General features: G+C 35.6%; 1 protein-coding gene across 1 annotated transcript; it reads left to right on the top strand.

The window, feature by feature from the left end:
• The first annotated feature begins 42,472 nt into the window (after positions 1–42,472).
• shox (short stature homeobox) lies at positions 42,473–60,710 on the top strand. Its single transcript, XM_028799989.2, has 5 exons — positions 42,473–42,882; positions 45,606–45,814; positions 49,994–50,051; positions 50,447–50,535; positions 58,162–60,710. The coding sequence occupies exons 1-5, from the start codon at positions 42,630–42,632 to the stop codon at positions 58,405–58,407; spliced, it is 855 nt and encodes a 284-aa protein (XP_028655822.1). The 5' UTR covers positions 42,473–42,629; the 3' UTR covers positions 58,408–60,710.
• Positions 60,711–72,089: the final 11,379 nt, after the last annotated feature.

Below are 72,089 nucleotides of genomic sequence, written 5' to 3'. Positions count from 1 at the left end.
GAAATCCCCAACCAGTCCCATTTCTGCATAGCTTTTCATCAGGCACTTTGTAAGTCCTTTGCATGTGTGTGATTGTTTTTAACAGACTGAAAGAATACATGGAAGAGTTTAAAGTCATACAGACACTTTGAGTAATGAGAAAAGTGCTATTTAAATTTAAAGAATTATTATTATAATATGAATTGAAATATTGGCAAGGTATGCACTAGTTTGGGTTCAGTCGTGATTTAGTAATGATAGAAGTAATATTTGCATATGCAGAGAGCACAGTAAAATTCTTACTTGCATTACCTACTAACTGTAAGACATGGTCTCAAGTGCAATTTGATTTAACATTATAATGGTCCTCCATAAGTTTCAGTAGGTAATTAAACTTGGATCTTTAATAAACGTTATTATAGCTATTTGATGTGCACTGTGGCATTTTTAATTGCGTAAGCCATTCTGTTAAATTTTAGGAAACACATTAAAACATGAAAATATCATACAGAACAAAGTTTCAATGTAGTTGTAGTGTTGTCTTTAATTAGTTGTGTTAGTGAATTAAAGGAGTGGATGGATGAGAACTACTTGTCTTTAAACACAGATAAAACAGAGCTGTTAATTGTTGGAGGGAATGACTCTGATCACAACAATATTTTGTCATCATTTAACTCAGTTGGAATCACCATTAATTTTACTGAATCAGCCCGCAATCTAGGAGTTATTACAAAGCTGTCCAGATCGTGTTTCTTCCATCTGGAAAATATTGGGAAATTAAGGTGCTTTCTAAATAAGCAGGATTCTGAGAAATTAATTCATGCATTTATTTCTAGTAGGATTGACTACTGCAATGCAGTGTTCACTAGATTTTCAAACTGTTCTTTATACAGACTCCAGTTAATCCAAAATGCTGCTGCAAGAATTATTATAAGAACAAGAAAAAATAAACACATAACTCCAGTTGTTAAATCTCTTGGTTAAGTTTAGGGCAGATTTAAAAATCCTCCTTTTAACACCCATCCATAATCCAACCTGCTATATCCTAACTACAGGGTCTCGGGGGTCTGCTGGAGCCAATCCCAGCCAACACAGGGCGCAAGGCAGGAAAAAAAACCCCTGGCAGGGTGACAGCCCACCACAAGACACACCAAGGACAATTTAGGATCGCCAATACATCTAACCAGCATGTCTTTGGACTGTGGGAGGAAACCGGAGCACCCGGAGGAAACCTGGGAAGAACATGCAAACTCCACGTAGGGAGGACCTGGGAAGCGAACCCAGGTCTTCATACTGCGAGGCAGCAGCGCTACCACTGCGCCACTGTGCCGCCCTCCTTTTAACATATAAAGCATTAAATGGCCAAGGTCCAGCTTATTTGTCTGAACTTATCATGACTTACAAACCAGAGTGCACATTAAGATCTCAAGATGCCGGTCTGCTTATAATTCTAAGAATTAATAAAATAATAGTTTGAGGTTGAGCTTTTAGTTACAGGGCCCCTAAACTGTGGAATGGTCTGCCTGCTACTATAAGAGATACCCCTTCGGTTTCAGCTTTTAAATCCCGACTGAAGACTCATTACTTCTATTTCTCTTTGAACTACCTTTCCCAAGGTTTCTTCCATTTTTTCCCTCCAAGGGTTTTTTTTTGGGAGTTTTTCCTTGTCTTCTTAGAGAGTCAAGGCTGGGGGGCTGTCAAGAGGCAGTGCCTGTTGAAGCCCATTGCGGCACTTCTTGTGTGATTTTGGGCTATACAAAAATAAATTGTATTGTATTGTATTGTAGAATATTTTAAAAAGTAAAATTAGAGAATTAGTCAAGGGTTTTAATACTTTTGCAAGGCACTGAACGCTAACATTTGTTTCAAGTTAATGACCAATAGCTTCTAGTGCAGTAATTTAAATAAAATGTAATTGATTTTTACTTTGAAAACAAAAATAAATTGATTCATAAGTTCAAAACCACAACTTTCCTTTGACTGAAGGAATTATTATTAAGGCGCACAGTGATCATACACTTTTCATTAACAAACCTAATTGTAATACCAATTTAATCCAAAACTGTATGTGGGATAACACCATTCCAGGACTGTGTGTTAACTTTTAAATAAAAGACAAAATTCAACAAGTCATTATAGCATTTCCCTTTAAAGTTATTCTAAGCACACAATGACATTAATTAACCCTATTTGTCCATATGTCTCACAAAGGTAGGCAGATACCAGACTGTGGTCAGCAGGGGTATAATTAATTCAATAAGGTTTAATTCCTGCACTGTGCTGGAATGCTGAGCAGAATGTATGATACATGTAAGAATATTAATGTTGCATTTTTTTTCAACATAAATCCATCCATCCATCCAGTATCCAACCCGCTGAATCCGAACACAGGGTCACGGGGGTCTGCTGGAGCCAATCCCAGCCAACACAGGGCACAAGGCAGGAATCAATCCCGGGCAGGGTGCCAACCCACCGCAGTTCAACATAAATGTTCTTCTATATTCTTTTTCTTTAGATTAAAAGAAGAAATATCTATTAAATCGCCATCCAGTTTATGTATGAAACATTCAAACAAATAACTATATTTGCAATGACAAACATTTAACCATTGCTTGGTAGTTTCTGAAGGGATGCTACCCTGACCTGGATAAGCAGGTTTAAAAAAATGGATAGATGATTTATGACATTATGACATAAATGCATATGAGGTTATGATTTTTAGGAAATGTAGTAAAATTTTATTCATTATATTATTTTTTTTTATTTTTAATTAATTTAATTTCTGTCATATGTACACTTGAGCAAATGATCCCTAGCATTAGATATCCACTTATTTACTGCTCATTTATATGAGTACTAGCTGTGATACCCATCTAAGACACATTGAAATCTAAGTAATCAATGTAAACTTGATCATTAACGTTTACAGTGCACCATGCAATGCGTATTTCTTTATTATATGCTGTTGGTTTGGGATTTATACAGTATATGCAGTGTTAATGTTTATGATGCGACATTTATTCCAATGACAAATGCAATGCATTTTATTGCTAAAACTATAAAAAATGCTCAAAGGAAACAATTGAGCATGTGTTACTTCACTGTATTGTGTATAAAAATCAAAGGCGAACACTAATTAAATACCTGCATAATTAAAATGATCTCAATGTCATTTAAGGATCTTCTAGGGGAAAGCAACAACAGTGCTGTTAAATACATACAATAAGTGGCGGTAGTATACCAAGAGCATCCAAATCACCATAAAATAGAAGAAGAAGATTTGTGATCTGCCATTTTTTAGAGTGATAGAGACATAGCAACTAGACATACAGAGACCCTTTTATTAAGGTATTTGTATTATAACATTTTCCCCTTCAAGTGACAGCTTTAGGAAAATATTATGGAACCAGCTTATTTCAGGACACATAATCACATGTCTATGCACAGTGATTCAAGTGGAAAAAAACAGGAGCCAATATTTCCTTGTTTCATTCGATATGTTTTTGCCAGTATAAGAATATTTTTAAGAATTAAATTAGGACTTTCTGATATTAATAAATGATACAACAATATATATGTTCATAGCTCTTTATCTCCTTCATGAGGAAATAAATATGGTTATATATAGAACTGTAGGAGTTTTCATCATCAACATCATATAGGCTAGAGGGATGCAGATCCAATGGGCCCCAACAAAGCAATGGGTTCTGGGACAGGAATGTGCCCATTTTTAATATTAAACATTGGGCTTGCGCAGGGTTTGGACTTTTTTATACAAGCTTTTTTTTAATAGCCCCTTCCTTTTTTCATTTTTGCTCTGTAATTTCGCTTACCACAACCACCACTACCTTCACACTCCCGCCCTTTGCTTGCTTTCCTGGGCATGTCTAACCTGAGTGATAACCAGCTATAGTACATCTTAGTAATAGATGATATAAAACATAAACTTGCAAATGGTGAACTACTTATAATGCCAAATGAGAGGGGAATTACATCATTATGGAACAATTATGACTTTGTTGTAACGAAGAAGAAACAACTCTCTGGTTACGTACAGTGTACAGCATTCTCAGCTGTTTTGAGGTATGAAAGCAAAAGAACTGGCACATCTCTTCAGCGACATGTGGACATGTACCAGCAGGCAAACGTTCATGTCACAGTACTTCTTTGCACCTGCTAAGTCAGTAACAGCTCCTGTCAAAGCAAACATTTCTGATAAGTGCATAGACTTTTGCCGTTAGGATATTAGATCTCTTGCCATGGTAGCAGGAAAAAGGTTTATTGATCTAGCACAGGAACTTGGGAGATAGCCATGGTCAAGTTCCAGCTGAAAGTGCGCTACTGGATCCTACTACCATCTCTCATAAATATAAGAAAATTTGAACAACGAAGAGATAGGCTCTTGTCAAAACAATATCAGAGATCATGTCTGATATTAATTTCAAAATGACCACAGACATGTGGACTGACGATTATCATAAGCTGTTACCTGACAATTACCTGTCACTATGTCAGAATAGAGTACAAGCTTGAAAGTAGATTGCTTACCATTGCAATATTTCCCCTCGAAGAAGCAAAAACAGATGACAACATACAGAGAGAGTTACATCAACAGCTTGTGCATGAACTTGGATTTGATGCTGTTGCAATAGACAAATTCATCTGGGTAACTGATCAAAGACCAAACATCATTTCTGCACTTGCACCCTATCGTTACCTGAATTGCTAGGATCATGTATATAATACCGTTCTCAAGCATGCACTGGAAGTAAATGAGCTTTCAGATATTGTCCCAGAAATTGCAGAAACATTGCTTGCAGAAAAGGCTTTATTGAAGTACGTGAATCAGACAGGTCTATTTAATCCCGCTGATAAAAACAGGTGTAGTAGTTTTTCTCACCTTGCAGTCAATCAAGGATGTGTACATCAAGCGTCGACAAAAGCTTAAAAGCCATGGGGAAACACAAAGAATTGAGAATATAGTCCTGGATGTTGTAGACTTCCTTTTGGAATTTCTTCGTCCATTTTGGCAGGTTCAGAGGGAACTGGAAAGCGATTCATGCTCTATGCTTAATATAGTTGTATTGTGGCATGAGAGACATAAACGCCACTGCAAACCTGTGGGAAGAGACAGCCCACATCATGCAATAATCTGTGAAAGACATCTAGAATGGATAAACAAAAAGGTAAAGACAGAACCAGTGCACAAACTCGCTATATTTCTACGGCCAATATTCTTCCAATTATACATGTTTCTCAATACCGAGAGGGAAGATATTCACCAAAAGGGTGAACCACTAGTGAACCTGCAGCCAAGAGATGATTATTGTAATGGTGGAGTTCTAGGAATGGGTGAATGTACCTATGAATGAAAACAAAGATGAAGTTCAAAACTACACAAAGCATAATCACACCATGGAAGATGAGAAGGATATGTTGGGTTGGTGAAAAAGACATTAAGCATCTTTCCCTCTGCTCTCTAGTGTGTTAAGTATCCCTGCAAGTAGTAAAAGCAGTGAATGGAACTTTAGCACAGCAGGCAGAACAATAGACCAGAAGAGAAACCATCAACAGTGGATGAAATTCTGTTCCTGCATATCTCTTACTAAATTAATCACTTCATCATGACTATAAATAGTTTTGAGTTTGCCCAACAGTTTAATTCATTTGGAAGACCAAAAAAAGAGCTTATCCATACACAATACTATATATTGCAAAGCTGTTTGTTGTAAGCTGATAAAGCAATTATTTTAAATATTCTTGCAAATATTCTAAAGTAATATCTGCACTTTCTTTTTAGACTTTTTGCAAGGCTAAATGCCTTGCCTACGCTGTTCTAATTGCACAGTATTTATTTATTTACAGAGCTCATCACAGCATGCAAAGTAAACTGGGGACAGCGAGAACATTGTGATGTTAGATTTGGGTCATGTTCAGGCTTTAGACTTGCCAGCTCCAGTCGGGCAGGGTCAGGTAGGGACACAGGGTCTCAGGTTCGGACTTTAATTTCAGGCTCATTTAGACCTTTAATATAGACCCATGATATATACGTACTTCAACAAAATTCGTTTTCTGGTGGTAAATTGTATTATCAAGAAATTATGTTTCAGAAACTAAAAGTTCCTTTTTCTGAGGGATAGAAAAGAGGCAGAAAGAAACAGTAATAGAATTTGCAATGTTAATAAAATAATCAAGTAATTACCTTCCAGTTATATAAAATCATCATTTTATCTTACACAGGAAAAATAACTGCATACAGTAAATATTACAAAAGAAGAAATTCATTAATTAATGTGTTTAATCTCCTTAGAAAGGACTCCAGCAGGCATCAGAGTCAGATGTGCTTGGAACATTAGGGACTTTGCATGCTGCTTTGCCAGTAGAACTTTTTCTTTTTGCCAGCCATGATGTAACATACTGTACATCTATGGATTGAACTGCTTTAATGGCAGTCAATTGCATTGTAGAATAACAACATTGGAAAGCCAGTTGATACAAAGGAAGTTCATTTTCACAGTAAGAACATCATGCTGCTAAATGTTCATTCACACACACTGGTGGAGACTGCTTTCAGTGGAGGCTCAAAGCTGGGTCGTGCCAGAATTGCTTCTAGTTCCTTGTTTTCCAGAAAACCCTGGATACTGTCTCTTGTGTTTATTTTCAGAGTGCAACAAACACGACGTACCTCTTCATCACCATACTCTTTGTCCAACTGTCCTCCAGGCCAGGTGTTGGGTTGAAGGATCTTCATGATCAATTGGTTATCACTCGATGGACAGCCTTCTTGGTTGCTGACATGAGTTGTTGGTGTCATCCTTTGTTTAAAATATTCTGCCATGTTACGAAAGAACTGGGCTTCACTTTCACTACCATGTCATGATGCATGACATTTTTAAATGAGTTCTCTTCTAAGGACCAGGTGTTGAAACCAGAGATTCAAAGATGCACATCTGTAATGCCAGCAGTTTCTCTCCTTCAGGCAGTGTCATGTCTCTCTTTTGAGGCATCGTGGACTGATCACTCAGGGGATCATACATTAAATTATAAACAAAGGGTACAGAAGTGAGAACATCCTGAAATACCCCTGTATTTTGCCCTCCTTATTGAATCACTGTAGCTCTTCTAAACAGCCTTAACCCTACTCTTACTTGAGGCCACCCAGCTAAAAAAAACACGTCCTACCACAAGTAGATGCTGCCCAATAATCTGTGCACACTGACATAACTCTCTGTTATTTTTGCATGGAATAAAGAACAGAGTTTATCAAAGAAAATCTAAAGATGATTAAACCCAGTGACTTCTTTAACAACATCTCCTATGGCCAGTTGTAGATGGTGCTTTCAGCAATGCCATACAGACAGGTTTGGAAATTTACCACAAAGGTGCACAGCAACTTCTGCTTGTCTACTGAACAGGACTAATGCTCCATCAGATGCAAATGATAATAACACTTTCTCTAAAAAGTGGTTATCAAAGCCATATATGTCAAGACATGCCAGCAGTGTCTTTGTAATATTAGGTCCTATGGTACCAGGCAACTTTAGAAGCTCAAAAAATCTTGTGTCTGGTTTTGCACTGGTGAAAGCTGCACACAAACACACCACCAATGTAGCCTTTGTCACTAATCATGCTGGACTCATCAATCAATACACAGAATTTCCAATGGTTGTCGATTATGTCCTCTGCCACTTTTTTCTTCATCTTGATGGCAACATGGTTGATTTTATCTGCACATGTCTTATTTGAATGTAAATTCAGGCCCATGTTCACTCCATTTAACATTTGTAAAGTAACATCAGTTGTCATGTTTGTGAATGGCCGTCCATGAACTATTGTAGTAATTTTAAGTATTTTCATGTGTGATTTTGAATGTTTATATTTTTTTTTTTTTACATAGAACGCTGTTGCTTGACTTTATAGGTGCTGAACGAGTGCATTAACTCAACTCAACAGAGTGCCATAGTACAGGCTCTGTTTCATCTGCCTCGAATGTCACTTTGTTGCAAATATTATCTTTGTTTTTTATGATAAGCTATTCATTTTGAAAGTATAAGTAAAGTAGTTACTCTTTTTCCTAACAATCAGGTTTATCATCAAGGCTGATGTTAACATCTTTTCCTTCAGCTGCAACAGCTCTGTCTAGAGTTCTATCATCGCTATCATTGCTAACATTAGCAGAAACTTGAGATTCAGAAATTAATTTACAGTAGATAGATAGATAGATAGATAGATAGATAGATAGATAGATAGATAGATAGATAGATAGATAGATAGATAGATAGATACTTTATTAATCCCAAGGGGAAATTCACATACTCCAGCAGCACCTTACTGATACAAAAAACAATATTAAATTAAAGATTGATAATAATGCAGGTAAAAACAGACAATAACTTTATATAATGTTAACGTTTACCCCCCCCCCCCCCACCCGGGTGGAATTGAAAAGTCACATAGTTTGGGGGAGGAACGATCTCCTCAGTCTGTCAGTGGAGCAGGACAGTGACAGCAGTCTGTCGCTGAAGCTGCTCTTCTGTCTAGAGATGACACCGTTTAGTGGATGCAGTAGATTTTCAATAATTGATGGGAGCCTGCTGAGCGCCCGTCGCTCTGCCACAGATGTCAAACTGTCTAGCTCCATGTCAACAACAGAGCCTGCCTTCCTCATCAGTTTGTCCAGGCGTGAGGCATCTTTCTTCTTAATGCTGCCTCCCCAGCACACCACTGCGTAGAAGAGGGCGCTCGCCACAACCGTCTGATAGAACATCCGCGGCATCTTATTGCAGATGTTGAAGGACGCCAGCCTTCTAAGGAAGTATAACCGGCTCTATCCTTTCTTACACAGAGCATCAGTATTGGCAGTCCAGTCTAATTTATCATCCAGCTGCACTCCCAGGTATTTATAGGTCTGCACCATCTGCACACAGTCACCTCTGATGATCACGGGGTCCATGAGGGATCTGGGCCTCCTAAAATCCACCACCAGCTCCTTGGTTTTGCTGGTGTTCAGGTGTAGGTGGTTTGAGTCGCACCATTTAACAAAGTCATTGATTAGGTCCCTATACTCCTCCTCCTGCCCACTCCTGATGCAGCCCACGATAGCAGTGTCATCAGCGAACTTTTGCACGTGGCAGGACTCCGAGTTGTATTGGAAGTCCGATGTATATAGGCTGAACAGGATCGGAGAAAGTACAGTACCTTGTGGCGCTCCTGTGTTGCTGACCACAATGTCAGACGTGCAGTTCCCAAGACGCACATACTGAGGTCTGTCTTTAAGATAGTCCACGATCCATGCCACCAGGTATGAATCTACTCCCATCTCTGCCAGCTTGTCCCTAAGGAGCAGAGGTTGGATTATGTTGAAGGCACTAGAGAAGTCTAGAAACATAATTCTTACAGCACCACTGCCTCTGTCCAAGTGAGAGAGGGATCGATGTAGCATATAGATGATGGCATCCTCCGCTCCCACCTTATCCTGATATGCAAACTGCAGAGGGTCGAGGGCGTGTTGAACCTGTGGCCTCAGGTGGTGAAGCAGCAGCCTCTCCATGGTCTTCATCACATGTGATGTCAGAGCAACAGGCCGGAAGTCATTCAGCTCACTAGGACGTGATACCTTTGGGACTGGGGTGATGCAAGATGTTTTCCAAAGCCTCGGGACTCTCCCCTGTTCCAGGCTCAGGTTGAAGATGCGCTGTAGAGGACCCCCCAGCTCCGATGCACAGACCTTCAGCAGTCATGGCGATACTCCATCTGGACCCGCTGCTTTGCTGGCACGAAGTCTCCTCAGCTCTCTGCTCACATCTGTGACATTCAAGTGTTACTTCATCTGGCTTTCTTTTCTTTACCTTCTGTAGGCATCCTAACATTCTTTTGAGACATTTACTAACTCAAATTTGAAAATTCGCTAAAAAACATAATCTGAATGGCTAAGGGAAGAAGAGGTATTATAAAAGGAACCAACCAAGGAGGTGTTTTTTTCGTTTATAGTGTACTCTGGATAATGAAGTCTAAAATGATAGTGGTGGGCACTCTTTTACGAGAGAAAAACTACTGTAGAATAATTAGAGGACACGTTGCACTAGTTGACATATTGTGAGAGGCGCCAGAACAGAAGAAACATTCCTTGTACTCTGTAACGGTGAGTACTGGTCCACTTCAAGCACTGTCAAGGCACCATTAGCTTGCATTTAAGTTCGTTCAGATTGCCCCAACCAAATATGAAGTGTTGTTGACCAGGAGAGATGGCACGCCTACAAGATAGCTCCTATTCTTTGAACAAAATGGACTTTCCAGTATCCATCAGTAAAGAATACCATCTGGGATATCACTTTCATATATCCATCCATTTTCCAACCCACTGAATCCGAACACAGGGTCATGGGGGTCTGCTGGAGCCAATCCCAGCCAACACAGGGCACAAGGCAGGAAACAATCCCGGGCAGGGTGCCAACCCACCGCAGCACTTTCATATACCTTGATAAAAATTTTATCTTACAGGTTTAGAGCGGCTCCCATTTTGTAGCAAAGAAGACAAACAAGTTGTATTTTTAGGTTATTACAAATGGATGTATATGCCTTCTCTGGACCTTTGAATGTTAAAGCTGCACAAACCTGTGGTGATTTGGTATTTTATTTAATTTGTTGTGGTGATTTGTTATCCTTTTTTCACGATATAGTAATATATTTGGATGTTTTGAACAATGAGAAATCTAAAATAACTTTTTTATTCTATGGTGAAATGATAAAAGTACAAAATATCATCTCGCTAATCCTAAAATGCAAAATCAGTGGTCACAAAGAAACCAGGAGCTTGTTAAAAAAAAACTAGTAACAAGATTTTCTTTTCAAAAAAAATGGTGCATTACCATCTTAAATTGGGTGGGCCTGATGAAGCAACACAAGTGACTTTTGTCATGGGACGTGCAATGAGCATAGTGAAAGATATAGCTCCTGCAAAAAAAGAAAAAAGAAAAAAAAAAGCGGAAAATGTCTGTGGGAACAGCAATAACTCATACAAAATGATACCAAGAAGTAGTCACTGTCATAATAATAAAAATAAACAAATACTTTAAAAAGAAACTATGTTCAGAATTGTCCAGAAATTATTCAATACAAAAACAGCAGGATTCATGTCAATCAGACAAGCACTGATCACTGAGAATGACAACAGTATATGACTGTTAATTACTTATAGAAACAGTGAAAGAACAAGCATTTAGATTTACCCCACAACTCTTGCTAGTTATCCGCCCTGGCCATCTGACCTTTTCATCGGACTTAAAACTTAAAAAAAATCTGCAGTGTATTTATCATCTGTACTTCACTTAATTATATATCTTTCTTATGTAAGTGTGCATTAATTATTTGTCTTTTGTACACTATTTTTTATTATTCTTGTTTAAATTTAATGTATTTTTGTTTGCATGTAACTTTAAATGTTGTAAAACACTTTGAACTACACTTTTTGTATGAAAATGTGCTATAGAAATAAATGTTGCTGTTAAAAAAAAGAAACATGAAAGTGATTTCTCACAACTGTATATCTCTATGATAAAGTCTGTGATGCTCATGTTTTTTATATAAAGTTTGTTTATGGTTTAATAATAGAGTAGATACTACAAAAGGCAGTTTCAGTAATAGTTTGTGGATTATTAGTAAAATGAACCGATTCTTCTGGACCTAATAGAGAACATGTGCAGGCAGAGGGCAGTGTTGGATACTCATTGGGTCATTTTAGATGGAGGGGCATGATGCTTGGTTGGGTGGCTTAAAATTATTAAACATCATACGTTATACTTTTTCATATTTTCCAATATCATTACTGCTATAATGCTAGTAACAGAAAGAATATCCAAATATTTTACCCAGTTTAACTAACTGTACATAAGATATCTCCAAACATTTGAAAGAAGAACCTACATTGCCACTATTGTCATATAATATATATTATTATTGCCCTGCAGACAGCACATTATGCATGTGAAACAACAATGACGACAGTACAGAAAAGAGAGCTGACCACATCATATGATGCAAACCACTAACCAAAAAATCTAAAATGTTATCAAAAACCACTTAACAGTGTTACTGTCAGAGTAACTAACAGCTGCACTGTACTTTACAAAAACGGATTTGAAATATATTCTCTCTTAGCTGGAGATTGTGTGTTTTTCTGTCCAAAGGCTGCATTTTTCACTTCAAGCAGTTGTAAATTTTTTGACATTAACATTTAGCAGATCTCATTTCTACATTTGTTTTTAAGTTTTTAAATTAGTATCCGCTTATTATTTTTATCAGTTTTAGCATGTGGCCAGGGCCCTTGCCAGGCTGGGATGCCTCCACGCTGAGAGGACCAGGGGAGCGAGCGTGGCCAGTACGTTACCTCCCCCGGGATGCTAGATGGCAATCCCCATGGGTTGCAGCAGTGCCTTGGACTCCCGCAGGGCTTCATGGGAGTTGGAGTTTGGTACAGCCTTGTTGGGATACGCAGGCGCCGCCAGGGGGTGCTGCAGCAGGAGTTGCTGAGCACCTGGAACACTTCCGGGTGTATTATAAAAGGAACCAGCAGCCAGAGTTGGGAGGAGGAGGATGAAGTTTACCGAGGAGGAGTGGAAGAAGAATAAGAAATAAAAAGGTATTGTGTGGAGTTGTGCTTGTGGGGACTGTGTTGTCCCTGTTGGGAACAGGGAAGGCATTGCCCACAGGAGAAGAAATAGAAATTAAACATTTATTTATTTTATAAGTGTGCCTCCCGTGTTTGTCTGTGTTGGGTCGTTGCTCATAGAGCACCTTTTGGCACACAGTGACAAACACAGTATTGTTTATATTGTACAACACCTTTTTGTACTTGTTTGTAGTTCAATTCCAATTGCTAGTACCAGTTGTCCATCCATCCATCCATTTTCCAACCCGCTGAATCCGAACACAGGGTCACGGGGGTCTGCTGGAGTTGTGCTGCATGATATTAGTGGGTTGATGTTAGTGCACCAGGCGTCTTTGTATAACATTCTGGATTTCAAATGAACTAATGTAGCATTGTTTTGGAATATTTTCTAAGATTGTTTTAGGCAGAACTGAAGCCCAGAAGCAAGGTGAGGTTCATCTCCTTTACTTTAGAAGTTATTGGCCTCCACCCTGTTGTTTTAGGCATTTATTGTTTTCTCTTTCCAGATGAAATCCATTTGGAAGATACTTTTGGTTCATCCTTAACACATGCCCTAGCTTTCAAAAATGCTGAATTTTGATCTCAAGTGCTACGCGTAGGCATTTTGTCTTCCTGTAGAGCTCAATATTTGAAATATTTTCAGGCCAGAGTATCCCTCAGATCCTTCTCAAACATCTATTATGGAGCACATCGAGGGATCTCATTTCACTTCGAGTCACCTTCCAGCAATGTTCACCATACATTAGAACAGACTTCACTTTGCTGTTATACAGTCAGTTTTTAGTTTGTAGGCTGCACTGCTTTGACCTCCAGGTAAATCAATATCTTTACTGGCTACATTATCAGTACTGATGATGCTTCCGAAATAAGCACATATCTCTACATTTTCAAGAGATACACTGTTTACTGCGACTGGTGCATAAGTTGTTGGGTTGATGTACATCACTTTAGTCTTGAGGGAGCTAATAATCAGGCCAGTTTGTTTGCTGTATTTATACAGTATATTAGTCTTCTTCTGTAGGTGGACATGTCCACAGGAGAGTACAACAAGGTCATTGGCAAAGTCCAAGTCTTCTAGCTAGGACAATATGCCTCTGGATGCCTCTGGATTTGTCTATTTTGCTGGTATTTTGCATGATCTAGTCAATGGAAACTAAGAAGAGGATAGAGAAAATAACACAGTCTTGTCATACCCATGTCCCAACCAGGATCACTCTGGTAGGCTGCAATCAAGGATAATGCTATGTTTAAAATTTTGATAAAATAAGTCTACGAAGGTAATCATTTTTGGAGGAGCGCCATACAACCTTAGGATCTTTCATAGACTGTTATGATGCAGGCTGTGAAAAGTCGACGAAACTGATGTACAATGGGCTGTTCCATTCCAGACACTGCTCAGGAATGTTCCTTAAAGCAAAAATCTGTTCCATGCACCCTTGTCTTTTCCTGAGTAATGCTTTTTCTGGTCTCATCTTGATATCAACAGCTGTGTCAGTTCTGTTCAGGAAAAAATCAAGAAAAGACTTTAGATGGTATTGAAAGAAGTGTGATGCCTCTTCAGTTTTCACAGACTTGGAAGTTCCCTTTCTTAGGGACCTTCACAATCATTTGCTTTGTCCAATCCCAAGGGATAATGTCCTTGTCCCAGATGTCAAGGAACAGGTCATTAAGAACCTTAGCTGAAATGTTGAGATGAACCTTTAACGTCTCATGTAAGTCCTTGATCTTTTGGCAAGCAGGTGACCTGAGGCTGTCCTTTAATTGGTTGCTTTCATATTTTTCCAGGATCACAACTCTGTGATCTTGTTTTAGGTTTTTTTAAACTATTGTGATTGGGCAATCGTTGACGCACTATGTCATGTTGACGTCAATGGTTCACAGTTCACACCTGCCTTTAATGTTTACATAACTACAGATGAGCGAGTGTGACTTTAAGAAGATGGCAGCTATGAAATGGACCTTCATAAATCAAAGAAAAATTGTTTATTTTTTATAAATCATTCACTTGAAATAACAAAGAAGATAAAGGAGCTTGGACTGGACCGATCTAACTTGAGAATTCAGCAGAAGGCAAGTAATCGAGGACAAGCTTACACATAGATTTTTTTTACAACTCGTTATGACAAACAGTAAGCTAACTATAACTACAGGAACTGCAGGTGTTTGTGTGTGTATTATTTGCAAGGAGATCAGTTCCTGAGATTTTTAAATTCCTGAGTGTTTAATGCTGCTTTTAGGGTAATTTTATGTAAGTGATCATTTCTCCAAACCATGCAAAAAAGTTGAATACTCTGTGGGGGGTATTCTCTATACATCGCTTAAATCATCCAAGATCAGAAGCCTCATCTTGGATCAGCTAATGGCAGTTAAACTCATCTGGTTATGTTCCTTCTCCAGATGCACCTGAGGATTAGATTAGCATAGCCGAATTCAATCATCTAAGATGACTGCATGTTTCCATGCTGATAGAAAAGCCCATATATATTGAGACTAGAAAACATGATTGTCAAGTCGCTTATCACTGCACAACAATTTTTTTGAAATGTTTTTGCTGATTGTGACAGGTACCTACCGGGTATGCACAAATATAGTTTTGGTTTTACTGCATCACGTAGGAACTCTCAGAAATAGACATTTCTATGTTTACTGACAATAACGTATTTAATCACGTTTATGTTTCGCATAAGCTATTAAATTCAACAGAATTAAAAGTGTTTTGCTCCTGATTTTCTTTGTCTTCAATGTCTGGTGCATCACGTTGCAGTGTCCAACAGTAGTCAGCAAGCATTGATGGATTCCAGTTGCCCTGGTATCGTTTCTCCATCGTAGCAATGTCCTGGTGAAACCTTTCACCGTGTTCATCACTGACAGTATCGAGATTTGCAGAGAAGAAGTCCAAATGCGACTGGAGGAAATAAATATTAAGTGACATGTTGCACTTCATTGTCTTGTATGCTTTGAGAAGTTTGTCTACCAGTTGAATGTAGTTTGGGACTCTGTAATTGCCCAGAAAATTGTCGACAATGTCTTTGAAGATTTTCCAGGCAATTTTTTCTGGCCCAGCTAACAGATCTTCAAACTGCTTGTCACTCATAACATGTCTGATCTGGCGGCCAATAAAAATGCCCTCTTTGATCTTGGAGTCAGTTATTCTTGGGAACATCTGTCTTAAATAATGAAAACCTTCGCCTTCCTTGTTCAGTGCTTTCACAAAATTCTCCATGAGTCCCAGTTTTATGTGAAGAGGAGGCAAAAATATCTTTGCCGGGTCGACAAGCGATTCATGTGCCACATTTTTCTGTCCTGGAACTAACTTTTTACAGAGTGGCCAGTTCTGTCAAGAATAGTGTGACTCAGCTGTCCCATTCATAGATGAAACAACAGTACTTTGTATAGCCGAGCTGCAGTCTTAGTAACAGAGCAACGACTTTAAGATCTCCACAGATATTCCAGTTGTACCTGCTATACTGGATATGCTTCAGCAACAACTCCATACTCTCATACGTTTATTTCATGTGTACTGCATAGCCAACAGGTTCTGAAGGATAAACGTTGCCATTGTGTAGCAGAACAGCTTTCAGGCTTAACATTGATGAATCAATGAAGAGACGGCACTCTTCCGGGTTGTGATCACAACCCAAGGCTGAGAACAATACTTCAATGTCACAACTGAAACAGAAACTGTCGACTTGTGCAAAAAATGTTGTTATATCATGTTGTCGGCCTCGAAACACAGAAATTTTCGTACCTGGTGACAGCAAACACCATTTCTGCAGTCTCGAACCCAGCAAGTCAGCTTTTGCTTTTGACAAACTCAAATCTCTGACCAAATCGTTCAATTCGGACTGTGTTATCAGATGTGGATCGCCTGATGAGCATGGTTCAAAATCTGGGTCAATTTCACTGTCAGTACCCTGCATTGTAGTTTCTTCATCTGGTTCGTCTAAGGTTCAATCCTCTGGTGGTTTCGGAATTGGAAGACTGTGGTCATATGACATGAGTCTCATTGCTGAAGGCAGATTAGAATATTCAATTGACTTCTTGTTTTTGGCAGAGAAACCGGACACATTACTCAAACAGAAGTAACAGTCCGTCACATGGTCTTTCTGTTCTCGCCATATCATTGGAACAGAAAATGGCATCGTCTTTCGAATGCCTGAGCCAGGCTCTCAGACTGACAGTACATGTCACACAGAAAATGTGAGGCGCCCATTCCTTGTCTTGATCACCGATTTTGCAGTCAAAATCCAGATAAGCTTTCTTCACAAGAGCAGTCATCCAACGTCTCTGAGGTGCAAGTGTATATTCTCCACAGATATAGCAGAATGAATTGAGGCTGTTACGACATTGAGGAGACATATCGCCCAACACCAAAACGTCTATAGCATCAAGCTTACTTACTGTTATATTGCTACAGATACTATACATACACACTGGCAGGATGCAGCAGTGTTCACTTCATTGCGGGTAAAAGACCAGCATTGTTCATATGTGTGCTTTCTGTGTGCCATAGGTGTGTTTTCAGAGGCCTTGTGGTTCAATTTCCATATCAATCAATCAATCAATCAATCAATTCAATTTTATTTGTCATTTAGCAGAACATCCAAGATGTGCTGCAGAACGAAAATACGATGCACAAGACATTAATAAAAACACATAGTTAAAATCAGCCTACAATAAAATACTAAAATGCTTCATTTAAAAGACGAACGGCAGTAGGAAAAAAACTGTTTTTAAACCTGGTAGTTCTACATTTCAGGCTGCGGTACCTTCTGCTTGAGGGCATGAGGGAAAAGAGTTCAGAGGCAGGATAAGTAGGGTCTCTAGAAATCCGCACAGCTCTGGCCAGACAGCGTTGTTTTGCCAAATCTTGTACATTAGGCAACGGGGCTCCAATGATCCTCTCCGCAGCCCTCACCACTTTCATATATTCCTTTTTAGATGGGTCAGTTGCAGGGAATGTGATAGCAGTTTCACCTGTGCCTCAACAACGAGAGGTTGACCCATATAATGTGTTGGATGAGGACACGATCTATGACCGCTCATCAGGAGAAGAGGTAAACATGTAAATACTTAATATTTAATAATGTATAAACTCCTGTCTAAGCATTCCTGTACTGATAGTGATATAACTGTTGTGCTGGAGCCCATTGCCAGAACATATGCCTCTTCTGGTATACAGGTCACATCGAAATAGGGAGATAGGAAAGTTAGTTGTAATGTCCTAATGTAAGCTTTTTTGAACCATTCGCTATGTTTTGTGAACACACGACTTGCCAAAAGGGTTCAAAATGCTATACTGTGTACCTTTTCCTGATACCACCAGAGGGATAGTACATATTACTGCAGAGGCAAGAGGCACCATACAGACAAAAATCCTAAGGGATTTGTATTTGATTTTTATTTACAGAAAAATGTGTGTGTTTTGCACAAAGAATATCTTCGACAGAAAATGACATACAGAAAAATAAAAATGAGAAAAAACACAGCCGGCCATGGAGCTGGATGAACTAAAGAAAACCAAAATCAAGTTGCAGATACAACTACTTCAGAAACAAATGGTGAAGAATTAATCTTTCTTTCTCTCTCTCACATAGTGTGTGCTTATTAACCATTCTCTCCCCTTGCAGTCTGAAAGGAAGTAAAGAGTCATGGGTAATGAGCATAACATTTGTGTTAAACAATTGTCTTGTCATTACTGAAAACATTCGGCCACGATTCTCTCTCTGGCAGCAAGGTGCAGTGACCAGTACAGCTGTGATTCCCTAAAAATTCTTGAGTCATGAACTGATCCTGGCCATCTAGCATCCACGTTTAAAATGATCCGTCACAGATCATCTGAGAATGTACTCATGGCATGTATGTTAGACAAATTTATTCATTATGTCAATAGGACTATTGGCTGTTTTTAGCTGTAATGTTATAGGTTACACTACCTGTACATTTATACTGTGGAAGCCTTTTCTATTCACATAATCCTCTTCATTTGCACCTGATGGGGTTTTGATTTGGATCGGAGTACAGTCCAATGCTCCAATCGCATAAGAGAATCCTGGGAAGTGAGGATATTATTCTGATTTTAAAGTTCTTTAAAGAAACATAGACTTTTGCCTATAAACTACCTGCAATGGCATAAAAGGCCTCTTTAATTATCTGCATACGCAGGTATCCAGGAAAAACAATAAAAACTCTAAGGAAGTATTTCAGTGCCAAGTAGACTTTGCAAATTGCCTGACAAACTGCACTCTTTGAAAGATTTTCCGCATCGCCTACCATATACAAAAAAGTGCTGCTTGCAAAAACCTTAGCGCAAAGTACACAGTCTGTGTGGTCGTGAGAGCATGACTTCTTTGAGTTTGGCTCCTAATATAAGGAGCTAATACATTTCTGATGTATAAAATTCCCTCTTGACATTTTATGTTTATAGTATTTGGACTGTACTGTCAATAGATATCTTTATTTTAATCCTCATGCACCACTGCTGGGGGACTTGTTTAGTTTTGGATGTGCTCTGTCTCTAGGTATGTCAGAGGACTTGGACTTTGTGAAGTGTGGTTTAGCCTCACTTGGGGAGGCAAAATGGAAGGTGGGGGAACTAGGGGGGGAAAGAAAGAGCAAACTTTTTCTTATCTATCCTATTAATCCTTATAACTGTAAGAGCCACCGTAACAATAGGCTTCATGGAAATTACTCCTGAAATAATTGGAAATGAAGGTCAAAACTGTCTTATGTAATAATATACTATCTTAAATTAAGACTACAGAATGCCAGCAAGAGATCACTTGAGCTGGAATGTCAATCACGAATTAAAGAGAAAGAAAGTATTCTCCCACCTTAACAGGTCTAAGTGCTAAGTAGTATTTTTACAGGAGACCCACTTAGTAAGCAAGGATCAAGTCTGGCTGCACTGAGACTGGACTGGCCAAATATTCCATTCCAGCTTTACAAAGAAAACTAGAAGTGTGGGAATTCTTATACATAGAACAATTTCATTTGTAGTATCAGATATAATATCTGATCCTGAAGGGCGATATGTGATCATCATGGGTAATTTATTTAACTGTAATTTTGATAAATATCTACGCACCCAATGTGGATGACAGGGACTTCATCCAAAATGAATTTGCATCCATTCCCAATGTGAACACTCAGAAAATTATAATGGCTGGTGACTTTAACTGTGTTTTAAATCCAGACCTTGACAGGTCTCCTGCCACAGGGGTGATGACATCTAACACTGCAAAAACAATTAAACAGTTTGTAACTGATCATAACTTATCAGACCCCTGGAGATTCTTAAACCCAAATTCAAGAGAATATTCCTTCTACTCACCTGTGCATCACTGTTACTAAAGAATTGATTATTTCTTCATAGATAATAATTTCTTGCCCATTTTTAAATCTTGTAAGTATGACGCTATTGTTATCTCCAACCATGCCCCTTTGATCATTGAGCTTAAATCACTATGCGCCATATATTCATCTCACAGATGGTGCCTTAACCCACTGTTATTAGCAGATGAGTTTATATCCAAGCAAATTGATTTATTTTAGAGACAAACACATCCTCAGAGATCTGTGCAGGAACCCTCTGCGATACTCTGAAGGCTTTCTTAAGAGGGCAAATTATTTTATATCTGTCCCACAAAAATAAATCGGAAATAAAGAAGGTATCAGAGCTAATCAATTAAATTACCGGAATAGATCAAGAACATGCCAGTTGTCCGAATGAGGCACTTCATAGAAAAAAGCAGGTTTTGCATTCAGAACTCAACCTCTTGACAACAAAAGAAACAGAACGACTCACTTTTAAATCATGACATCATTACTATGAACAAGGAGAGAAAGCTAACAAGACCTTAACTCCACAAATCCGCAAGCAGGAAGTTCTCAATGTAATCCCAGCAATTACCAACACAGACTGAGACAAAATCATTGACCATAAAAATATAATGCACACATTTATAGAGTACTATAAGGCCTTATATTCTACTCATATTAAAGAAGACATGATACAACCTAACATGTTTTTGTATGCATTACAGATACCCCAACTAGATACTCTCAGTGCAGAAGAATTGGAGAAACCTCTGGCACTATCAGAATTACTAGATGCTATGAACTCACTTCAGAGCGGGAAAGCAGCAGGCCCTGATGATTACCCTGCCAAATTTTATAAAGAAATCTCAATTAAGTTAGCTCCACTTTTATTAGCAACATTTACAGAAGTTAGAGACAATAAAATTCTACCTCAAACTTTTAGCCAAGCATTAATTACCATGTTTCCTAAGCAAAATAAGGACTTATACAATGTGCATCATACAGACCAATCTCACTTCTGAATAATGATGTTAAGATACTCTCCAAAGTCCTTGCCAGTAGGACTGAGAAAGTTCTTCCTTTGATAATATCACAAGACAAAACTGGATTTATTAAAGGCAGACACTTAGCTTCCAGTCTTCATTCCCTTATAATGTAATATATTCGCCCACAATGTCTAACACCCCGGAGATATTATTATCATTGGATGCAGAAAAAGCATTTGATATGGTTAAATGGAACTACTTTTCACCACACTGGAAAAATTTGGGTTTGGCCCGACCATATATGCATGGATTAAACTGCTGTATACCAGTCCAGAATCTTTAGTTTGTATTAAAATTAATTCAGACTACATCAAACTAGAATGTGGTACTATACAAGGATGCCCCGTGTCACCACTGCTTTTTGCAATTGCCATGGAGCCATTGGCAGTTCACTGTCGAAATGCTTATGAGCTAAAGGGGATTATCAGAGAAGGACCTGAACAAAAAATGTCACTATATGCAGATTATATGGTACTATATGTATCAGATCCACAAAATACTGTGCCTGCAGTCCTAACAGCACTAACAGAATTTCAAAAGATTTCCGGTCTCAGAATTCATTTGAATAAAAGCGTGCTCTTTCCAGTGAACTCTAAGCACACAATATTAGATTGGACACATTCCCTTTCATCCTCACAGATCAGTTTAAATACTTAGGTGTAAACATCACAAGTAAACATAAAGTTCTTTGTCAACAAAATTTTGCTCTGTGCTTGGAAAAACTTAAGCAAGGCTTGCATAGATGGTCCACTCTTCATCTCACTTTAGCTGTAAGAATTAACATTGCCAAGATGAATAACCTTCTGAACATACACAGGCCTGGTCCACAATAGAAATAAAATCCTGCAGCACTTCTTTATATTCCTTGCTTTGTACCCCAGTAAAGTTATCGCCAATATACTTGTGCTTCACTCACTCAGAATATGGAACCAATGCAGAAAGTACTTTAAGATAGAGAAGCTTTTATCTGTGGCACCTTTGCACGATAACCACCTTTTTCCTCCCTCTCAAACGTACACAGCTTTTAATGTCTGGAAAACATTCAGGATTAAATCACTTAGAGATCTGTAAATAGACAACGTCTTTGCATCCTATGAACAATTACACTCCAAATTTAACCTTCCAGCAACACATTTCTTTCACTACCTCCAAATTAGAAACTTTGTACAAAACACCTGCCCAACTTTCCTCACCTACCACCTACTTCTACTCCAGAAAAAATATTCATCAGTCTTGAGGACTCAGACACAATTTCTCTAACATATAAAAACATTTTAATGTCTCTCCCTTTCAAAATCCCACAGTACATTGGGAAAAGGATCTCTCAGTTAACATTTCGGAAAAGCAATGGAAGGCAGCAATGCACAGAATTCACTCTAGCTCCACATGTGCAAACCATACAATTATTCAACTTAAATTAATCTATCTATCAAGCACATCTGTCTCATTTAAAATTGTCCAAAATGTTTCCAAGGCAAGAACCAACCTGTGAACATTGCAATCAAGTTCCAGCCTCATTGGGTCATATGTTTTGGGCCTTCACCAAATTAATATAATTTTGGACCAAAATCTTTAAATGCCTTTCAGACAGCCTTGGTGTCACAGTCTCTCCTAATCCACTAACAGCTGTTTTTGGTGTACCTCCAGATGGGCTTAAAGTGGATAAAGACAAACAAATCGTAATTGTCTTTACTACACTATTGGCACGTAGACATATCTTGGTCATTGGAAGAATCCTAACTCACCTCCTTTCAGTCATTGGGTAACAGATGTTCTTTACTATTTGAAACTGGAAAAAATTAAATACTCACTTAGAGGATCGGTGCAAAACTTTTTAAAAACCTGGCAGGTTCTAATTAATAATAATTTAGAATAAGCATTTAAATTGAGTAAGCGGATTCTCTTTTTATTATATTTATTTACTTACTTATCTTTTCTACTATTAAAGTTTCACTATGTTGGCCTAGCTCTCTTTCTTATGGGTGGGGGCTGACTTGATTTGAACCTAGTTTTGTAAAATCTGACTTGCTCGTATGGAATGTTGTTTGATTTTAATAAATTCAGTAAAATTAAAAAAAAAATCCCTCTTGGCTGAAGTGATATCTCTCAAAAAGATAATCATCTGGACAGGCTAAATGATCTTCACTATCGCTCAAAACTCTCTTGACTTGAAATTCAGTTCTTATTATCTGTGCACCGATTGCAATCGGTCACTCATCTATGAATGTCGAGTTCATGGCTGAATGGATTTCCATGCATGGAAACAAATTAAGTGGGTGAGCCAATCCTCATTTACATAAAACAAACCTTTGCAATTTGTTGCAATGACGATACATCCAACAAGAGTTTTGAAGAACTGACAGATCTAGGATCATTCTAAATCGTCAAATATTTAACCCTGCTAAACCGGTAATTCATGTATGGAGAATAACCCCGTGCAGCTAAACCTGTAATGTAACAACAGTTACATTGATAATAAAGAGCCTTCTTTTACTAGGCATTCTACAGCTTCTACAATTATAAGCATTCAAAATATCTATGACAAGTAATCACAGATGCAGTTCAATGCTGTGCTAAATAATGTTATTTATTTCTTTAAATATAAACTAAATATTAATGAATACAAACACACAAAAATATTTGTATACATCCTGACAATAGACTTGGCATATTGTGATTTTTGTGGTTTGTTATTCTTGCAAGCATTTCAAAATCCATCTTTAATGCCCATGTTGTGCACAAAAAGAGATCTACTCTGGCATCTAAAAATGTGAACAAGCTTGTGTGCCTTAGCATCTGGTTGAAGGTTAAGAAGGAAAAATAATGGTGACAGTGGCCTTGAGGACGGTTACAGACATGTCCAAAATATTCTGTTTTATTTGTCCTAATTTTGACAATAAATGGAATCTCTGAAATCATCTCAAAATTATTTCCAGTATATGCATGATACCGACATTATTATATTTATAACTGATCTGATGATGCAGTAACTGTACATGTTTATATAATTCATAGTGTGCTGCAGTACTAAATGTTATCTGGTATAATTGCAAAACATGCAAAGACTATGTCTTTTCTTTTTATACATTATGTGCTTTACTCCCTTAGTGTGCTTTAGTAATAGGCCTACCATTTGTTAAGGTCTTGCAAGTTAAGAAGGTTGAACTGAGTGAAAGCTTGATAGATACAAAAACATTCAATTTACAGTGTTGTTAACTGTAGGCTATTATTGGTGTCTATACTCTGGGGGCTATCATACAAGTTAAAATTTTGTTTTATTTTGTTTTATTTTTTTAGGCCATATGTTTAGTTTTATTCTTATGATAGCCAAGAAAGATAGATTTTATTTTTAACGGCTGGGTCTTTGAATTTCAACGGAAGTTTAAACTTCCAGCGTTGTGTGCATTACTGAGCAAGATGGTCAAGTTCTATAAACTGTCTTATCTGGGTAAAATTTTATTCGCCCACCTAGTTTCATATATGCCCAACCACCAATACATTTTTGGCTACGCTACTACTACAGTACTACTATTACTATTATCTACTACTACTAATAACAAGAATAATAATAATAATTCTTTACATTTATATAGCGCTTTTCTAACTTCTCACAGCCCTCTTTGTGTAGGAAACATTATAATGTGTGTGTTTATTCATCTGTTTTCTCCTGAACTATGAATTGCTGCTTCAGTTTGTCCCCCCAAAAACTGTGCCCCATTCATATTTTTTTCATCAGCTGCTGTGGTATACTAGGAAACTTTCTTTAGACATCACCCAAAGTATGATAGCTCAGCTGCTTGCTTTATAGCTCTACAATAGTTAGTAATGTTCCAGCTCAGCTCCTGGACACTGAGTTTTAGTCTTGGCTCATTCAGTGCATGTACTAAATTTTCCTATATTCACTTCTGGATTTTCCCATGATAATCTGAATTTCTTCTAACATTCTAAAGATGTACAGGTTAGCTTAATGGTTGACTCTAAATTAACCTGGTAAGAGTGAATGTGTCTTAGGACATGAGGGGGGGTATAATTTGTGCTGCACCCAATGGTCTTAGAATAAAGTCTGCTCCTTGAGATGCTAGACTAGATTAAGCACTGTCTGTGATAAGATGGATGGAACTCCAATTTTATGCATTTATAGAGTGCCTTATGATGTTACATTTCGGGAAGGATACAATATAAAATCTAAATATGAAACAAACTATTTAATTTCAGTCACATCTAGGATACTAACTCAAACCTGAGTATTGTGGTTATTTAACAAAATAAAATAGTCAGGAAGAATGAAATTATTTCCTGTGAATCTGAGATATATATTAAGACCATAGTGTAAGTGCAAGTTCAGCTGCATCTACATAACTTGAATTCCTTCCCTATTTTTCAGAATTTCAGTTTGTCTTGTGGTGTTTTAAAGGGTAAAGAGTAAAGATGAATAAAGAAGTCGTCATGGGCAGAGTCAAGTGGCTTATTGTGTACTAGAAGCAAACTTGTTTTTATTTCATACGTTTTGCAATATAAACTAATCATGTTGTATAACCCCAGCATTTAAATTCATCATTGTTTCAACAGTCCATTTCAATCAGATATCACTGGCCTACATGGCCTATTTCAGAAACAACACGTGCAAAGCAGGAATTCATTTTGAATATGATGTCAATCCATACCAGGTTTTATAAACTCTCAAACAAGCTAGCTGAGGCAATTTGGCTTCTTTGCCTAACCTAACAGATGTTCTTTGGACTGTGACAAAAATCTAGAATCTTCACTTGAAACTTCAACAAAAAAGAATATGTAACATAGAGAGGATCCTAGGCCAAGGTGAAATTTGGGACACATGCCTTGGGAAAAAACACCTTTAACAATTGTACCACTGCGTAGTGTTAGTGTGACAGCTAATATCCAGGCTATTCTTATTCTGTTTCAAAAGTGTATGATATTGAGAATGCAACTGACATCTGGAGCTGAGTGTGCCAGCACTTACTGAACAATCTCCATTGTTTGAAAAATTGCCAAAGACTCAGCATATAACTTGGGGAAGAACACTTTTCTAAGACTGAACACTGACAGCTGCTGTTTTGATTTGAAAATCACTAGAGAGTCGTGCAAGATTGCAAGCCTGTCACTTTGTCCTGCAACACGCACCGTAATGAAAAAAATCTAAAGCAATACATTCAAGTTGCACTAAGAAACTTTATTGTGGCACTGCAATAGTATCTTTGATAGTTTCTGCAAAAAACAAAGTTAAACCTAGATGTTGGATTCATACATCCATGCCTTTCTCAGCTTTGGTTGGTACATTAAAAAATGTTAAAAGGCATAGGATAATGAAAATAAATGTATATGGCTTATTTGGCTAATATTTATGGCAACCATCCATTATAGAATAAACTCTACTGCCAAATTGTAGGTAAATAAAAAATTGTAAAGCAAGATTAAGCTGCAAAATATTTTACTAAGTCAAAGTTAATCTGGCATACAGTACATTATAATCTTTCATAATGAAAAAGCTTCTTTTTATAAAGTTTAGAAATTGTACAGTATGAAATGAAGGTGTTGAAGTGATTTTCTCTTGTTTGTTTTTATTGCATTTGAATATTTCAAGTCGTTACATTTAAGCAGTAATGATTTACATTGTTGTATGAAATTTAATTTGACTTATGTTTTTATATAATTATTTTTTCATTTTGTTGTATGAAATTTGACTAGTTTTTCATCTATTGTTCAATGCATTGTGTAGCAGAAAAAGATTAAAGTGTATCCCTGTATATTTTATTGTTTCTTTGTGAATGCATAAATATTCGATATCTTTTTCCTGTGTAATTAAGATATTTTATACCAAATATGTTAAAAACAAGTAAGCAATGGAGCGATGAGATAATTATATATATATATATATATATATATATATATATATATATATATATATATATATATACAATATATATATATATACAGTATATATATTTAAGAATTTATAAATAAGAAGCTTGTCTTTAAAGATAAATGTGTTAACTTTTTTTTAACTATTTTGGGACCATTACAGTATATCAAATATGTAAGTATTACATTAGGATATACCATGTGTCTGTGTACTGATTGATATATAATTAAAATGACTTGAATAATATGTAAAGAAAGTTCCTGTATTTTAAACTCTCTTTATATTAGATTAGATTAGATTAGATTAGATTAGATTAGATTAGATTAGATTAGATTAGATAATTTCCCCTTGGGATTAGAGAAGTTTAACAATTTCTTCTCATTTTAGTCAGCTGACTACAGTGAACTGGTAGAATACACTCAACTCAATTTCTTCAAGCTTGTTAAAATAAAGATGCCAATTTTTGAATTAATTTCGTAGTGGTGACTTGTGACTTTACTTTGTTTGTTAGAACATTTCCCTCACAATTGTGAAACCTGCTTAATTCAGTTCCCTGCAGTGGTGGGGTTAGAAAATACCCACCAATACAGAATTCAAGGTAAGAAAAGACCCTGGCTGGCGAGCCCATCCATAGTTTAGAAGTGGATATCAAAATTCAGAAGTGAATATCAAAATGGGTAAATACTTAATACAACTCTGACATATTGCTGTTATTAGCGAAAAAATATAAGGGGTGGTTCCGGTTTCCTTCCACACCAAAAAGACATTCTTGATATGTTAATTAGTGACTAGAAGCTCATCCAGTATAAGTGAGTGTGTGTGTGGGTGTGTGTTTGTGTGTGTGTGTGTATGTGTGCAAAAGTGTGCCATTGGATGGGCAGGTCTTTAATCAAAGTTTGCTTCCATTGAGTTAAAATACAGGATATGATCTGACTCTCTGTTAGCCTACACTAGCAAAAGTGAGCTTGGAAAATGGATGGACAGATATTGCATTTTCTGCCAACTGACAACTCATAACCTGAACTACACGCAAGACTAATATTATTAAAATGTAATACTCTGATTTGTTTTAGAAAGAATGTTTAAATATCTAAATTATTGTACATTAAGGTCATAACTTTGAGCAGCATGGTGGCACAGTACTTAGTACTGCTACCTCACATTACCAGATTCTTGTGTGAATTCAAGTTTAATCACTATGTGGAGTTTGCTCAAGAGTTCACTCAGGAGAATGCTGCCCTCCCAGCTGCTCATCCTCCCTTAGATAGCAGTATTGTGACAGTGCCTTCAGATTACAAAACAACCTTTTTGACTGCTAGCCTAACAGGTTTCTAACTGTGAATGTTCATCTTATACAACAGCAGGCTCTGTTTTGTTCAGTCTCACTGTACTCACCCTTACCATTAAACTCATCTCTTCCCTTTACCAAATCTGGGTCCCGGCACCATTTGTCTCTGTTCAGTAATTCACTCCGAGCAAGTTCCCCCTCTGAGCAGCCCATTCTTGCAGGAGCAGCACTCAAACTCAGGACCTTGAGATTATAGAACAAACTACTCTGTCTCAATACTAAAGGAGTTTTCCTTTAGTGCAACTGGATAAGCTGCTACTATCTCACCAGTGGCACAATATATTCTTGAGCCTAATGCTACCAAAATAAGCATGAGGTGTCTATGACCCTTATCAGGTGTCACACACGTGCGATCAGGAGGCATTCAAAGAGCCTAAAGGTAAGTGAACTATCGCGAGATATGAGTTGGTCACGTGGTACTTACCTGGATCTCTTCTTTCCACAGAAAACCAGAAGAAAAGTAATTACCTTCACTTCCGGACATAAAAATGGCCGCAACAACGTCACTTCCGGCCTTCCTTAATGACATCACTTCCGGCACTTACAGATCACATCACTTCCATCTCACCTTGATGATGTTACTTCCGGTTCCTGTTCTTAACGTCACTTCCTGCCAACCATTTCCTGTTCCCATAATCCTTTTTGTATAAATCTATTATTTTCTCAAAGTAAAACTGTCAAATGTTCTTGTAAATTCAAAGACTTTGATCTCTTTATTTCTTATATTGTCTTAGGGCAGGAGTAGGCAACGTCGGTCCTGGTGAGCCGCAGTATGTGCAGGTTTTTGTTCCAACCCAGTTCCTTAACGAGAACTCAATTATTGCTGATGAAGCACATATTGCTTAAGTGACATTTTGATGCTTCATTTTAGTGGTCGGGCGGCACGGTGGCGCAGTGGGTAGCGCTGCTGCCTCGCAGTTGGGAGATCTGGGGACCCGGGTTCACTTCCCGGGTCCTCCCTGCGTGGAGTTTGCATGTTCTCCCCGTGTCTGTGTGGGTTTCCTCCGGGCGCTCCGGTTTCCTCCCACAGTCCAAAGACATGCAGGTTAGGTGGATTGGAGATTCTAAATTGGCCCTAGTGTGTGCTTGGTGTGTGGGTGTGTTTGTGTGTGTCCTGCGGTGGGTTGGCACCCTGCCTGGGATTGGTTCCCTGCCTTGTGCCCTGTGTTGGCTGGGATTGGCTCCAGCAGACCCCCGTGACCCTGTGTTCGGATTCAGCGGGTTGGAAAATGGATGGATGGATGGATTTTAGTGGTCTCGCTTGTTAAGGTTCTCCAACCTTAATTGCTTATTTCAATCTTAAACTGCTGCATTCAGTGTTTTAATTGCTCCTTATTAGCAATAAGATGTAAAAGACAAAGCAGCCAGCAGTTCTCCAGCTAGCTTTTTTCCAATTACATCTGTGTGTGTTCATCATGCACTGTTTGATTTAATAAAACACTTAATAGAAAAATGTGACAGACTGAAAATGATCTGTTTTAGGCTTCATATCATTTGGATGATATCTTTGGAAAGGAAAAAAATCTACGATATAAGAGCCTTACATTGCACAGACTAACAAGCCATAAAATTAAATAAGGTCTGAGATTGGCAATGATTGGTTTCTAATTAAGCAATTGGGTTGGAATGAAAACCTGTAGCCACTGCGGCTCACCAGGACCGACATTGCCTACCCCTGTCTTAGGGCAATATACGGGGACGGTCCCCAAAACTTTTTCTTGACTTTTGAGTTGTTTTTTCAGGTTAAAAACCCACACAGGATAAGTTGACTGATAAAAATGGATAGACATAATAATTCCTATTACAAAGGTTTGCCTCACAAGAGTTATTTCAATATTCCATTATTGGCTGATTTCCTATAGGTGGCATTTGCATTACATTCCTGTATTCCCTTTAGTACCCTCCAGAGAACTTTCTCCTTCAAGCCAGGTTGAATAATCCGAATCAGTCTGAGTGTTACTTGTAATTGGCTAATATTCTATTCACGGCAGGTACCTGCTTTATGTCTTTTGAAATCAGGAAAGCTCCTACTCTATGCAACCCTGAATGGAAAAAAATAATAGAATGTATAGATTTCAAAATTCTGTTGCAACACCTTGTCCAATTTACCTAGTCTAAAATTAACATGTTTAAATTTGAGATGTAAACCAGTATTAATATTGCAGCAGATATGACACTATTATTTCAGTGTGGTGAACTTTGCAAGCTTTGAATGGTAATTTCTGATTAACTTTATTTTATTTTTGTTATCATGACAATCCTAAACTAATTTATTCCTAATTTGGGTTGGGGATGGGCCAAACCTTAACCTTGCATCATCTGATGCAAGCAGGAACCAACCCTGTATTGGTTGTTAATTCTGAATGAATTCTTTGTGATATAGGAGAAAAACTGTCTGTCCAACTACAAAGTGCCATTAAAATGGGCCAAGCACTCCTGGCATACTTGGCATATGCTAAATTGCCTGCCCTCTAATATCATAAAATTTTTCCTCCACTTGTCAATGCCCTGAGGAAGAACATTTGTTGCTAACCTAGTATATATATACAGGTGGGGGCAGGGCCCCAAGTTACGATGTGTTACTCACAGAATAATAGAAACAAAATAAATACAGTGCATATCTTGATAGATGTATAAACGGTCCAATTACATTTGGTACTGGAAATGGTCGCCTTCTTCTTTCAAACACAGATCAACACGGCGCTGCATATTGGCAAAGGTATCTACAATCATTGTAGTGGTGATGGCAACAATTTCCTGTTCAATGTTTCGCTGCAATTGTTGCAGTGTACGAGGCTTGTTCTTATATGCTTTTCCTTTTAGCGCTCCCCAAAGGAAAAAATCCAGAGGTGACAGGTCCGGTGAACAAGGTGACCGTAGTTCCTTTGACATGACCTGATTGTAAATAAACGATTCAATTTGTGGCATGCTGTGAGCTGACATGTGACAGGTTTCTCCATCTTACTGGAAAATAACCTTCACTGATCTCACAGTCATCTAGTTCATTCACAAATAAGTGAAAAATAGTGCCATGCTTCACTAGTTCGTACATTTATCCAGGAAAACTGTGATCTTTATTTCCTTTGGATTGGATTATTAAGACAGCAATACACCATTACTCAGGGCCATTCCTGTTAGAATCAACCTGTATATATATATATATATATATATATATATATATATATATATATATATATATACATACTAGCCATGTGCGCCCAACTACGTTGCGCGTGTTAAAGTTGTCTGTGAAGGGCTCCCTGTTTAAACGTGAACTGGGCCCTTCGTTGCACAGCATTATGATTTTTTATAAGGGAAACAAAATTACAAAACAAAACCCTTGGACATTGATTTGATAGGAACGGCCTACTCGGAATCACTGTCCGAATAGTAATTATGTGGTGGTGGAGGAGCATTTCTGCTTCTCTCCGTTCACAGTCCATCTCATTTTCATGACGCTGTCTTTTCCTCTCACAATCTCTTCTCAACCTTTCTCCAATCTCGCAGGTTGCTTTGTGGCAATCCAAAGAGTAAGGAAGAACCAATGCTTCTTTCTTGAACTCCAAATGCCGACTGATGGAAAATCACAGAAGTGTGCCCGACTTATATACTCTGACTGCCGATTCCAAGAAGTGGGTGAACATTCGATTTGGACGAAGTGCTGCCAACGACGGACGATAGAAACACAAAAAACCACAGTCTCGACAATGAAGCAGATCTAAACACAAAGCACGGTGTCGACGCCAGATCTAAACACAAAGAGTGCTATCGACAGCGTTTGTAAACAAAAGTAACAACCAAGGTGTTGTGTATTCAGCCAGTACAAACAGCACATAGTCTCCTTTAGTTCAATCCTCTTTAATCACCACACTCCAACCTCATCCAACGATCCTCCCCCTCACTTCCTCTCCTCCTCCATCACTACTGCCCTCTACTGAACACAGCAGGAACACCACACAAGGCAGTGAATTCGCGGACAAACAAAGATCAAGATCCAAATGAAGATTATATATAAAGAGATATATATATATATATATATATATATATATATATATATATATATATATATATATATATATATATATATATATATAGATATATATATATACACTAGTCATTTAGCCCGTTACAATAGTAGTGCATAAACATTAGTAGGAACAGTCTATATTAAATGGCAAGGGACTTTGACCTCATTCTTTTTGTTAGTCGAATTTTTCTTTCTTTCGGCCTTTCTTTTGTTGATGTTTACTTGCTGAGCTGACTGTTCTTCGTGGGCTGCCGCCATGTATTGTGTGTCTTTAATTTTCTGTGACAGTAATACTGTCTTGTACGGCTCTATTCAATAAGGGCGCGTAGATAATTTAGTTCAAATGGCTCTGGAATATGTGAAGAGCAACTGGTGCAGATCTTTATTTACGCGCGCCTTTATTCGCTGCGCCCAATTGAGGTTGTCCTTTTGAGGATCGCCTTTTTGTGCGCACCCTTATTGAAGGATGCCTGTGCGCGCCCTTATTGAAGGATACCGTCTTGTACGTCCGCTGGCTTGTACGTCTGTAATATATGTCCGTATGTCCGTAATATACCTTTAATTTTCTCTGGCGGTAATACAGGCGTGCGAGTCGGTAATATGCCTTTAATCTCCTCTGACAGTAATACTGGCTTGTATGTGGCTGTAATATGCGTCACTGTATTGTGTACCTTTAATTTCCTCTCGCAGTAATACTGGTTTGTATTTCCGTAAAACGCCTCTAACTTTCTCTGACAGTAATATCGCACATAGCACCGTGCCCCGCACATGCGCACTTCACCAGAAGACACCCACACACGGACACCTGGATGCACATAGGGATTTTATATATATAGATATATATTAGATAGATAGATATATAGTTTACTGTCAAATAATGCAAAGAGTACGCGACACATGTTTCACCCTTATTTGGGCTCATCAGGCGTACACACTCCACTGCATGCCCTCACGGGAATCGATCCTCGGACGTCAGCGTACGAATGCTATGAATATATATATATATATATATATATATATATATATATATATATATATATATATATATATATATATATATATATATATATATAATTTCAGTGGTTAGTGTTGCTGCATCTCAGATCCAGAGTCCTGTATTTCACTCATATGCCCAGTTGTTGATGTCTTACAAGCTTTCTAAGGTTACTAAATTGTTGTTCCAACATTCCAAGCACATGCATGTTAGGTTGACTGACAATCTGAAGTTGTCTAAGTATCTTAGAGAATGAGGTCTGTGCCCTTCATTGCTGGTTTTGGTGTTGTGCACAGTGCTGCTAGGATAGACTACACCCCTTCCATTGGGGTAAATATGAAAATATTATACTTTATATACAAATGTACTATATTCAGTATATATGTTAATAGCTAGATACTATTGGCTTAGATAACCTGTGGAGTTTCCCTTACAGCCACATAAGAATGCTTTTGTACTATGTTCCTTGCAAAGACACAATTTAGTTGTATCCTTTTACTGTACAGTCATCTGTAATGTGACATCAGTGTTGTAAAGTAAATAAAATGTATGGACATTTTGTAAATACAAAATAAATTGTAAAAAACAGTTGCAGAATTACTTCATCGATCCATCCATCCATCCATCCATTTTCTAAACCCCATTTCATTCAATATGGGAATGTGTGATAGTCAGAGCCAGCAGCACCAAAAGCAAGGCCAGAATCAGCTCAGGATGGGGTACCGGTCCATTGCAGAAACACTCATGTAAATGTCATCAGGCTGATTGGAGTATGTACCTGTTTTTGATGTCTTTTAAATTTTACTTTCCACAGTGTGCAGTGCTGCATGAGTGCACTCTTGAGTTATCTAGTAATAATTAGTGCTCACATCAGTATATTTCACGTCTTAACTGAAATATGAGTTGCATTGTTGGTGATGGATCTGGAAAGAGAAATTTTGGGGGGTGAGCGGGATGGTAAATGAAATGGCAGAGTGTAAAAGTTTTCTGTTTTCTGTCCTGTGCTCCTGTTCATTAGATTCCATGTGGAGCAAATTTCATTCCTGGTAAAAGGGATGAGATGAGAAGAGAAAAAACATGAGATGACAGTGGGAACCCCAATGACTGTTGACCAAAGCATATGATGACAAGATTAGTACAAAAGGCTGTATAATGGAACTTGAGGAAACACCAGAGTTTATTGGCTTTAAAAGAATAACATTATATGAGTTTTGATATTGGACTGCATTTTTATTATTAGGTTTAATTGTTATTTCTTTCCTTGATTGGATTATTTGAACATTCTGTTGCCATCAGTAGAGAGTAGCCCTCAGTACTGCAGATGTGAAACACTCCAAGTGCAAGCTTCATTTATATTTCTGAAAGTGTAAGAAATTTGTGACAAATTAATTTTGTTCCCCTTTTTCAGAGAAATTGTATGCAGACAGCATGGGGCAGTGGGTACTGCCAGTAGAGGGAACTCTAGGACATTCTACTGACTTCTGTTTATTTGTTTATTCATCTTAACTTTTTGCTCTTTGTGTTATTCTATGGTATGTTACTTAATACTATGATCATTTGTTATATATTAGTAAAGCTGCTCTTTTTTTAAGTTGGATGTTGAAATACTTGTTGCATAAAATCGATCAGTTAAAGTGTTTAAGTTGTGGTTAGGGAAGAGCCTTGAGCCATGATGCTTGAATATAACAGTAAATGACTCACTGGCTACCAACAGAGATTATCTCTTAATTATTTGAAGGAACTTAATTGCAACACACCCATCCAAACACAGTCACAATTTAAATGAATTTTAAATTTTTGGGATGTGAGAGGATAATAGATTACCTGGGCATAATGTATGTCAGTATGGAGAGAATGTGGAGGATCCACACAGATAGACTGTCCAAAAATAACTGCCAGGCAAACTGCTGAAGAATTGTAATAACTATAAAATAAGAGATACATTTTTAATGGTGTAAAGTTTAATTATTAATTTTTTGTTTAAAGAAATTGTAGAAAAAATATTAGGATTTCTTAATAGAAAAGAGATACTGGTATTGATAAATGCATTCTCCCAACTTGCTTTATCCACTTCATTGTCATAGGATACTGGAGAATACTCAGACAGCATTTGATGTGAAGCAGGAGCACAACACTGTTAACATAACAGTGCTTCCCTAAATGTTGTTAATTCTATCACTGTTATTAACATTAAAACAAGTAAAACATAGGCTTCCAATTAACGGTATAGTGGTTGCATTATGCAATATGTATAATATAAAGGACATTTTCATCAAGTTCTAACTCATAGTAAAGACTTTTCAACATTTACACTCTACATTGGTGCACATTTCAATATGTGGGCTTAGTGTTAGTCACGTCTTTTCACATAAGGGATTAATCTAAGTGAATGAACAAGTTCAAAAGACAGCATGGCATTTAAGAATGTAACTTCTGGATTGCAGGGACACAGTAACAGTAAAGAGCTGGCTAAATGAAATAAAATGTCAGAACTTTTTTGTCTGTCCATCCTATCTGTCCTTCCATCTTCAGGTAAAAAGTGTAATTTTAAAAATTGATAGATTAAATTATCCAGTTCTATATACACACATACTTTTTAAAATGGTGTTATAGCACCTGCAATGTCAGAAACTAAAAAGCTTGCATAAGGACTTCTCTTTCCAAAAATGTTAGTATTGTTATGCTGTTTACTGTTTAGCCTGAGTATTCCTCTTGCTTCTTTGCAATTATAATATTTGTCTGTACAAATTGTCATAAACAGTTTCGACACTGGAACTAATGATGTATTCACACAAACTCCTAAATTCACCCTCACTTGCTGCTATCATTTTGAGCATTTACAGTACTACTGACTCCTATTTTTTTAGCTGTAATTTGAAATTCTCAGCAGAAACAATTCAAGAGAGAAAAGCTGACACAAAAATAGTTATGTACCTTAAGTAAGAATATGCTTTTTGTTTAATAACAATTCGTGGTTTCCCCTACTGAATGGACGTGCACGATTGTGTGTTAACATCTCCACATATCGACCACACAGATTTTACTTTAAAACTTCTCAGCGTGACACTGTGTCGTAAACGCCGCTTACTAGTTTATAATCTGCCAAATGTTAATCAAAGGTAAAGTAGTGAGACCTGCAATGTCATCATACAATTATGACTGCTAAGATGCAATTACCTCTACGTATACTATAACTAGGACCAGAACTGTGCATGCTATCCTTGCCAACTATGTAAGAAAAGAAAAATAATTCAGGCCAATTATTTCTTAAAGCGGCAGCATCGCATCTGCAGGCATTTTATGAAATGTATTTTAAACATTCAATCGGAGATGCCCCCAGTTAAAAGAACATATATTCCCATTGAAACGCGATAAGAGCACATGATTAAAACGAGCACTTTAAAGACAGATGGAAGTCAAAAACAAAACAAACACAACCAAATCTCCTAGAGATGAAAACCTTCTACGTCTGCTGGTCACATGCCTCTAACTACCAAACGCTTAAACGGTCCTGCATTTTTAACGACAGTTTGTTGCAGGAAAAAAAAATTAATGATAATGAGCTTAACGTTTTTATTTTTGCTAGTAGCGATTCGTTGGTGGAATTCCGTAAATAGTGCTACCGGGCCTTATTAAGCGAGATCGCATATTGATCAAAGTTGTTGCAGTTGTTTTTCTTTAGAGAGAGAGAGAGAGAGAGAGAGAGAGAGAGAGAGAGAGAGAGAGAGAGATGGAGGGTTTTTTTTGGGGGGGGGGGGGGGGGGGGGGGGGGGTGGAATTGGTGACGGAAATTAAGATGTATAGATTCCAGAAAGTAAGTAATTAACATTTCTCTAAAACATCTTATGGCACTCTTAGGAAACATTAAATGAAACATAAAAGCTTAAAACAAGGTTTATGACACTATATTCCGTGTATAATCGATTTGGACAACAGGTTAGTGATCCAGAAACATTGATTAACCGCAGGTCTTGACTGGTTCTAACATTATATTCTTGATCATCATAATGAAATACACTATAATGAATAATTAATTAACTTACAAGAACGGAAGTACGTACCATAAGAAGATACATCTAATATTATATTCCTGATCTTCATAATTGAATATAATTAGGAATGAATTATTTTACAACAACGGAAGTAAGTACTATAACAAAATAGTGAGACTCATTAAGCTTCTTCTTAATCAGTCTATTGATTACATTTACGTTGCGTCTTCTTATAACAGCTTAAACTTGAAAATCCAAACTTTATAGTTTAATTTTTTTTTTGATAGTTCATAACTATCCGACAATATTGTCAGTGTATAAATTAACACCTAAACTGCACATATGGAAACATTTTTTTTTTCCACGTATGCACTTTTAAGGGTTACATTAACACCATAAGAGTTCATTTAGCACTGGTAATTTTGCTGTGTAGTATAGTACGCAGAAATCAAGTTAAAAAGGTGATTTGTAACAATAATAATCGTCATTATCGTTTTAATATTCCGAATTAAAGCTTATATTTCACTAAAAGCGAAGAAAACTCAAAAAAGAAGGATTCCTGCTTTTTCATATTTTTTTTCATGGGCCTCTTAGAACAGTTTAATCTTCAAATGTCTAATACGAAATGCTCTCTAAAGTTCAACTGAAAACGAAACTTTTTCCGCACAATAAAACTGTGTAAAAGTACCTCCTTGCCCAAACCATTGTAAAAGATAAAGATAGATAATTATGGACTTTCATGATATCTGGTTCAAGAATGGAACGTCGTTTGAAGATCATATTTAGCTATAATTGGTTCAATTAAAAATCTGTTTTCACGTATCATACTGAGTTTAGTAATACGGTAAAATCAATATAGACTATAACAAGAATGGACGTATAGCCTTGACAATATTGACAGATGGATTGTAACTGAAAAGTGCCTTCCACTCTGCCTCACGAAAAGACCAAATTGAATTCGATTGGTAAATATTAACAATAATAGCTTCAGTTGCCGTTAGTAAAGCTTCAGTGCACATATGTTTAAAGGTTATTGATAAAATGTATCCAATTAATGGATGAATAATTGCTAACTTTAATCTGTACAAAACCGAATTGCAGTTTTCGCTAATCATTAGCATACTTACACTGAATTTTAACATTTTGGTGGACGTTTTGGCCATGCGCTTTAAGACCTCGTTTCGCAGATTCTAAACTGAAGTGAACGGGTTGATTCAGTCAACCAAATCAATTATTTTGCATCTGAATGTTTTGTTCCGTTGTTTGTTTGTAATATGTCATAACTGAAGTTATTACGTTCTGTTACTTTTATTTTTTACAAGTACATATATGAAAATAATTGCGTGCAGATCCCTTCATTAGAAACGATACGACTAAAAATAACCATATGGAGAAAGATTTAATTTTTGATTAATGGAATGCTCGCCAAAACCGTACAATATTAAGGACAGAAAGTCCCTGCCTCGGCAGATGTGCATGGGAAGATGAGTTATATCCAGTTACAAAAGTTTTCTTCTTATGTACCGTATTTTTGCCAAAGTCTAAATTAGCATGAAGTATAAAGACAGATGATGCTCCTTTAATATTACAACATATATTTTTAGTTCGTATGGGGAGCCGTGATGAATACTAGCGCTACTAACTGCTGCATTTGTTTAGTTGTCATGAAACATAAATTATTTACGTAATAAGCATGTGCAAAATAGACGGAAAAAGAAGTAGCAAAATGCTAGTAGAATTCACACGATGCACACAACTTCATTAGGCACAATTAGAATAATTAGTATAGGTCATTAAAAGTTTCAGAATGCATTATGATTGGCCCTATATTACTGAAAAGGCGGGTTAAGGAAATTGATGGATGATTTCACAATGCTTTACCATTTGTTCACAGTGCAAGGTTATCTTAGTGTAGCAACTCAATAAACCAGTGAAAGCTTTTAGGCTTCTGATCCTTGAAAAATTGCTAGATTTACAAACTTTATATTATCGGAAATGAGAAAGGGCTATTGGAGCTTCATCACCACTTTGGTGAGCGCAGCAAATATTCTGAATTTCAGTTTTGCGCCATATACAAATGCCACAGAAGATCTGTCCCTTTCTGAATCCCACAACATCGTCTTTCTTCTCCGTTAGATTTTCTTATAATCCCTACAAGGAAAGCTTCCTTGGTTGCAGCTAGACACCTCACTAAAAACGCATCCGCTCTTTAAAGCACCTTCGCTGCCCGGCTATAAGCTCTCACCATTTTTTTTTCACAGCAAATCCCCTTGAAACTGTATTCCTGGAGACCCGAATGTGATATCCCACTGGTATTGCCTCCCTTGTTTTTAAAATATGAAACACATGTCCATAATCGAGCGACAGGTTCTCAATAATGTATTAATTAAGAACACTATAAAGTCCCTGTAATTCATGTGTTCTTCGTAGTATACAAACAAGGGTAAGCCAAACTGTGGTTTTTCAATTACCCTATAGAAAATGCGCAGGTTTGTTATTTGCCTGAAATTAATGTACTTTTTTTCCTTTAGTGTCTTAATATTATAATGAATGTATCCTTGCTTGATAAGCCCTGGCTGATTTAATGATGAGGTGTTTTTAATTCATTGAAACGTCGATTAGCAGTTTTTCCCTATTTTAATTTACATTGATTTATCTCATGATTTTATATTGCACTTCTTGCTCATAACTATATAAATCGCAATTACATTCAGAAATGTATTTTCTTTTTTCCCCGTCTTTGCTGACTTTTTTGTCGGAAAATTTTAAACCAATAAATTACGGTCTCCGAGGCTTCAAAGGTGACCTCAGGTGAGACGTGTACAGAAAAAGTACGTGCAATGAATTAAAAAAAAACAAAAACCCGTAGTATTAGCATTGTGCCACAGAGACACGACCAAGCCGAACTCTCCTAAAATGTAGATCTGCCAAGACTAACCTTACAGTTAAAAGACTTTACATACTGTTTAAAGAGAACGCGATGTCGAAAGACAAGGAGAACTGCTGCCAAGGCTAACTAGAAACCAATGTTATTGTTGGTAGGAAGCATTACTGTAAAATGATCTACAACAGTAGTCAATCCATCTTAAATACAACATGAATTCACAAAGAAGGAAAACGTTTAAAACGAAAAGTAAACAGTATGGGCTAACAGTCTTATGAATATAAATAATTAACAAGCAAAATAAGTTTTCAACTCCTCACATAAATAAGCAAATTTCAAGGATACTTTAACAAACGTTGTACATTTTCACTAAAACTGACATGAAACTAGTTTTTCAGAGAAAATACAATAATGCTCTACACAGTATTATTATTATGCGCTGTTTTTGTCTATGAAACAGTTCATGTGCCAGCACAGGGCTAACGGAGAGGGTCACGTGATCAAACATCGCGCTTATCATTAGAGGCATAATTACCTGAACATGGATCTTGCATTTTCGATTAATTATTTATAAGTGTGTTTGTTTAAAATAGGGTGTTGAAAACTGTAAATATACCGTTAGTGAGTACGTACTCAACCTAATGCACGATTAAAAAAATTTTGTAAAACTTGCCCATGTATTTACTTTTTTTCTTAAAAATCATTTGTTTAATTTGGTCATGCTGATAGAATTGAAAATCTTCCTTCGGCGAAATGTATTTATTCGTTTTGTGTCGTTTTAAAGCTAATGGAGTTAGTCGGAGATATAAACATACAGTGTCCTTTAATAATTTGTATATAAACAGGCAATGAAATAATACATATATTGCATTGATGGTTAGGAATTGTAAACTTTCAGTCAAAAAATTGAGAAATGGCTACTTATAAATTGGTCTTACTGTATTAAAGATGTACTGTGATTTAGGCGGTCTAATATAAAAAATAAATGCAAATTAAAAAGTGCATTTCGCAAATATTAACTTGTTGTAGTTATGCATACACATGAATAAAATGAAACATACTGTTTCATTTTATTATTTTTAAATTATGCATTTAACATATTGTTCGTATGCATAAAACATGAATATCTTGCTCTTTATTCTCATGCTTTGCATAAGGAGAAGAAGTCAGCTGTTTAAAATATTTAAACGAGTAAAATGTCAGAATGTACAACAAGGTATATTTTTATACCTAACAGTTATTAATTAAGTTATTCACAGTTTAACAACCTTTACGTACCCACTGATGCAAAACTGTCGCATAAAAAGTTAAGTGCTTAGAGATTTTTCTATTTCTTATACCGATAACTTATCACACCATGTAAATGGAATATTTTATACATTTGATGGTCCATCTCTTTGTATTTTCGTAAAAAAAAAAAAAGAAAGAAAGAAAGAAAAATGAGGCCATCCACTTCACAAATCACCACTGAGCACTTCAGCCGCCTGCACTGTGAATATACTCAGCTAACGGAGAGTCGCATCTTAACGTTTGCAATCTGAACAGAACGGGAAGGGCGTTAAATGCAATAAAACACCTTATGAAAATAGAACAGAGCACATTTTTATGTTCGTTATCATTTCTGTTTGAATTATTTAAACAAATCAAGTTCAAAACGCATGCCATCCAATCCCTGCCAGGCTACACGTTTGGGAAATGAACCCCTTTCCATGAATTTGACACACATCTCATGGTTTGGGGGCTGCACGTCTTGTCCTTCATAATGAAAAGCTAGTGAGACAACATCACGGAAGTCGCTCATCATTACTGTAAACACGATATAAAATTAAAGATTTGTTATGATGGTTTATTCTGATTTTACAACCAAGACGAAGCACTGTTGGTAATAATAAACTTGGGGACACTCCTTGTTTTACCAAAAACAATCAAAATTCATGAAATATTTGATTCATTTCCCAGATCATTTCTAGTCAATGTACAATTGTGTAAATATATTGCGCACCCATGTCGTATTAAAAATGGGTATGCATTTTAAATATGACTCAGATAATTAAATATTTGCATCATAAAATTCCACTTTTTTGTTTTGCTATATATAATAAAAATTTAAAGACAGCATCCGAAGCTGTCTTATTTATGCTCCTACAAGAGATCTCTATGAATTTCACACCGTTGTTGTATTTATTTATGCTTGTTTGTAAAGAAATATCATTAATTTAGGAACCTTCAGTACAGGGCCAGCGTAAGGGAGAGCTGTTGAAAGTTGACTTGGGAGCGGAGAGCCGCCTGTAATTGCTCCAGACACGGATCTGGGGGCTGGGCGGAGGTGGCCGTGTATAAATAGTGAGATCTCAAATAGACCGACATAACAGCAGGAGTGATCTAACCTTCTACACCCCCAACACACCGCTTTTCGGAGCTCTGGCACGGACTGACGTTAGTTTAAAAAGATAGAGGTGGATCTCTGTGACTAGGACCACAGCAGAGAGTCATGGAAGAGCTGACGGCGTTCGTTTCTAAATCGTTCGACCAGAAAGCAAAGGAGAGCAGTAAGAAGGAGAGTATTACATACAGGGAAGTTTTGGAGAGTGGTTTAGCGCGAACTAGGGACCTGGCAAACTCGGACTCAAGCCTCCAGGACATTAGTGAAACTGGGAACCATTGTCCGGTGCATCTGTTCAAAGATCACGCCGAGCTGGAAAAGGACAAACTGAAGGAGTTTAACATGACCAGGACGTCTGAAGGTAAGAGGCATCTCTCGGAGCACGGGCACACGGAGCCTGATCCTGCAGTAGTGAACGGACTACTGTGACGCACAAATGTCTCGATTAGAAATTAAAGCAGATAAAAAATTTAAAAGTTTAAAAAATGACAAATGTATGTATATACTTTGTTTTCCCCGTTTACGCCCTTTGTGACAAATATGCTTTGAAGTTCAAAGCAACTAACACAACACATAGTGTCTGTATTAAACCGCGCATCATATTTATATATTAAAGACAGCTCTGTATTCTGATTGCAAAACATAAATCTTGAAAATTAGTTTAACTGACGTTATTCTTTTACACTGTCTTGATGTACTATGTTCATGTTAACCCTTCATTATACCTTGAATTGATTTGAATGAATGTTTTAAAATATTGAAAACACACACACACACACACACACACACACACACACACACACACACACACACACAAACCATAAGATTTTAGCTGGATCCATAACCATGATTCTTATTTCTTGAAGAAATATGAGGTATGGTTATCAAAGACTATGACCAAGGATTTGCAATTAGAGATAACAAATTCCCTCAAAATCACCTTAACTTGGACACAAGTGTCATTTTCTTGTTGAGTAAATTAAGAAAAAATCGATTCCATTTAAATGCAAAACGCGACACGTTTTAAATATTCTCAAAATAATGTACCCTGTTTAATATTTATACATCAGACATGTGTAAACATTAATTTTAATAAGTTATAAACGAATAAGAAATGAAAACTATGTAATAATGCACTACTGGATCATCAGGCCCAAGATACCTTTAAAACCATCTCTTTACTTTCAAATCATTACATTTAAAATGTTAAGAAAAATAAAAGACAACAAATTAATTAACTATTGATGGATTTAAACTATATGATACAATACTCTGGTAGCATTTAACGTTTTGTCACGCTTTGTGCTAAATGTCTTTTATTGTGCGGACTTTACTTAAGTGTGAGACATGTTGTAATGTTTTTTAAAATAAAATTGATAAGGTTGGGTTATTTATACCATTGAAAAATTCTTATATAATATAATGTCTTGATTATACAAGACTTTAAATTTTACTATCTATAATCAATGATTATCACGTTTTGAGATGAATAAAATATTCACCCTCATAATTCAGTTATTGCAATTGCAGAATTTTTAAAACCTTTATAATTCTTTTTGAAATTAACTGATACATGCTTAGCCTAATATATGAACATATTATCAATGCTTAATACATATAGTTACTTATGCATTAGTTCAATTTTGAATTATTACATAATGAAAACACAAGAGCTTTTGGCAGTTTGATGTTTCTTGGATCTAGTTGAAATATGTAACAGCAGTCTGTTTTGAATGAACTGTTATCCAAATAAGAGTTAATCATTTCAAATATGCTCTTATTGTTATTATCTTACATGTATTATAATGTAGGAATTAAACACATTGTCAAATGCATTAAAACAATATTTCTGAGATATGTCTTGTTTAGCAAAGAAGACAATAACTGAAATACATCTACTACAAACAAAACAATATCTAAATCGATTACTATTACTAATTATAATAATGTTAAGTGTAACACAATGTCAGTACAACTGTTTAAGATGTATACCATGAAGTGTTTGTTAGTAAACAAAATTTGCAGAAAGAAAGAAATCACATGCATTGCTTATTTTTGATCTGCATTTCGATTTGCACGGATTTAAATAAAAACTCAGGAAGGGGTAATTGTTGCGTCCGTTTAATCGCTTGTGTACATAAGGAAAACTGTATACATATTGTAAGAAACAAAAACGATTCAAACTTAAAAATTAACTAAATTATAAGTACTGTTCTCACTTGACAGATTTAATGATGGTGTTTAAAGAGTATGTTTTGTTATATGTGTTTAGTTTCGCATGAGAGAAAATTATTTGGCTAAATATGAACAAAATAGAATAATTATCTTTTATATAAAAGCAAAATATCTCGCAACCTTATAATTTAGTAAGATCGATTTGTATACATTTAACATCCTTAGAAATGATGTTTAGATAATAAAGAAGTGGAAAGATTATTAAACGTGAGCAAACATTTATTACCTCGTCAGAAAGCAGATGTTGGAGAAAAATAATTAATATGCCATTTGTTTCGCATACTGAATGGACCCTCTGTTTTTAATTCTAAAGGTTCTTTATGGAATGTAATTTAGGAAATTGTATTAAATGCCATAGGAACAGCTTGCATTTTTTAAACATTTCTAATTTTTGCTTCTCTTAAATTAAGTATTTTTTGATTTTCAAATTATAATACATGCCCATTTCTGCAGCCCTATAATAATCGCCCACGTTGACAATGTCACAGAACCGTTATCTTAACCTTAAACTTTAGCCTTTCTCCCATTAACCCACTGATACGCTGCTAATGATATTCCTTTGCCTATAACAGACAAAAAGATCGCTCGCACAAAGAATTACAGACAGTATTCCATATAGACGATTTTCAATAAGTACGCAACATGACATTTTTCAAGTTTAACCGACCCTTCCAAGACTACAGCACTACAGGAGTAAAAGAGACTCGACCAAAAATGTCAAGTATTTGCCACCTATGACACCTGCATTATTGTGTGTAAAATAAACGTCTGTCTGTCTCTAAAACAAAGGCAGAAATAAATAAGTAAAAAATTAGCTCGCTAAGTAGCTTTTTTTGTTTGTTTCTGTAGGCATTTATGAATGCAAGGAAAAGAAAGAGGAAGTGAAATCAGAAGACGAGGACGGACAGAGCAAGCTGAAACAAAGGCGAAGCCGGACAAATTTTACTTTGGAGCAGCTGAACGAGCTCGAACGTCTGTTTGATGAGACACATTACCCGGATGCCTTCATGAGAGAAGAACTGAGCCAGCGATTAGGATTGTCGGAGGCCCGTGTTCAGGTAAGGTGGGCCAGTCATTAACACAATCAGCCACATTTATACGCTTGGCATTCAGGATATGGTGCTCAGTTAAGTGACCCTACTTGCTCACGGCTGGACGATTCTGATAATGTAAAAATATTAATTATATTACGTAGCTCCTGTCCACAACATTTTTTTAAAAAGAATAAGATTAACACTTTTGTGTAATAAACAATCTTGAGGTAATCAATGAACAAAATTAATATCTTCATTCTACCACTGTTTTCTAAAATTTTGGTTTCACCCTAAGCGAGATGCCGGTTACCCACTTGTAAAGCCTGCTTCTAGCTGAAATCAATTCACCTGTTAACACTCAGGCGCAAAGGCATGAGCCTGAAATCCACAGTTATAGGCTTCAGATGTAGGGAGTAGGTTAGGATTGTCGCTTTAGCCTTCTAATGATTTGAAAGCCGTGAGCCTCATTATATGGCTCTTTCAAAGAAAATGTTAATATATGTGCGTTTATTGGAACGTCGTTCTGTCCAGAAGATACCCCTGCTTTGCACCCGATGCTGTCTGGATAAGACCCAGCTGCGGCTCCTCGCGATCCTGCATGGATAAGGTAGCTATGGAAACTGGAACAATAAATGGTTTAGTATGCTAATTCCTTAATTACGTACCATTAAATAGTCTTCACTTTACAATTTTTATTCATGTGCATTACAATGTTTTCTGTAACATATATGGCACCAAGATGAAATTAATTCTGCGAACAGTAAAACAAATCCCAATGAATAAAAATAATAACATATCAGCAATAAGTAACACCAGCAACAAATAATTGCGGTTCTAGATGTAAAAAGCCTACAGTAAAACAAAATAACAAAGAAATGTAAGCCAATTAAAATTAAAACCTAAAACGGTACCACTTTATCACTTTATGCAAAATTAGCAATACGTACAATAATATATATGATTTATATTCATATTATATAATAATACAATATATTATATATAGACACACACAGTATAAAGACACTTGTTAAAGAAATGCATATTTCATATTGCGCAGTTTAGCAATAAATTGTAGACCACAAAGCATCAATGATCCATTTAAGATGTTTCCTATACCAAAATTCATTATTTGTTGTCTCCAAACACTCATTCATCCTTCAACAAAGTTGGGCATATTCAGTTTTAAGGGAAAAGTATGAAAGGTTTCACATTAGGCATAAAGTTCGTAAATTACTCTTAACTATACACAGCATAAACTAGGATTTGCACGACTGAGAACTGGATGAAGCGGTCTCGATAACTGGTTTATGATTATATATATATTATATATATGATTATATATATATATATATAATGTGTGTGTGTTAAACCAGCGTAACTATTTATAACATTAAAATTCTTCAGGTCACATACATAATTGTAATCAGAATCATGTAGAAAGAAGTCCACTTATTTTTTTATGTCCACGTACTCTAAACGGTTCTAGAGTAAGCAACATAGCCAACATGCTGCACATTGATCTGATCTAATTACATCACACAAATAAATGGAGCTCCTGGAGATGAAAGTAGCCCCTGTAGATCAACAGGCTCCCACGTCTCCTTCTTGTTCTCTTCTCTTCATCCTTACAATGATCACACCCACCACACTTTCTCAATCTGTTGTACAGTATTCATGGGATCGTTAGGGTTGTAAGTAATTCGAGCACTAAATTGCCTCATTAGTTTATTTCCTCAATAACATCGTAAGCAATTTTAACGCTATAATAAAACAAAAAGCAAAAACTGTGTTTATGAGAATGAATTGTCACCGTAAATATAGTATATTTACAAAAAAGAAAAGATACTTAGAAGGTAGAGGGGTTAAGAAAGCTTATGTTTTTCCTCTGTCAAAAAAACATCATAGTCACGACGAGTTGATAGATGCTCAGAGACGAACAGTTACAAAGTAGTCTGCAAACACAGACGGTTTACATACTCTTCATAAAGGTTACGGCGAAGTATCACCTTCACTCCAGGCGAGCTCTGTATGTTCAATTTAGGACGAAAATCCATTGTAAATAAATTGTGAGTCCTGCGGTAGATGGTTCATATTAACCTTTATTTTTAGTGTTGTATCGAAACCCCACACCATCCAGCTGTCAGACTCCTAATTGAAAGTTATGAGACCGTAGTGAGGAGCAGGCAAGTAATTCAATTACAACTAATATCTTTTGGTTTCTGGTGCAGAGCTAAATTAAATGTCATTATTCACTGTCTCTAATAAAAATCAAAAGGAAATCAGATTAGAGTATTTGTGAAACGGATCATTGAGTGATCCTTAATGAAGAAATAACTGTCTAAACCAGTGTACTGCGCTTTACTTAGCATATTCATGGATAATTGGAATTGATCTCGAGCTGCAAAACACTACATTTATTACTGCTTAAACATTACCCGATAGAAGATGACATTGGCACCTTTTCCTTTTTAGTACTTACAATATTATCATAAGCTGACAGTACATTCTTCATTCCCTAATGAAAAAAAAATCCTCTGGGGTTTCTTTAAATCGTTCTGCGCAGTGACCTGGTGTATCTACCCCGAAATTACTGTATTTCCCGCATATTCTTCTATTTCGTAGCATGATGATATACAGTACAGAAACGTGTTTTCCAAGCGCGCACACACACACACACACATAATATATATATAATATATATAATATTCTGGATGGATTACTCACACTCATTGCCCACAATAACTAATATTGCACTCTAATTCAAGAATAACGCTTCACTTTGTTATTTCATTATATAAGCTACACAACGCACACACATAGATAGGGGTGGGCAAAAGCAGATTTACAGCTGTTCGTATGAAAAAGACATGCAAGTTATGATTATTATAATAGCTTCATTAACTCAGTGGCTTTATTAACCCTAAAGAATGTCACAATGGCACAGTGCACTTAGGTACAATCTCGTAAGTGCTCGAGTTGCCGGCTTTGCCTACTCACAACTGGAAACCTACTTTTATAGATAGATAGATATTTTGTCTCTTGCGAAAAAGCAATTTCATAACATGTTTTTTTCCGGGTTAGAGAGGGTCAAATTCCACGAGAAACTGCAAGAACTAATCCTGTACTAAAACGATTGACCAGTTCAAAGCAAATATTTCATATCTGAATACAGTTTGTCTTTAACTTTAACAATATCAAAATCGGCATTTTTTTTGCAAATTCCTTTCAGTTCTTAAAAGTACGACTAATCGTTAAGTTAGCAAACAAATTCACGTTGGATTGTAGGTTTAGAATTTAAAAATATATATTTATATATCAATTTATAAATGTTCACAGTTGCAGACGTTTGTTGTTTTATACGATAAGGTAATATTGCGCATTTTTTAATCCGAACTACAAATCCACAAACTATGGTCAACGGAAACGTTCCGAATGATCCACAGCAGTAACAGGAAAGAAATACAATCACAGGCATAAACTGTGCAACGTCAAACTCCACTGTGGCCACTCTGAAAATGCCATTGCCCGTCATTTTAACGCATTTAAAATGTATTATATTGTAACTTTCTTGGTCCTGACCTGAGAAAGACACGTTTCTCAGGTGAATGTCATAGCCGAGCTCTTGTCGACAGCTTCAGGCTCAAGCCAGACCGGTTCTGGACTGGACCCACTCATACTTCGCTAACGGAACTTAAGATATAAAGTCTGTCGGAGGAAAGACGCCTCCCCGAAGAACGCGAACATGCAAACGTAACATATTCGTCAATATGAGTTTTGATTATAGAACAAAAAAAAGACAGAGAACTTATTGGGGGAGGGCCTACTACAGTAGCAATCCTAAATTCACAAAAGCATTATAACTTTACATTTTACTAAGCAAGCGGCCATTAATCAATAAAGAAACACAAAAGCTTTGAGATAATAATCAGCCCCTTACCATTACTGTCACGTTTAAGTAGTGTTATTGGAATCCGACTATAATTTATGTTGAGCATCATCCCTTGCAGTTTATCAGTGTTTTATGGTGTGCGTTTTTGAGAGATTGATTTAATCGAATTTATTTGTGCTTCAGATTAATCACTCCACAGACTGGGAAAAGTAGTTCATTTATTTCCTCTGAAACGGCAAAATCGAATAAAAATATTAACATCGATCAAGCATCAGTACAATTTAAATCCAAATTGTCTTTTGTGTTTTCTTTAGGTTTGGTTTCAAAACAGAAGAGCTAAATGTCGGAAACAGGAAAATCAAATGCACAAAGGTACTTTAATAATACTATCTGTCCTAAATATTTGCATGGATTTAAATAATAAAAATATACATTTTTTAGAGAAATGACACATTCACCTAATCTAAATCATAACTGAATGTATAGTTATAAAAGCAGAGGGAAAGAAATGCTGGTGCTGTGGGTAAAGTTTGACTAATTAGGAGTGTTGGGGCAGGGTGATCATGTATTTTTATGGCTGCTAAACCAAATGCCCCATTTCAGATATCTCAGAAATTAAAAAGGTCAGTTATATTTGCCTTTCACATGAGTGAATTTAAAGGAGTTTGTTGACCTTTAGCACTTTACAAAGGCAAATGTTCATCAAGTAAATATAGTGATTATCATGTTTATAATTTAAACACGAATAACACATTTCTTCTTTTTAGGTGTTATTTTGGGTACAACAAATCATCTAGATGCCTGCAGAGTTGCTCCTTATGTTAATATGGGTGCATTAAGGATGCCTTTTCAACAGGTAGGCAAGTTTATTATGGTGTGTTTAGTATTACTGTAAAAGTTGTCTGCCTGCCTCCTTTAAAGCATTTTGACATACATTTTCTTTTTTAAATATTAGTCTTAATTGTTTTGAAAATAGTGGGAAGAACAAATATTAATCAGCAAAATTATTTAGTAACTTCAATATTTCATTTAGATATTTTCAAAAGTACTTTAAAATATATAGATTTAGATACCCAGAGCTTCATGAACTATTTTTACATACTGGTTATGATTTTTTAGTAACACAAGAAAATATACACATTATTAGAATGAGACAGAAAAATATAGGGGCCTTATCCAGTTTAACCTTTCAGAAACCAAAGAATTTTATCCATCAGTTGAGTTCCCGTCAATAAAAAAATAAGAAAACTGAAAATCCATTTAATTTTCTGTTATTTCACAGAAGGGTAAATGAGTGGCTATTCCAGAAGACAATTAACTTTACATACACAGAATCACAGTTTTTGCAATTGTTGAAAAAGAATAAATAAATTAAAAGTTCTCAGCTTTGTTATCTTAACTGTTTGCATCACATATAACTTAAGATAACATAACATTCTCAACTCCACTTAATACAAACTGGGGTAATGGGGGAGCTTCAAGTATAATATAATATGAAACGTATGTATGTTTCTTTGATGATAAAAACAGTTAATTTTTTTAAGTTTCTTTTTTATTTCCTTTAACTCGTTTTTTGACTTGGCACAGCTTGGTGAATTGCAAGTTGTTCTTGGAAACTCAAAACACTGCTCTTTTGTTAAGTGCAGATACCAGCATTATGTTGTTGCTGGCTGTTAAGGTGAACTTTCCAGCTGACAATGTGTTGCCTTTACGTTTATATGCTGGCTGATGGAGTGCTACGTGAGTGCTGGACATTATCAGTTAGCTTGATAATTGGCTTTTGGAAATTTTCTTCCCTTTTGGAATACTGACCAGCCCTTTAATTTAACAAGTAAAGTTAAGGTCAATACCACTACTGTTGGTATTGAATTCATTTAGGTTGGCTGGTTAGTTTAAAAATTATTTATAATCACAATAGCTGCATGCATTTCAAAAACAAACTAAAGAATTCAAGAAAACTGTAGGCTTTTCTTGTTGTTCAAAGATATGCGTGAAAATGAGAAAAATGTCCATTTACACATAGACACATTTGGTAGAGAGGCCCGAGAAAGGATGGTTGACTCCAATTGATTCCCGACTTGCTTTTAACACTATGTGTGTACAGTTTTAATCTCTCAGTGACCATTTAGCTGTATAATCAGTTTCAGCGAATGGATGGATAAATATCCATCCATCCATCCATTTTCCAACCCGCTGAATCCAAACACAGGGTCATGGGGGTCTGCTGGAGCCAATCCCAGCCAACACAGGGCACAAGGCAGGAATCAATTCCGGGGCAGGGTGCCAACCCACCGCAGATGGATAAATATGTAGAATGATATGGAAAACAAACTGATTCATTCTAATATAAAAATTAGTAATTTAGATTAAAATTTTCAATAAACATAATTTGAACATTTTTAATGGCATATTAATTTAGTCTCTAACTTAAGGATGAGTGTGTGTGTGCCTTTATTAATTTTTTGAAGCCTTTTAGCAAAGCTATTGATCAAGAGTTCACAGCTTGCTTTAATTAATTGGTATCTTGCTGTCTGAAACAGAGAAATATTAGTGTGTTGTACTGTCACTAAGCTTTGGTGAATGTTTTGGTTTCATGAAAGTGTTATTTTACTTTTTATAGATCTTTACTATTTAACAGTTAACTCAACTAAAATTTAGCAAAAATATTTGATATGTAGCATAATGTGTCAAATTCAGGATATCATTTTCTTTGCAGTGTAGGACTAAAAACATATATTTTAACATTGCATATACTGTATATAACGAACAATAAGCACTGCAGTTCACATAAGGTAACTGCAACTCATAGCATATTTCAATTCTCTAGTTATTTTACAAAATATCTTCACACTATAGCTGCACGGTTGATTTATACAGTATGTACCTAATAGTCTCTATTCTTTAATTACATTTTTTAGGCTTGCAAGTGTAGCCATAGGATTAGAAAACTGTGAGGTAATTTTTTTACACAGCACACAAAGATATTTATTGATAATTCAGGATGTGTAAAGCTCTCACTTGATTTTATTTTCTACTGTTGCTATTACAGTACTTTGGCTTAATGGAATTATTAAAAATAGTGTTGTCCAAAAATGTTAATTAAAGTTTCATTTAAATATCACTGTCAGTATTCTGCATGTGATTTCTGTCAAATTACTGAAACATTTCTTTTGAAGTACAGCTTGAAAAGCTTAATGTTTAAAACACATAGGTATGCAGGCTTATATTGCTGTTTTCTGCAATACCAGTGGGACCTTTTTTAATATTCCATGAATAGTTTTAAGGCAAGACTTGCTCTGGGTAGATAATTGGTAATGGAAAGGGCTATGTTTATTTTTCAGTCTTTTTCTTTATTGGAGCTTTAGAAAGCAAAGTTTTCATTAAAATTATACAGACATTTATTCTCAGATTATCCTATGTTTATCTTAAAGCACCAAGTGAATATTTCAGAAGGTACATGTTAGTAAAGTAATGGATGGCTGCTCAACAAATCACACTCATCATACGTTACTTAGAACAAATCAAAACAATTACAAAAACTGACAGTGACTAATCTAAATTTGCTATTGGGAATTAAAAAGAGTGAAAAAAATTAGGTACAGTGTTATGAGTGACTTACTGTAACATTTTATTGCCTTTAGTAATAAACATGCAGTCTACTTTGAAAACTGTATTTGGTAAATTGATCAATATACAATGTGGAGCAGTGATTTGCATTGTTTCCTCATGAATCGAACATACTGGATTTGATTCCCATGCCCAGATGTTGGCTGTTTAGAATCTACACATTCTCCCAGGGCCTGCATGCATTTTTGTCGGGGTATTCCAGTCCACACCCCCAGCATTTCCAAAGGCTTGCCCTTTAGGTTAATTGTCAACTTTACATTGGCCCTACTGTGACTTTAGGCATGTGCATGAATGGGTCCTGCGATGGACTGGCATTCTATCCAGAGTTGTTTCCTGGCCTGCGCTCAGTGCTACCAGAATAGACTTGAGACCCCAAGACACTGAATTGGATTATGCAGGTCTGGAATGAGATGAGTTGTTTTTCATAATGTTAATTTTGGACTATTTAGTTGTTATTATATTCCGATTAGGCTGCCACTTAAAGAATTGTGATTAGGTATGAGTAAATGGTTTGTGCATTTTCCAAGAGAGTGTCGTAAATGTTTGAAAAATTTACCAAGTTCAATTAATAATAATTTGTGTCACTTAAATATAAAATGTGACAATGCAGTCATGCATATTACCCATTAATGTGGTAGATATGAGTAGTTTCCCACAGTAAACATTTTAAAGTTCACATAGAGTGCATTATTACATATAACATTTTTCAGTGATTTGCAGTAATGTCAATTTAGGCAATAAATGCAGATGTATAGCCATGGTGGTGCAGGGTTTATCAGGGCAGCCTGACAGTTCCAAAGACACTGGTTCAAATCTTTGACTGGTCAGTATATGTACAGAGGTACTCCATGTCAGCATAGCTTTCTAACAAGGATTCTTGTCGTCTTTTAACATTCCAAACATGTCCGTGTTAGACTGGCATCTGTAAAATTGAGACAGTGTTCGAGTGTGTGTCCGTGTTTATGCCCACTTTATGCCTCATACTGATGGGAAAGACTCCGCCTCCTCTAATGGACTAAGCAGGTCTCGGGCATGGGTGAAAAAGGCCTACATCTAGATTTTATTGTGGATGTTGATAATATAAATGTGGGAATAAAACTGTAACTAAATGAAGACATTTATAGTTATTTTTTTTAAAAATAAAGAGCTACTGTATTATTATTACTTTTTAACACAGTCCCTCTTTCCTCTAGATACTTATGACATTGCATTAAAAATTCAGTTGCTGGAACAGCCTTTGTAAAACATATTTGTCAGTTTTTTTTAAATTTTATTATCAATTTTTGTGATTTCCTCTGGCTGATACCTTTTCTCCTTATTATTTGAACATTTGTTTGGGAATCTAAAAGGTTTTGTCACCTATTGATCATAAAAATCTCATTATAATATATTGTTTAGTAAAAATACTTTAAGAAAGTGAAGTCAACTGGATTGCACCTTAATTGAATGTTTTTGCAATGGCAGGATAGATCTGCTTGAACAACGTGAATGGACAATTATATACACATACACACGTATACTCTCTCTCTCTCTCTCTCTCTCTCTCTCTCTCTCTCTCTCTCTCTCTCTCTCTATATATATATATATATATATATATATATATATATATATATATATATATTATACATACAGTACATATAAATATGTACATATGTTTATATTCATACAAGTTGAAGTGTTTTAAATGCTTAGCATTAAAATAATAAAATAACTGAAAATGTAAAACAGCATAAAACTCATTTCACACTATTTTTTTTATCTGTATGATATCTATATTAAATGCAAAATTTACACTCTATTAATAATGATGACCACCATTACTCGCAATACTTTTTTTTTTTTTTTGCCTTTTTGACCCTAAAATGACCAGCCCATTTTGTTTACATAGAAACAGTACTATTTCATAAGAGCAATACTGTCTGGTGCTGTAGGGGAATTCCAGAAATAAAACTCTGCAGAGTGAATATTATAAACATAGCCTGCAATATCATCTAAAGAAACAGTTGTTCAAGTATTTCTCATAAGTTAATTTTTCTCAGAAGAGAACTGGGAGCAATATTAATACATTGGCTGATTGCTGGTTTCCTAATTTATTTTAATGAGGAGTTACAACAAACATGTATTGATAGATAGATAGATACTTTATTAATCCCAAGGGTAAATTCACATACTCCAGCAGCAGCATACTGATAAAAACAATATTAAATTAAAGAGTGATAAAAATGCAGGTATAACAGACAGTAACTTTGTATAATGTTAATGTTTACCCCCCCAGGTGGAATCGAAGAGTCGCATAGTGTGTTGGAAATATTTTAGAAAACTGACACAATATATACTGTATATTCACAATATTAATACTTCAACAATACTTATAAAGTATAATCTGATATAAACACATAAACATAACTGTTTTATGTTTAATTTCCAATACTGGAGTATGCTGGAATAAGTCATTACCAATACCATTCTCAACCCCGGTTAATTCAATCTTAGTGTTGTGGAGACCTAGTGTCTGTCATACTTGATGATTTACATAAATCAAAGGCAATGATTCTGATTCCATTTAGCAAACACCTTAAACTATAAAAATGAGAAAGAATTTTAACTATATGCTTGTGCTAAGTATACACAAACACTTTTAATGATGTTACCTCCTGGGGAATTTTAGTAGCTGACTCTAACAAGTAAAATATATACAGTGTTAGTAAGAGTGAGAGAAGAAAACAAATATTCTCTTGGTTAGTGTATTGAACTTCCCTAAACCAAATTCTGTTTGTCAAGAATAATATGAACCTTAGGCTAATTTGTATGTTATCAATAATCGACAAGTCATTATTCATTGTTATTAATCAAATATGATATAGAGCCAAGCGGAGCACACTAAGCTATGCTAGCGTCATGGGGTGGTCATGGTCCATCCTGACAGCACCTTGCACAAGGCAAACACCTGCCCTAGGAGAGCATCCCATCAGTCCATTGCAGGGGAAATTCATTAATTTGCACATACTCACTCATGCCAAATGGAAAGTTACAAAATAACCAATTACTATATATAGTTTTGATAACACAACATAGAGTGAGTGTGATTTTTATTAGCATGATTACTGAAAAAAATTGCAAGTTGTGCACATTTGCATGTGTGCATTCAAAGGACAACTCTTGACTAATTTTGGTAATCTGAGCTTTTGTTGCAAACGCATACAACTATCATTCTTTAAATCACTGATAATATACCTTTAAGATTATCCATAGGCTGCTTATCCCCTTCAATGTGAACAATGCTGGTGGTAATATCTGTTCAATACAGTGATAACAAATATCTGGAGGCAGAATACAAGTGAAAAAATACAGAAGAAAGATACCATAACGTTGCTTTAAATAATTTCAGTCTGTTTTTAATGTATATGTTTACCATTTGTTTGAGCTCTTTCTGGAGAACTGCCTATTGGTGTTTTATTTCTGTAATCCTTGGAAGTCTAAGTTATTTTTTTTACACCCAAAAATATACATAGTCTTTCAAATGTGTAGATTCAGCTCTAGACTGTGCTGAACATGACTGCGCTCTATCATGGAATACAACACCATTCATGTTTGGTTTAAGCCTTAACACCGAGTTCTTCTTAAAAAGATTCTGTTCATAACAAGTCTGAACTGATATGACCATATACTGAAAATAAATGGATGACGGGGGTCTTCATAATTTATTTTAGTTCATGGTGAACTTGGAAGAGGTGAATGTGGATGGTGTCAGCAAAAAATGTTTATGGTGTATTATTTGGCAATATGGCCTACTGTCACATCTTGAATGCAGGAAAATGCAAAACACAATGAATATTATGCTTAATTGAACTGTGTTTGCTTTCCCTTGGAAATGATAATGTGCCCTGACATGCACAAGCAGACATATTTAGAAAAGCATTCTTCTATCCATTCATTATTTTAATTCAGCATAGACGAATTTGAATCTATCCCTGCAACTCTGAGAAAAAGACAAAAAGCAAGTCTGGATAGGAACCCAGGTCATTGCAGGACCCACTTACACACACTTGTAATAGGCCAATTTAAATTCCATATTTGACACAACAAATTGCTTGGAGGTGTGAGGGGAAACTGTTTGAACTATAGGTATGATATGTAAACTTCAACAAGAAGCTGCCTCTGCTGGAAATCAAACCAGGCTTCAAAGGTTACTTACTATACAGTAGGGCTACTGTTACTGCTCCACCAAGGTGCTTCAATTAGAGAAGATAGAAGAAATGGAGAGTTTTCTTTTGCATTTTTCATTTTGTTACTTAAGAAAATGAACTCATACCTAAAGTGAAGTATAAATAATATGCAGTTGTTAATTTTAGTACAATTTCAGTAGTGTAGGTTAAACAAAGATAACTATTCCACCTCATTGTATTCATCACTCTTAATACATTAATTCTAGCCATATATAAAAGACAAACAGGCAAAGCTAGGGAGCAAGAATATGAAAGACCTGGACAAGAAATTTCTCTGACCATTAACGTAGGGTGAAAATATTAACCAAAAGTTCTCACAATGAAACATATCATTTCTTATTAAATTAGCAGCTTTGCATAATACTTGTAAAACTGGAAAGGGGATTGGTTTGTTTTTCCCAGTAGACCTCCTCCTATTCAAAGGTGACCATGCAATTGTAATCTTGTAAGGCATTTTAGCATTAGTTTCTGACTGAGCTGAAAAACAATTTATTTCTTCTTATTTCATATGCTGCAGATTATTATTGTATTAATGTGGGTCAAGTTATATGATGATTATATGAAAGTAGTATACTATCACTGATGATTATTATGAGCAGTTTAACAAATGTTTCCATTTCCTCCCACAGGTCCAGGCCCAGTTACAATTGGAAGGAGTCGCGCACACACACCCGCACCTCCACCCGCACCTTGCAGCTCATGCTCCTTACCTCATGTTCCCGCCCCCTCCCTTTGGACTGCCAATTGCATCACTCGCAGATACCGCCTCTGCAGCAGCAGTAGTGGCTGCGGCCGCCAAAAGCAACAGCAAAAACTCCAGCATTGCTGATCTCCGGCTGAAAGCAAGGAAACATGCCGAAGCCCTGGGGCTCTGACCTTGGAGGGGAACTTTTACTATGTGACTTTTTAAACAGACTATTGCTGCAAAAAGGCCATGACACAATAAAAAGACAACAAAAAACAAGCAAACATAAAAAAACAAACTCTCAGAGAAGCAGCTGCCAAAACAAAACCACTTCTTAGATAATGATTAAATACCAATGAAGTACAGTCAGCTTTCATTTGTTTTTTCTTTTCTTTCTTTTTTTTTAAACTCAAAATGGCCAAGAACTTGTTGAAGGTGTCAGATATAAATAACTTGTTGGATCTTTTACAGTCAACTTTATTTTGAGTTGGGAAACATGCATGGAACTTGCACGGAAAGCTGGATTCTATGCTACTTGATGTCCAAACATTAAATTCATACATTATATATTTACATACTCCTACATAAACATAACTATATATATTTATATGGAAAATCTCTTTCCAAAAGGACACACAGAGCAGTTTCTTTTTTTTTAGCTGACAGAAGGAAAGACAATAAGGCCTTGGACTTTCAAGCTCACAAAATGGCCATACACATCTTCTCCAACCATTGCGTAATTGTCCTGTCTTGGTGCATGAGTCTATCTAAAGTCAAACTCTTTGGGGCTGGTCTCCACTGCTTTCACTTTATCATAAATATTATTTTCACTGCCATGAAAGTATTGTGCTGTTTAAGCTCTGCTGCAAAAAAGAAAAAAAAAAAAAAGCTTTTCAGTGTAGCTGCAGACATTTGGGAAACAGCAATAACAACCTCCTATTTTAAATGTGTTCTATTTGTTTTTCATGCTTTGTACTCTTTTTAGTTTTGAAAGGGAATGGTGTCTCCCTTGGTGCATTTTTCATGGTTTTACATGACAAAAAGCATATGACCATATTCTTGGGGGTTGTTTGGTTTTGCCAATTGACTGTGTTTTGATTTGACTTGGGAATGAAGTGTTTCATGTTGTTTACAATCAGTGGAATAAGCAAATGCTCCTTTTCAAACAGGCAGTTGAAGCCAACAGCAACAAAACAGTAATTCAAAAATTGGTTTGAAGTCTTGATTATCTCAAAAATCCGTAACATGCCACAAACAAGGGTTTTAAAGTGGCATATTTAAAAAGGATGAAGGGTACTTATGATTATTTAATTTAAAATGGCATATTAGTTTAACTAAATTGCAATTATGTGCAGTAAAGTGCAATACTGTAAATATTGATATTTTTTTTGTTAGAATAGAAGAAAACTATTAAGGAAATGAACAGCAATCTTCAGTCTTTTAAGCACTATAATCGGTGCATTGTATTTTCTTTGCCAAACAAACAGACATTGTTTTTTTCTAACTGATGTAAAATTATGACTTCATCAGCAAATGTGCCATAATCCCAGTAGATCAATGATATTTAATACTTAATTTTGTATGCATAACTAAAGAAAATAACAATAATGTGTTGAGGTAGACAAAAGCACTTTCATTGTATGTTGTATGGTCCAACAACAGAAAGACTAGGATCATAAACAAAGCATATTTTTACTGCTAATTGTATTAGCATACAAGTTAAAACAGCATAATTTCACTCTAGTTTAAGTCAGCCTGTTTTCCATCATAGTGAACACACATTACCTCAAAGTTATTATTTTATCTTTCATTGAGTCCCAAAATGAAGAAGGTTGCAATTAACAGAATCAGCTGCTCTTCAAAGATGCTTACATAGTTTTTATGTGAATTAAGAGACCCTGGTACGACAACTAGTGCTTGTTTATAAAAAAGATGATCCTAGTATACGTCTACCTCTAACAGTACATTAGTGGTGAAGCACATTTTTGTTCATAAGCCATTTAAGCAATTACTTTGTAATATCAATTTTTAATTAGACAATTCATGTCATGGGTGCTTTTATTTATTCTGTTGTTTGAAAGTTTATAAATGAGAATATTTTAAATATGACTGTAAATTTTACATTGCTTCGCATTTATTTTTATATATTTTTTTAAATGTTCCATTTTGCCACCTTTGAACAGCCAGTGTGAATGCATAGTTTGTGTTTTCGAGTTTACAGATATTTCAGGGATGCTTCAAGTAAGAAACAGAAGTTTGCTTTTGTCAGTTTATTCATTCAGTATTTTTAAGTCCACACAACTTGTTAAAAATAATTTTTTGGTTCTGTGTTCTTTGCAAGCATGTCAGTCAGGAGTTCATCAGACAGTTAGGTTCAAAGGTGTGTTTTGTTGGATCACGCAATCTGAATGTACATCTTGTACAAGTAAAGTATTAATAAAGTTCTAAACATTTGTAAAAGGTTGTAACAATAATATATTATCTGTATAATGACTTGGGTGTGACTTTTTACTTCTATGTTAAATACAATTTATTACAAGAAAAATGCTTCAGTATAAATACATTCATTCTATGTCATTTCTGAAATGCCATTATTGGATGTCTTATTAACGGAAGTATATTTTTCACAATTGCAAGCATATTTCTTTTAAAACTGTGGAACTAGCACAATTTAAGATGAGCACAACTATAAACATAGACACACTTTGTTACTGTGCACACTATATGTACAGTTTTGGCTTTGTGTAATGGAGAACATTATGAAGTGATTAATAAGAATTAACTCTACTTGAGTTTCCTGTTTAAAAAAAAAAAAAGAAAGAAAGAAAAAGGGTTTTAGTTGCGGCTAGTATAACACATGTTGTATATAATTTAATGACAACGTACACATCGTGCCCATGCTTTCAGTCTTACAATTACTTTTCACATTGTATGTTGTGCAATGACAGGAGATATGACTGAATGTTTATGGGCTAATGTTAGGAATAATGTTTAGCCATTTTTAGATTATAGCGTAACTTATCATGTGGTTTCCAATGTCTGATATTTTGATTTTTTTTCATATTGTTAGTCGGTAGGACTAATTATCGTCTGCCCATCAGTGTCTGAAGAGGTGCAATGCCATTGCTCAGGTTTCTTCTGTTTAATTTCAATATAAATGTTCAGGAGTTATATACAGTAAATGCAGAAAGAATTTTTACATAAGCCACTTCTCATTAGCAAGTTGGAGTGCTTGAAACATTTACAAATTTTAGATTTTTAAATATATAATAAACTAAAAAAATATCTTTCAGTACAAAGTGCAGGCAATAAAACCCAAATTCAGGCAAATCATTGCTAAATATAAATAGATGTATGTAATAATTTTTTGTAGTTGAGGTTTTTAAAACTCCAAATTTTACCAAAATACTGTAAGTAAATTACAATGTTTAAGTATATTGAACTAAGGCCATTTGGCAGTGGTCAAAAGGAAAACAAAATTCCTGTTTGTACAGATCCTAGAGAATATAATTAGTTGGGGTCTGAATCAGAAAAAGGAAAGTCTGTGTGACTTGGACCAACAAGCTGGCCAAAGCCCCCAAGCATTCTACAGTGTTACATGCCAGTGTGCATGATTCAAGTAAAGTACAATAAGTCAGATGCTGGTTTTGTCATTGCTGATGCTATTGATTCCCACTGCAGGACACTAAGAAAGAAAGAAAAAAGGCCTGGCAAAGAGAGTAAGAGCAACAGCTAATTTCAATTATTGCCACAACATGCAATATAATTGCAATATGAAGGGCCTCACTAGCAGTTCATACTGCTGTACCGTATGCTGTCCCTAAATAATTGGTCTCTAGCCTTGATTTAAATGCTGAGGCCGATCGGGCATCACTTAAATTGATAAACATGATTCCATAATTTTAGAAGCCTATTACAGCAACGCTGTGTCTCTGTCTATCAGTAGTGTTATTAATAAAGAAAATTTTAAAAAGCAATTTGCATTTTGATTATTTAATATTAAATAAATTTGATGTAATAATAATTGAAATGACTGAAATAAAATACATTTTTAAAATGTTAGCAATGTTTGGCAAGAAAGTTTTAAAAAATACAGTCACAGCTATATATCTACAGTTTAAATAAAAATATAATGTTATGTGCCAGAAACAGACTGAAATTATTAATTCTGCTTTAAATAGTACATTATATGCCTGAATTCAGCAGTGGCAATGTTGTTACTCAACTGTTCTACCAATGAAGTATAAATGATGAGAGTTAAATGAAATCTATCGTTTTAGATTTTGAACACATTCATTAGTACATACGGCTTGAGAAATTTATAACGTTGCAGACAGTTACTTCTTCTTAAAAGAAACCCATCATGAACCGACTATAGTATTTTACTGAACGACATCAGATTTGTTAAAGTCATACCGTACTTTCATTTCCAACTGCTGGTCAATATGTTTTTATACTTTATTTATTCACACAGTTTGCCATTTGTCTTACCAGTGTAATTCTTGCATATCTTTAATCTATGAACAAAATGATTCCAACCTCAATTAAGCTATTTCCAATTAAAGAATTTTGGAAAAGGCCTTATTTTATTGAGATTCTAAAGATTGCCACATTACCTCAGTTTTTAAATGACCCCTGTAAATAGAACATGCAAATATGTAAATATAATAGAAACATCAGCTCTTTTAAGGTGGAAATGTTGACAATAGAAGCAATAAATTGTTGCCAATTCAATAAGCAGATTTATATACTTTACAGTCAGTAAATAGAAAAGTGGTCTTCATTAAAATTTTTATTATGTTAGTAAATTCAAGACCATAGCAATGATTTTCATACAGAAGATAACTACAAAACCTTTTGTGAGCAATTGCAGTACTGTGACATTCAGCAGAACATCTCTCACTCAGAAAATCTGCTTGTTACAATGTTTTAAATAAATATGAAATTAACATACACATTTTTCCTGCATTTAACTGGAGGAGGTGGGAGAACCTGCCATCTTGCTGTTCATCATTTTTAAAGCTTCAAGGACTAGTGGAAAGAAGAAAATAACTGGTACGATTGGAGGACTGGTTCAACAAAAGACCTTACACTGAACAAGCACTATGTTATTGATTACCAATAAATGCTGAACAATAAAAACTTTCAATTACTGAGTTTTTGTCTTTTATGTCAAATCTTATGATATATACAGTATATGGCAACACAATGGCACAGTGGTTAACACTGTTGCCTCATGGACTCTGTGTCCAGGGTTTGAATCCTACACCTAGCTATATATAGTACATTATAAGGCAAGAAACACTTCAAAGGGTTGGAGTACCAGCCTGGTAACCCTATTTAATAGGCAAGCTGTGTAGGCTAGTAAATAAATAAGTAAGTAAACAACTAAGTAAAAAAAGCAAATAAGCAATAGGGCAGTTATGAAGCCCAGTGTTCTCTTCTGAAGTGAGAAACAAGTTTAACTATAGTTGCTCCTGGAGGCAGGAAGTGTTTCCATCATCTGCGGGTTCTTTAATGAACACTGACTTCTAGGTTCTCAGATGCTTATATCTACCCCAGAGCAGAAGAGGTGAGATTTCCAGGCCAGAAGAGAAAATGACATCAGAATTCTTACTGCTTTGTATCGTCTGGTCTACAGGTGAAAAGGAAGAGAAAGAGAATTATTATTAATCTTAGAGACCTGAAGACGCTCATCAATCACAGATGTCTAATCTATACTGTATGTATATATATATATATATATATATATATATATATATATATATATATATATATATATATTTACATACAGTATATCTATCTATCTATCTATCTATCTATCTATCTATCTATCTATCTATCTATCTATCTATATGAAACTCAATGTCTGTGTGATTCTTCTTTATAGAATTCCACACACTTCGTCTAATCTCAATAACATTTTGCAAGAATATCTCACTTTGTGAGGAAAATACACCAGACTATTGTTGAACCCAAAATTTTCACCCTTTGTTTTTTTTTCCCTTTTAACTACAATCACTTTTAAGGACAGTGCCACCTAAAGTCTTAGAGAAAGTAAAACACCAGAACAGAGTTTAAGCCAGACTAGCAGATGAAAGGACCAGATTTTAAAATTACTTAACCAGTCAGGGATATCTGAGGTATGTACTACCACCATGGGTCAAGAGAGGGCACTTGCGCTAACTTTCTCCTTTTCTATTCCCTCAGCAGTACTAAGAAGACACCCCATGAGGGCAATTGACTCCGGCCCTTCCAGTCCCCCATCTATAAATTCCACAGCCACTGGAAGGATGCACTTTGAACTGAATGCTCTGCAAGACGGAGCTTCCACGTGGTGACCAAAACCAGGGTTTGAAATGCCCATAGTGACCATTTATGTTTATTTTGATTTAGATGGATTAAACAGGGATGACTGGGTTGGTGCCCCAACATTTCTTCAAGGATCTTGCAGGCCTTCACTTGACCCCACCATGCAACGCTGGGTGCTGATATATATATATATATATATATATATATATATATATATATATATATATATATATATATATATATATATATATACTGTATATATATATATATATATATATATATATAAACATATACAGTATATACAGTACATACACACACACACTGTCTATATAAGAAAAACTAAAAACCATATGTTGATGTGACCAAATATTATGAATGACATTTTATTGAATGTTGGACTTACATAATTTTTTCTGTAATTGTTCTAATTATATATTCACTTAAACAAAAAAAGTACAAAATGTATACTCTGATCTGTTTTATTTCAGTATAGGATTTCAGGTTACCACTAGAGAAACAGATATGTAGATAGATAAACATGTGTTTTACAAATAAAACAAAAACCATGTCTATAAGCCTTGCATCAACAAGTCTATTAAATTTTAAAGGTAAATTATAACTTATTAACCCATACAATGATCTTAAAGTATTTACAGTACATGTGTCAAATACATTGGCACATAAGTAAATGACACTGATGTAGCTACTCTTCTTTTTCATTCAGTCATTTGCACCTGCATCAGGATTGCTTATCACCAAATTGTTAATAATTGGATGCTATGAAGGGAGCAGACACCACAGAAAAAAGGTGAATTCGAAAGAAAACTATAAGAAAAAAAAGTATTTAAAAATATGCAAAAATACACATTTTGTAATTTCTTTTGTAAACCACTTTCCTGAATGCAAAATAAGAAAAACACCAGTTAATTAAACAATTAGATCAATTAGACTGATACATTAATTTTTAAAACTGGTTGAAATGAAAGCCTACAGCCACAGTGGTACCCCATGACTGAACATAAGAACCACTAATGGAAGATTTTGGGTAGTAAGTGGTAATTTTTTTTTATGTTTTGTTTAACTCTGAAACATTGCCATCACTATTAATTAATTTTATCAATACAGTATAATAGCATGCTCAATTTTTTAATGTTAATCATACATGTAAATTTTGCTTTGTTTTCCTTTTTTAAATACAGTAATGGGTACATGTAAAGTACTAATCTGTACGTATACTTAGAGAAACAATATTTAATGTTGTTGGGAGATGATTTGTTAGGGAGGTACAGTAGGTCAAAATGAGTGGAGAGAATGTAGGAAGTTTTTATAATCCTTTTCTACCTCACCTGTTTATACTGGCTGCGGGGATTAACTTGTGAAATTTACTGTGTTGCTTTTTACTCACTGATTAAGGCAGTTTAAATCCTATGGAATATTATTTGTTCCAAAGTTGACATTTGATTTTTTCAGTTTTACTGCATCATAATTAAAAACATATTAACTAAATGATCCATTGGTTATCACTATGGCATTCAGTTTTATTGTCAGTTTAAAATGCAACACAAAAATGTATTACATTTTAATTAATTTTAAGAGATTACATGTCATAACGAAAAGAATAGAAGACAGATATATTGCATTTCACTTAGCCGTAGCTCCGTATGCATTGCATTTTGATTTGAGATGCTTTAATTGTGCCAAAACTAAAAGTAATCAAATTACCGATCAGCATCAAAAGGTGGGGAAAGGGGCGTCAACAGTTAGAGAAAGAGGCGTTCCACTTGTAAACCTTTTTGTGTCCTGCAGAAGGGTATAAGTTGAGACAATATGGACTGTGAAGTGGTTAACGGAAATGGCAAAAAGTATGTTTTGGGTCTTGCTGAAAAAATTACTCTTACGTTCAGCTTTCTAAAGTTATTTTCTTTTCGCACATTTTAAGCAGTGTTGTTACATTTCTACTGTGTGAGGTGTTAGCGATTTTAACTAAATACTAAATACAGTGAAATATTTCTTAGCATTATCAAGCTTTGTTTCTTTATAGCTTTTTATTTATACTGTCTGTGATGAACACATCCTATATAGGTTCACCATTCTTTCGAAACACAAGAGAATGAAATCGGCATTTATATCACCAGCTTCCACCTATTCAATGAAACTGCAGTTCCCCTGCCTCATCAACTCCCCGATCACCTGTTTTCCAAGTATAACACACTTGTGATTGGAATGACTCTTTCCCCAACTGTTGATGCCCTTTGCTGATTAATCATGCCTAAGCTATAGCAAAATGCAATACATCTGCTTTGCCCTTAGTTATGACAGCAATGAAACACATACAAAAAGTCTTTAGTAAAATCCACAATCTCAGGAACCAGGAAGTGCATGGTGCTGAACTTTAAACTGTTAATCTGATGACATCACAAGTTTTGACCTCTGGTCATCCCTCCATGGCAACCACCCTAGAAACATCAAACAAACAACCTACAAATGGATGCAAAAGACGTGAATAATTCACAATTACATTTATATAATTTTAAAACAAAAAATGAATATTAAAAATGGTATGAGGAACTTGAAAAACTTCAAAAATAAAAATTCTTGAAAATTATTTAGGACAACAAGACAAAAAGTTAAAATTAACCCCAATAATCCCAAGAGGAAATTCACAATTAATTATTTAGTAATAATAGCTTGTTTATCTATATCAAATCTTGTAGATATGGTGTTATTGTAATTTCTGACGAAGATCTACTTATCATGGAGCTGGTGATTGCATATCCTAATTATTTATCAAGCAACTAGTAATTAAAATAAGTATTACTGCAGACTGTTTAGATAAATATAAATGCTCATAAATAGATGTAGTTTTTAAACAAAGTCCACAACAGAAAATTTAAAGGGATAACAATTAATTGATCTTATCTCAAAAGCTGATGAGGTATATGCAAAATGACCTACACAAAATCCCTCCTGAAAAGATTAATTTTTCAAAAGAGTTTAATTTCTGATTCACTATTACCTAAATCACAGAACCCATATTATGGACATGGAGAAAAGGCTTTTAGGTGTTAGTCTTTCATATACATATTCCCAAGAGTTCAACAAGTATTGAACTGAAATAAATATATAACATTTAGAGAATACTTCTGAAATCTAGAAGCCATTGAGCCTATGCAACACAGAAAGCGGGTGTCCTCCAGACTGGTGAAGTGTCGCTGTGAGTGAGAGATCTGGCAGAATTGAAAGGTATGACATATTTACCATATTTTGTAAATTTGAGTTTTTAATGATCACATCTCCATCTATGATTAGCCAGGAAAATTAGCATCAAATTGATAATTCAATGGAAATTCTTATGGTTTTTATGGTGTATTTTGTATTACTCAAATAACTCCCTCACACAGTTGTAACTTCATTTACATGGGACAAACTTCCAAGCTGAAAACATTGTTCCCTTAAAGAAGAAAAGTGATGGGCCAATCAAATTTTTATTTTTATTTAGGCTCATTAAACACCAATACTTTAATACTTTGCAAAGAATATGATAGTATGGATACAAAGCCATGGGATTAGACATGTAAATATTTGAGCTTCTGTAAAGCTTTTATTTGCCCTTGGGGACAAACAAAGTCTATCTATAAGCACAGTCAACATTTGAAGGAAGATGTGTTATTATCAGTTGCATATTTAGAAGATATCTCTAATATTTTCCTACCACAATAACTTGACAAATGACACATGCATGTTATTAAGACGTTTAAAGACTTGTATATTGAGTATATATTTGCACTTTAATTTAATTAATTCTTAAAGGCAGGGCAGTAAATTTTTCACTAAAACATGACAGATGATGTCTAAAATGTGATAGAATCTGTGTTTGTAAAAATTTAAACATTCCTTTAATTAGAAACTGCTGCTAAACTAGGAATAAAAAACAGGCATTCACAGTAATATTTTCAAATTGCTGTTGTCTGATACAGTATATCTCATGTATAAGTAACACCATGGCAGATTTTTCACCCCTGAGGTATTCCAAGACATGTCAACACTACCTTTCATGTGGATAACACAAAGAAATAAATAGTTACAGCATTTGGCACCATTGGTCCTCCTCCTCTATCCAAAACTTCTCCAAATGGATATCCGGGTTCATTGTACATAAAACAGTGAATCATATAAAAACACTGAACCCCATCCCCTAATACACTCTTACGCCCAAGTACCCCCTAATCCACCTACAAATGTACATGACTATATTCATTGTTTGCTCATGCTTCAAATAATGTATTTTTCAGTATGTACTCCTTGAGCTGTGTCTCACTATGTCCATCTATGGACATCTACGTATCATTGGAAACATCACAATCACTGCCATCCATTGGTATAAAGTTTGCAAGTGTGTGACCTATTGAGTCAGAGCTAATGATGCAGAAATGTGAGGTGGTACTTGCCAAAGGTGGCTTAGTGACTCCTCTTATTTGAAGGGTAACTCATGATTGATGCATCATATAATAATGTGCTTGAACTTGTTTTGATGATGAGAATCTACTGTAAATACTGATGTGTCACTGGTTGAAATCCGCTGGTCGAGACCTTTTGATTAATTCATAACACTTAGGTATTCCTTATACAAAATAATTACTACAATTTTTTCAAATATTTTTTGTGACAATGTATGAAACACTACACTTATGATTTCATACCATATTAAAAGTCAACTGTAAATATTGTAACAATTTGATTACTAGGAGTGTGAAATCAACAACCGTCAGTTGCAAATAAGGTATTGTTTGTGACGGCTTAGTTTATCTGTATAATACAGCGATTGATTTTTAAACGATTACTTAGCCCTGTACCAGGATGCTCATGGTGTAAAAGGGTGTCTACTTAGTCTATACAACATTGACACAGATTGTCACAGATTTAGCTAAAGATAGTTTCATTCATTCTTCTCATTTTCCTTTTTAACTTATTACAAAATGCTCACAATATAATACTGTTATGGATAAAAAAAAAGTATCTTAGGACTACGCCATTATTTTTTTTATAATAATACATCTTTACATAATCAAAAACAGAACTGGGAATAGGCCCTTCCAAATTAAACGTACAGTCATGAATACAAGTCAAAACTAGACAGGAAACTTTCTTCCTTAGTCTGCATGAGAATGTCTAATTTACACCCAAATTATACATCAAATACATCTCTGTCATGTTAGATAATTAAAAAATGCTTAGACTAGACCCATCTTGTCAGCAAGGCACCGAAGTACCTGCCTCCCATAGTTAGATGTCTTGGTTATGTCCTTTAATTAAATCTTACTGGACAAAAACTACGACCAGCTTTTCAGAACAGGATATTAGGAACACTATAAATGCTTACCCTTTAACTATCTTATGTGGAGTAATATCAGATTAAACACTACTTGTTCATGAGAAATCAATACCACACTACTTGTTCATCACCTCATTTTATTTAACCTGAATAATTCTCCACTGAAGTACAAGGGGGAAATATCTTGTGTTACTTAAAAATCATACAAAAATTACATTTGTTGCAAGAGGAAAAATGTTCAGTATTTTTTTATGTTATGGCAGCCCCTCATTAATGCCAAGCTATAATAGTTCCCTTTAGTAATCATTATAAATTCAACATAATTTAAAAAGTAATGAACACTTTAAAAAATGTATTACTCAGTAACTAAATACCATCTATGCATTTAGTCTAAACCAATTTGTAAAGGGATCCACAAGTTTTTTTCTTAATCTTGCAAATGCTTAATATGGTACCTCTTGTGTCACACAGCACACATCAAATCAAATTCATGCTGGACCCTTATCAGCATATCACTGTTAGTATCGACATGGCAATATGTACAACCTTCAAGGACCAAAATTTAGAATACAAATTCCGGGTAACTCTACAGTTTTGTGCGTATTACATTTTACTTAGGGACTTATGGATTTTTTTTTAAAAAAGTGTTTAATTCTTTTTGAATCATCAAATTCTGAAACTTTCCAGACATTTTATTTTTATTTCTGCCAGCCTACCCATTGCTGTACTATACTCTTTACATTTTTACTGTCTCTTGTGAAAAGGGGAGCTTTAAATATGTCAATTGGATAGAGCACACTATATATTGCAAATTCATGTTTATTTATTTATTGTACTAGCTACACATTGACACATATGCAAATGTAACATAATAATATTCTACAAAAAACAAAATTCTATCAGGGGACCTGAAATTGCATGTACCTTGGATCAATATTAAGGGAGATTTAAGCTAACAAAGTTTGAACTTATTGGAAGGGTGGTGGACTTTTAACTTTCACAGGCTATATCCTTCTAAATATAAGTTGCACAGAAATGGTTCTCATATTGTTTTAAAGCTCTTTTCCAGCTCTATATTTTGCATAAATACTATGCAATCGCCAAAATGAAAAATAATAATAATAATAATAATAATAATAATAATAAATTTTATTTATATTGCACTTTATATTTTAGCAATCCCAAAGTGCTACAGAGTAAAAATAGAATAATAAAAAAAACAGAAGAATCTATAAAATACTTTAACAAAATGACTTTCTAAAAAAATAAGTTTTTAGGTTTCGCTTAAAGGCCTCAGTCGACTGTGGGGCTCTCAGGTAATCAGGGAGGGCATTCCACAGCCTCGGCACCACAGATGAAAACGCCCTGTCACCCATGCTGCTGAGCTTAGTTCTGGGGACTTGAAGGGTGTTAGTGTGTACAGAGCAGAGGGAGCGTAAGGAGGTATGAGGGGTAAGGAGTTCCTGTAGAAAAAGAGGGGCGTGTCCATAAATGCACCGATGGGTAAGAAGGGAGACCTTTTGCTCTATTCTGAATGAAACAGGGAGCCAGTGAAGGGTTTTCAGGATTGGGGTGATGTGATCATACTTTCGCACCCTCATCAGGATCCTGGCAGCGCTGTTCTGAATATACTGGAGTCTCTGGATACTCTTGCCAGGAATTCCAATGAGGAGCGCATTACAGTAATCCAGCCTGGAAGAGACAAAGGCATGGACGAGGTTCTTTGCATCTGCCAGGGTGAGTAATGGGCGGAGTTTGGCGATGTTCTTGAGATGGTAAAAAGATAACTTACAGAGATATTTGATGTGGGTGTCAAAAGTAAGTTGGGAGTCCATTCTAACACCCAAATTAGTAACAGATGTGGAAAGAGGAATATTTTGGCCAGAGAAAGTAATACTGGTGATGGTAGAAGAGCGGAGATGATGTGATGTACCAACTAAGACAGCTTCTGTTTTGGATCTATTCAACTGAAGAAAACTGAGCCTCATCCATGCCTCTATCTCCTCCAGGCAGGTAGTCAATGTAGATGTTGGCAGAGGAGCAGTAGAGGAGGTGGGAGTAGTCCTGAGGTAAAGCTGAGTGTCATCGGCATAGCAATGGAAAGATAAACCATGTCTGCCAAAGACAATTCCAAGGGGGAGCATGTAGATGGTAAAAAGGATAGGGCCCAACACAAAGCCCTGTGGAACACCACAGGTGACGTTGTGGGTGTGGGACTTTGTGCTGAC

This window comes from Erpetoichthys calabaricus, chromosome 4 (genome assembly GCF_900747795.2).
Source record: "Erpetoichthys calabaricus chromosome 4, fErpCal1.3, whole genome shotgun sequence".
In the NCBI taxonomy this organism is placed as follows: Eukaryota; Metazoa; Chordata; class Cladistia; order Polypteriformes; family Polypteridae; genus Erpetoichthys; species Erpetoichthys calabaricus.
The sequence above is the reverse complement of the archived record's forward strand: the minus strand, read 5'-3'. Positions and strand labels throughout refer to the sequence as shown.

What these genes read in the sequence shown, in the direction of transcription:
- shox (XM_028799989.2), top strand. Translation starts at nt 42,630, where the DNA reads ATGGAAGAGCTGACGGCGTTCGTTTCTAAATCGTTCGACCAGAAAGCA. An exon ending in CATGACCAGGACGTCTGAAG is followed by an intron (nt 42,883 to 45,605) that starts GTAAGAGGCATC and finishes TTGTTTCTGTAG; the next exon opens with GCATTTATGAATGCAAGGAA. An exon ending in TGTCGGAGGCCCGTGTTCAG is followed by an intron (nt 45,815 to 49,993) that starts GTAAGGTGGGCC and finishes TGTTTTCTTTAG; the next exon opens with GTTTGGTTTCAAAACAGAAG.